The 61,643-nt window shown below is 56.1% G+C and overlaps 4 protein-coding genes and 1 long non-coding RNA gene across 5 annotated transcripts; 2 read left to right on the plus strand and 3 right to left on the minus strand.

Moving 5' to 3' along the window:
* Positions 1-9,216: 9,216 nt before the first annotated feature.
* Positions 9,217-21,012, plus strand: LOC120756508 (uncharacterized). Its single transcript, XM_040072988.2, has 3 exons — positions 9,217-9,528; positions 9,625-10,665; positions 20,525-21,012. The coding sequence occupies exons 2-3, from the start codon at positions 10,188-10,190 to the stop codon at positions 20,698-20,700; spliced, it is 654 nt and encodes a 217-aa protein (XP_039928922.1). The 5' UTR covers positions 9,217-9,528; positions 9,625-10,187; the 3' UTR covers positions 20,701-21,012.
* Positions 14,272-17,203, minus strand: LOC131378603 (uncharacterized). Its single transcript, XR_009208129.1, has 3 exons — positions 17,112-17,203; positions 15,611-15,695; positions 14,272-15,501 (listed from the first exon to the last, which is right to left on the minus strand). It is a non-coding gene; the product is annotated as an uncharacterized LOC131378603 (long non-coding RNA).
* Positions 21,013-28,387: 7,375 nt separating the features above from the next.
* On the minus strand, positions 28,388-34,208 carry LURAP1 (leucine rich adaptor protein 1). The gene is made up of 2 exons (XM_040073490.2): positions 34,017-34,208; positions 28,388-30,967 (listed from the first exon to the last, which is right to left on the minus strand). Exons 1-2 carry the CDS (start codon positions 34,206-34,208, stop codon positions 30,278-30,280), a joined length of 882 nt encoding a protein of 293 aa, XP_039929424.1. The 3' UTR covers positions 28,388-30,277.
* A 285-nt stretch (positions 34,209-34,493) lies between these two features.
* On the plus strand, positions 34,494-48,377 carry POMGNT1 (protein O-linked mannose N-acetylglucosaminyltransferase 1 (beta 1,2-)). Its single transcript, XM_040073346.2, has 22 exons — positions 34,494-34,546; positions 35,376-35,567; positions 37,541-37,649; positions 38,014-38,129; positions 38,385-38,450; positions 38,854-38,967; positions 39,622-39,739; positions 40,039-40,137; positions 40,623-40,750; positions 41,341-41,411; positions 41,686-41,761; positions 43,129-43,212; positions 43,342-43,383; positions 43,553-43,611; positions 44,127-44,199; positions 44,506-44,634; positions 44,925-45,050; positions 45,206-45,270; positions 45,624-45,668; positions 45,847-45,982; positions 46,297-46,406; positions 46,681-48,377. Exons 2-22 carry the CDS (start codon positions 35,460-35,462, stop codon positions 46,781-46,783), a joined length of 1,977 nt encoding a protein of 658 aa, XP_039929280.1. The 5' UTR covers positions 34,494-34,546; positions 35,376-35,459; the 3' UTR covers positions 46,784-48,377.
* A 5,009-nt stretch (positions 48,378-53,386) lies between these two features.
* Positions 53,387-58,124, minus strand: TSPAN1 (tetraspanin 1). Its single transcript, XM_040073090.2, has 8 exons — positions 58,075-58,124; positions 57,881-57,945; positions 56,658-56,864; positions 56,194-56,268; positions 55,383-55,481; positions 54,901-55,038; positions 54,361-54,444; positions 53,387-54,104 (listed from the first exon to the last, which is right to left on the minus strand). The coding sequence occupies exons 2-8, from the start codon at positions 57,935-57,937 to the stop codon at positions 54,051-54,053; spliced, it is 714 nt and encodes a 237-aa protein (XP_039929024.1). The 5' UTR covers positions 57,938-57,945; positions 58,075-58,124; the 3' UTR covers positions 53,387-54,050.
* Positions 58,125-61,643: the final 3,519 nt, after the last annotated feature.

A 61,643-nucleotide genomic window follows, 5' to 3' on the forward strand; every position in this document is an offset into this window, starting at 1 on the left:
TTTACGGGAATGAGGGAGGCTGGACCTGTCCATCCCTGTAGCAGCCTATCCCTGGGTCTCATGAGGGACGCTCCAAAACCACTCCAAGTGAAGATCTCCCTCCAGACAGGGACCCACAAAGCACAGTCCCTGCTGCACTCCCCAGCTTTGGGATAACTCCGTGTGCCCACAGCCAGGTGGACAGAGGCTGCTGGCTATGGGTGCAGATAGGGGATACCAAGACCTACATCCCCCTCCAACCACACCCACACCCCCCAGGAGCTCTACACCAGAAATTCAGTGCCATTAAGGAGAAACTGAGGCACAGGGGATGTGTTACACACACCTATGAAGACCGTGCTTGATTAAAAGGCACAGGGAATGCTCTCCCCATGGCTTCCTTGCAAAGTGCATACAGATTACCAGGGAAGGACTTGGTTTCTCGTGACTGGCTTAACAAACCCAACATGGGATTCACACGTCAAGCTAATACTTCCCAGCTGGCACCAATTATTTGCCAAGGTAGTTTTGATCTCTCAATTACACCTCATGAAGTTTTCATCATGGAAAAGCAGAATGTCTTTTCTTTCTCTTCTCCTCTCCTAATAATTGGGGTTTTTTTATAGCAACATGTCAACAGACATCAGGAGTAGAACCGGCTCACATTCCCTTTGCTGGGACAACTCTAGCTCTGCGAGGAATTGAGATAAAAGGAAGCTTACTTTCATCCCAGCATAAGCAGGCAAGAAGTGGAGCATGAACAGAGAGAAGACAAGCAGAGAAGCGAGCACTGTGATTTTATTCTGAGTCTCTGCACCTAAAGCTGTCCTTAATCACCGCTCATGACTCATAGCCATTTCTTTCACTGGGAGCTCCAGACAGGGTAATTTGGTTTCAGAGGCTCAGAGGCACATGGGTTGCAAGGGACCTCTGGATGTCTCCCATTCAACCACTCATAATTTGCTCTCAGAATTTTCTTGGGTTCCCTCATGACCTGTCCTGTTCCCAAAGTGATGAGTTTCGAACGTGTCCTGAGGTGGGAAAGCTTCCTGCAGCAGAGAGGGTGTTGGAGGAAGAAGAGTAGTTTCAACAATTGCCTGCTCTCTTGGCTGCTCTGTAAAATTTCTAAGTCCCCTTCACCAAGTCAGCTGTGCCAGGAGATGGACTCTGGGACCTGTGTGGGTCAAGGTTCCTGGAAGACAGCAGGAGGAGGGGATCCATAGGATCTCAGGAGACTGAGAAAAACAAAAAGGACAGGGGACACAGTTTGCAGGAAGCAGTGAAGTTCAGGATAAGGTCAGGAGCTGGAGAGGGGTTGTGCGTGTGAAGGTTGGATACCCACAGACTCGGACCATCAAACCCAGCCATCATCTGACATTAATCATTTTTCCTGCTTGGTTCTCAGATGCAGCTGGAAGCTGGACTGAGGTTTGACTGGAGCCAGGATCAGAATCTGCCTGCTCTGCCTGATTCAGAGACAAACTCCTTTATCCTTATTTACAGAGACCACGGCTCCTTTTCAGTACCATCACCAGGACTTTCCAGTGATTTCCAAGTGAAGGAGAAAGTTTCCTGTAAGTTACATTTCCGGCAAGCATCTCTGCTAATTAAAGAGTATTAAATGAATTTACCATTGCGTCAATTAAAATCCATTCACAGCTAATACCTTCCTCTTTTTCAACGTCATTTATTTATCGAGGGTGGGGAAGGAAGGAACCGTGCTCGGAGTCTCCAGAAGTTCTCTGGATTTGGAACAGACTTGGCTCTGCCTCGTTACATGGAATAGGTCCCTGGAGAATGCAGGCTGATTGCAATCTAATTTATGGCATTCATCAACATATGAATTAATGCTGGGGTCTCAGATATGAGATCTCTCTATTTGCCTCTCCCTCCTCGCACAGGCTCAGCAGCTCAGTTCCACTGCCATGCTTCCTTCCCTCCAGTACTGCTATTTTCTCGCATTTAGGAAACAGCCTTGGTTTGGGTTAGGAAAACTTGTTTATCATGAACAAACTGGGCACCTCACCTAAATTTCTGGGAACTGAAGTCAACTGAAACCAAGGAGAATTTAATCCCTGTTTTGAATGAGTTTGGGCTCTGGTGCTCAGCTGTCGTGCACCTCAGCTTCCCCATTTGTGACACAGGGATGCTGTTCCCAGCCTCCCTCTGAAAGCCACAGGGAGAATAAAAATACACTTGTGCTTTGGAGCCCTGCAGAGAAGTTTGCAGAGGGCTTTTGTGTGTTTTACTATTGCTTCTCTGTATTATTCTTGGCTTTGACCTTGGACTGAGCTGAACCAAAAAATAATCAAACAAAGCACTTACATTTCAGGTGCATGTTGGACACTTGTTAAGGAAAGCCTAAAACTGCAAAGTCTTCTCGTAGCAGCCATTAACCCATGTGGTGACTGGAAGCCCTGGAGGTGCTGGCAGGGTTATAAATCATGCAAGTGGTGGATGAAGGGCCGCTTGTCTGCTCTCTGCCAAGAGGCTGGCACAGACAAAACACGACAGCAAAACAAATCTGAGGACAGAAAGTCGGTGTGCAGGATGCCTCAGGGCAGGGAAGGCAGGTCAGGGAATAGAAGGAGATGTGCAGAGGAGCAGAGTGCTATTCAGCGATTGAAAGAGGGGAGTCCTGCTTTGTTGGCATGAGCAAGCAGTAGTGGCACAGGGTTAACTGAAAGCAGGCATAACTTAGGTGGGAACTATAGGATGTCTGTCTGCTGGGGTCAGGCTTCCTTTCCTTGGGGCACAGCTCCACAGACAGACCTGGTTTTGAGACAGAGACCTCAGCATTTGGGCTCTCTCACTGCTCAGTTGCCAAGGTCACCTTCAGCAGAGTTCTGTTCTGGAGAAAAGGTCTGGTACAATGTCACTGAAGCTCAGCATCACCATGAACTTCTCAGCATCACTCACCTGCTCTTCCCAAATTCTCTGAATGTGCATGGACTTAGTGGATGTGGCTTAGTTTTATGCTCTTCTCTCTGATGAAAGAAATAAAGCGTGTAAAGTAATTTTTAGACTTATCTATAGATCGCTGTGTCAATCAAAAAGCATCAAAGAGTGCTCCAGGGAAGAAGGAAAATATGAAGCTCCCTGTGCTTGATGGAACAGAGAAGATGTAGATTCCCACTGCACTGAAGAACACTCAAGTTGGATTCACCAGGAAAACCCATAACTCAACACTGAAGGACAGGAATCCACTGCAAAGCTCCTCACTGATGGGGAGGAGCAGGTTCAGCCAGAAGATCACACAATGCAACCAATGATTTAAAACCAAGAGCTTTGGTGACCTGTGGACCATTTCATGTAGCATTAGCAGACATTTAATACCTTCATAGCAGTAAAGTGCAGGAGTCAAAGGATTCTTTCTCCGTGTTGTTAACAGCCTGTGCCAAAAAAATCCTGCCCTGCTCATTAGGAATGTCACCTTCACTCTTAATTTCAGACTTTTCCTGGGGATTCAGCTCAAACGTCAAGTGAACATTTCCCTGGCTAAATTACTCTTTGGTAGCAGTAGGCAGGCAGGTTGGTGAAAAAATAAAACAACATGCAGCACTTCCATCACAAAATAAAAAGATGGAAGGGATGCAATCCCACCTCCGGTTGTGCATGGGTTAAAAGTGGTTTCCCTACTTGTTGAAAACATTTTTTTTTTTTCTTTTCCTGGTTCTGCTCCTGAGTTTATCCTATCCCAAAGTAATCAAGCGTTTTTCTGCCACTGCCAATCACAGCTGCCTGCTGCTGACAAGAGAAGCCTTGCTGCTAGAGCTGGAGCACCACGGGATGCTCGAGGCAATGCCCCTGCTGGGATGCAGCAGAGCTCAGTCCAGACTGGAGCTGTTTCATGCTCCTGTCACTCAGCCCAGGGCTCCTACAGTTCACCTGGAGTTGGCTGACCTTGCCAGACCTGAAGGGGGAAGAGAGATGCTCTCACCCATTGTCAGCCTTCCATCCAGGAGGGCTGTGCCCACTTCTTCCCTCTGTTCCAGCACCCACAGCAGCTGGCTGTTCCCATCCAGGATCCACCATCTGCACACATTGCTTTGGAGCACAGGAAAAGGAGTGGTTTTTTTAGGATCCACTCCTATTTGGGACACAGGCAAATGTTCCAGTCCCCCCCTGCCATCAGTCCCTTTAATGTGTGTGCCTGCAGTGGCAGGGATGGCCAGGACTCGGCCTCAGGGGCTGTTTTCCTACCTGTGAGGTTGGGATCAGTCTGCAGACACAGTTACAACCTGGGCAGACAGCAACATCCGGCTCAGGCATGCAGTGAATGCCCTGTGGGACGCTGAATGAGTTCCTGGGAAACAGCAGGTGAGGGTTCTGAAAGGTGCTGGGGAAAGGGCACGGCGGGAGCACAATCTGCAATGCAGAAGAGAGCACTGCATCACCTCTCGTGTGAGGTGGCAGATTAATCAGGAGTCACAGAGTGCATTCGTAACCTGCCTGGCAACCCAGCAGCGCTGCTCAACCCTACCCAGCTCTCTCTCCACACCTGAAAAACCAGCATAACTTTACATGTCACTCGTTAGAAACAGGGGAAAATAGTGGAGCAAGGACTTGGTGGGGGACAGGCAGCAGAACCCCTCCAGGGTGTGTCTGCAGGGAATGAGGACTGGCATCTGGGGAGGTCTCTGCTCCTGCCTGCAATGAGGGGCATATTTCAGGCAAGGAGGTAAGTTTTCCTTGCTCAATTCCTTCACTTCTTCCTTTCCTATACCCTCGTTGACACCTAAAGTTTCCTCCTGAAGCCCAGATGCCAGCAGGTGGGCAGGCACCTCAGTCCTGCCCTTTCAGGCTCTCTGAAAACTCCCAATGGGTTTGCATCCATACAGTTTTTTCTCCATTTTGCTTGAAAGAAACAGCAGGTGAGGGGGTTTCTTTTGGATCTACATATCCAGCTTAGATGGCAGAGAAGATAGAAAATGTAGAGACTGCCAGCTTCTCCCTCCGGATCCCTTTGAGAGGCTTTGGGAGGTGTCGGATGCACACAGCCTGCCTCACCTTCTCACTGGGCTTCAGGATAGCAAAGCTGTGAGTGGAAAGGGATGTGGAAAAACAGTACTTTCCCACCTGTTGAGATGAAGCCTTCCTGTTCTGCTTTGTGTCAGACATACCCACAGATAACCCCTACAAATGCTTTTCAGCTATTTTTACCTATTTTCTGGCCAAGCAGCACTTTCTAGAGATGCAAACAAAACGTGATTCATTCTTCTCACCTCACCTCCACTGCAGCTACTCCTGTTGCCCTGGGTTTGTTTATTTGGGAAATGTTTCCCTTTCTTTCATGAAGCAAGCTCTTCATGCTGGATAATTTTGTGCTTGCCTTCAGCCACTCAAATCCTTTGAATGAGCCAAGCTGTCCATGAGATGGTGCCACACGCAGAGTTAAAACCCTACTTTGCTTACCAGAGACAGCAGATAGGGAACAGCCTTCCTAGGCACTGCATTTAATATGGCATATTTATTATGTCTATTATTATTATAATCTGGACTTCTTCAGCTTTGGGTGCATGAATAATACAGCATCAAAAAAAAAAAGTTTTTAAAAAGGTATTTTTATATATAGATAGATAAAGATAGCTCGCTCTGATTCATCTGCTAAAAATTGCTGCTGTTCCTTGTTTGTTTGTTTTCTTCAAGCAGAAATCACTGGGCAAGATGAGTGCCAGGAATGGGAATACAGGATAAGCCTAAATTTCACAACTTCTTGTCTTGCTGGAAGGTTGCTGTCAAAACTTTGGTACAGGTCTGGCATTTGCTTAGAAATGAAGCCTGCACTGCTCCGGGTGTAGTGCAGCAGCCGAGCACAGCCAGGCAGGGAGGCAGGGAAGAGCACCTGGCCTGTCCAGGGATGAATGAAGGACAGCATGCCTCATCCAGGGGAAGGCTGCAGGGACTGCAACAGGAGCTGTGCAGCCCCCATGAGCCAGCATCTGGATAGGAATGTGACCCCGCAGAGCTAAAATCTGGGTGGTTTGAAGGACTCCTGTGATGACTGTTTCACCTTCTGCCGTGTGAGGGTGTAAATCGTCCTGCCTGTTCTTCTGTCCGGGTGCAGCGGTTTCTCTGGTGGGGATTGGGGTCTGGAGTCAGCAGAAAAGAGACATAAGAAAACCCCTCAGGCTGTAGAAACGACCCTTGGGCAGACAAATGTCCCACTCAAAAGTACAGGTAGAGGTATTGCTGCTGGAGCTGCACCTCCTGACTACATTTTCAGGCAACTTCTGCATAGCTCTGAGCCAGGGAGAGACACAAAGCCTTCCCAAGCCACGGCCCAGTGCACAGCAAGAAACTCCAGCTCTGCTCTCCACCCCTGCAGCTCTGTTTGCACCTGACAGGTGTTGCCACATCCACAGCCCGTGGCCTCCTTGTCCCTCACGTGTCACAACGGGGGACGCTCTGCCAGCAGTGCAGCTGGGAGCAGCATCAGATCTCCAGGTATGGTGTAGAACCTGGGCTTCACCTTCCACAGAGATCCTGGGATCTGGTCCCAGTCACAGACAGGAATCCAGACTGGCTGCTCTGGGCATTGCTAGTGATGTGTCAGAGTGGTTTTTCAGCTCTGCATGGACACAGCCATTATCAAAGTTGTGCCCCAGTAGTCAAGGATCCTGCCTTGGAGGAAATAAAACACCAGCGCTTTGGCAGTAGTTTCACAGAGGGCAAGCCGTCAAATAAAAATGCTGAAGAAATTGCTGTAACAAACACTTGACATCCATCATGAGGGACAAGATCTGTCTTGACCCACTAAAACATTATTTGTTCTTCTTCCCAGGGGCCAAAGCACCGCTCTTCGGCATGAGATATATGTGTCATTGGATATGTGTGTATCCCTAAATTTAATTTGTCCAATTGCATTAGGACAAGCAGCTAATTCCAAAATTCATTTTGTTCCCATAATCAACCCCTCTGCCAAATGGCATTTGGGTGGAATTGTGGAGATTGTGATTTTTATTTAAAGTGATTTATTGAAATCATTAGCAATGTTCCCTAAGTGGAATCCATGGCAATCCTTTTAATCTTCCCCCCATCACAGTAAATGCAAACATTTTTTTTAATAACAGAGAGATTGAAATATAAGGTTATTAAAATCCACACTTGTGTATTTCTCCATGCTCTCTCTCTCTGTAATGGGTTGGAAACCATAATTGTGGAAATAAAGGCTCCTTTTCAGACCGGAGATGCAGAGAGTGTGTAATGAACAGTTAAGCATCTATTTAGTCACTTTGAATTGATAAGGGTGTTAATGAAAATGAAAGGAGACAACTTTATTTCCGCTGCAAGCGAATACAAATGGTTGGGGAAAATTTTTTTGGTATTGCCCTGAGCCCCTTTAATGGAGTCAGTATCTGCAGCAGAACTCAGAGCTTCCCCAAGTGCTTTTCCAGCCTCTTCCCACAAGCACTCAGTGGAGGTCTGGGAAACTGAGGGGGTTTGCCCTGTGTCCCACCAGAGTGAGGTCTGGGCTGTTGTCACCAGCTGTCCCCAAGCACACAGAAAGATGCCCCTGCTGCCCTCATCTCTGATTAATCTCCTCAGGTACACAGACCTTTGCAAACCCTTTGCCTGAAATCACTCAGCTCCATCCCCTCCTGCGAATAAAGGGGTACAACAGAGTGGGAGCCTGCCTGGGACAGTCACAGCCAAAGCCAGGCACAGGGATGGCTCAGCCTGGACCAGACACTCTCCTGTTCCCTCTGGTTGATGCACTGGTGCCATGGCAACTGCTACCACCAAACAGCTGTGGTGAAAGTACAGCTTCGGAGCAGCTTCGGCCTTCAACGACCAGTGGCCATGTCCTGGGAGTGGTTCTCTCCTCCTAAGAGCCCCAGGCAAAGGATGTGCCTCTGAGCAGAGCAAAGCCTGACTGCACTGTGCCACCCCTCCACAGAGCCCAAAACTCACTTCATATTGAAGAGTTCCTATAAAAAAATAAACTTGCCATATTTTCCATCTTGAAAGGGTAAAATCTGGTGTGGGAGGACTGAGAATCTGACAGAGGAGCCATTTCCCCTTAGCTCCTGACTCCTACCCTGGCTCTCAAAGCATCTCTGCAGCTTCGTGCTCTGGAGGCAGAGTAGCAGCTCCAACTCTGGACATCAAGATGCTGGGGCAGGGGGACATGAGGACCTATCCCACTGCAGGATGTGTATCCATACAGCTGCCCAAAAATCCTGTAACCAGTCACAGCTCCGTAACTTCTGAGGAGAAATTTTAGGATGCTGTTCAATGGTCCTGGGCACCAGAAGTGACTGACATGCTCCGTGCACATTCCAGGGAAGGCAGAAAAGCTTTTTCCTCCACATTTTCTTTGCTCCTGGGCTGGTATGATCTGTCCATCACCAACCCAAACCCTGGTGATATTATTGTATAGGAGATGTTGCCATTTTATTCTGTGCTCTTCCAACCCCCAGGCAGCTGGCAGGATTGCTGCTGGCTGGTAACACACACATGCTCACACACACACACACACACACACACACACACACAAACGAACGCAAAGTTAATATTTTGCTATTCTTTCTCAGAAGCTCCATTTGGCTGCTTTCAGGCCTAATGTGGTGATTTACTTGCCTCTGTGACAGCTGTTTCTTACACGGGGAAGCAGCGCAGAAAAAAAAACAAAAAGGGGGGGGGAGGGGGGGGCCTGTGGTTTATTTTATTTTCACCTCCAAATATAAAAAGACCATTTCCCCTTCTCTAAGATTCCCTCCTCATCCTCTTTTAAAAATGTCCCACTGCCTTCAAACCAAGCCAGCAACTCAGTGATCCCAGAGATCCCACCACCGAGGCAGATGAGATGTATTTGTACCAGTTCAAGACCATTATCAAGGTGCCCGAGGACAGGCTGCCTCTTACCAGTTGGCACAGCCAGCTCGGCAGGGAGGGGAGATGGCGAGGGAGCTCAGCCTCAAACCCTCCGCGTTTCCTGCGAACCAGCCGTCCCTCCGATGCCAAAACTTTGCTGGGCGGAGGCCGCCGTGGAGAAAGCGTGGCTGTGGGGGGCACGGCTCCTGCGGGATGCCGGCGTGGGATCGATGATGTCCTCCCCGCTCCCGGCAGCTCCCGCGATGTGATTGCTCCCTGCCGGCGGCACCGCTCCCAGACAAAGGCTGAGCTCGGCGCCCGCGGGCGGCTGGACCCGCGGTACCCACGCCGCCCCCCCGCCTCCCCCTGCGCATCCCGCGGACGGATCAAAGCTCATCTTTTGTCATCGAAAGGATTAACTCCCCGGGGAGCAGCGGCGGAGGCTGAGCCTACGCTCCCGCCGAGCATCGCCCGCTCGCCAGCACGCTCAGGAGTTTTGGAGCCAAGCTCCCGGCAGCTAATCCCCCTCGCTGCTGGGAAGGGCCGGCAGGGCGAAGGGACAGGAGGGAAGGGAACGGGGAGGAGTGTCCGCGCACGCACGGCACACGCGGCACCGGGCAGCGGCACCGGATCGGCGGCTGCGAGCGGGGAGCTCCGCTGGGAGCTCAGCCTTGAATAAAACCAGCTGGAGCATCGGGCGAGAGTATCGGTTCGCTGGGAAAAGTCCTTAAGGTAAAAGCCGAGACCGGCCGGCTTCTGCGCTGGGGACCGGGTGCTGGGCTCTCCGCCGGCGTGCTCGTTGTCTCTGACTTGGTTCTGTTTTTAAAGGAATCGATCGGGAAATGCCGGCGAAAGAAGTTGCCGAAAGCCAAGCTGGAATGGCCGGGAGCTGCGCGCCGGCGGCCCCGTCACACGCCGGGAGCAGCTGAACTTTGTGGGGTCCGAACATTTTTCTCCTCTGCGAACGCTGTGGGCAGCGCTAACGGGAGAGTCAGGACGGAACCGCACACCTTGCGCCTGACCGAGCCCGGGACAGAGCCAACCGGGGATTTCTGTCTCTCCAAGGACCATCGCCTCTGAAAATAAAAAAGCTGGAGAAGGGCGATTTATCTTTCTTTTCCAGATGACTGAAAATATCTACAGGATCCTGTCTCTCCATTTTTCATCAGTGGGTAGCACAAGGGAGAGATGGCAGAGGAGCAAAAATGATATCGGTCAAAATGATTCCAGCACCTACTTTTTCCTAAGGAACTTCATGCCCATAGGGGTTTTCTGCGGGCATTTCTAGGAGTGAAACCGAGGTATCACAGATGCATCCCTACTGGATCGTGTAAGAATTTGCAAATGAGAAATGTACCCCATCCAGACCTTCTCTGCCCGCTTTGCGGTACATGGTTTGGTGTAAGCACGGCAATTCTCACCTCTTTCTCTCCCTTTTAAGTCTCTTGAGCTTGGAGACCTCTTTCCTCGTTGCAATTATGATCATTTGCAACATCAGTGCCATCAAAGATTGGAGCACTTTCCTTTCCCAAATCCTCCCCAGCGTTAACAAGACTCTGAATTTGGTACAGCAAGTGGAAGCCACCACCAGCTCGGTGGTAAGTGTCCTCCAGGACCCCGAACAGGACAACTACCTGTCCAATAGCCAGTCCATGAACTCCAGCAACTTCACAGCTGGCCTGGACCACTTGTTCCAGTACTCATACTCGGACAATGACCAGCTCTACAAGGAGTACAAACCCCCTCCTCGAGACGCCATTCCTCTGCCCAAGGCTGTCCTCTACCTTCTCATGGCAGCCCTGGTGGTGGTGGCAGTGGCGTACGCCATCGTCGGGCATCTCATCAAGGACCTCATCTACGACTTTGTAGGTGAGTGTGGGCTTCACGCCTTGTGTGCTTGTGGCCAAAAAGAGCCTGGTGCCGAGCCTGGACCTGCTGCCTCATGTCTCTCCTTTGGTTTGGGTGGGGTTTAGACCAAGCCCAATTTGCAAGAGTGTTAGTTTATTTAATGTGCTGGGTTCTCTAAGCTGAGATCCGTGTTGACCATCTTCCCAGAGAAAACCCTTGGGTTTCTCCCCTTTCCTAAAGGGGCAGATCTCGTGCCTGTGTGCCTGGGTATAAATGTGTGTGCGTGAGTCTGTGTTGCCAAATGACTGTAAAACCCCTCGGCCAGTTTCAACTGAGCTTGGATTGGAGGTCTCCAACATGAAAAGTTTCATGGCAACAGATACCTGAGCACAGGATAACAACCCACTAGTGCACAGTGAAAGAAAATCTGCCATATGAGCTTAACCCCTTATTAGGCACCAGTGAGTCCACAAACTCCTAGGAAACACAGCTCAGCAGTCTGGTGCCCTCGTTGCCTTACAACAGCCATCACAGCCCCTGCAACAAATCCACGCAATGACAGCCCAAAGAGGGTGCATTTTTTCTGAGATTTGGCTTCCTCCTCTTTGGTTTCATCCTGTTGCTGATGAACGCCATCCCTTGCCATCGGGCTGAGAGCACAAAGACAGGGGCTGCTGTGGTCAGGCACAGTGCAGGCAGAGGTGCTTGGCTGCTTATGACAAGCCCTCAGTGATACTCTTGTTCTTTGCCCCATCATTTGTAAGTCTGGTCGTGCTGGGGAGTGCAAATGTGCCCAAATCCCATCTGAATCCCTGGCACTTTTGGCCCCTACACCCTGACAGCCATAGTGTTCTTTTGGGGGTCAGGGCCTTGCTTCAGCGTGCTGGCGACTGTTTTCCAGCTTGGATAGAGAGCCAGAAGGGATCCCCAGAGGGATTTAAGCTCCTGGCTCCTGCAGATGTGCACACCCCCCAAAAGCTCTGGGAGCAATGCCCTGCACAGGGAAATAAGGCTGAAATCCCTTTGCACAGCCTTGCTCTGAGCCTGACCCCCCGTCAGGGTTGAAGCTCTGCAGGCTCCATCTCTGCAGGGGGAGGGAGATCACACTCATCTGGAACAAAATCCACGTGTTCATTCATGATTCTTCTTTATCTCCCTGCTCCTGGGACGCAGGAGACACACGCCAGCCAGAACTCCAGCCAGTGCCTGTGGGTGGGCAGCACCCCTGCCTTGCTCAGGGGAGGGCAAGCCAAGTCCTTTGGGCAGAGGGTCATGACCGGGCAAGGGCCAGCAGATCCAGGACACAGAGATCTAGAGAGGAGTTATTTGCGACAAAAAAAGGTCAGACCTCCTGGCAGGTAGCAGTACTTGAGGTCTCACATGAGGCTGAGCCTGGAAAATGGCAGGGAGCTGCTGCTGAGGAGTTTTTCTTCGCTCCAGATGGAAGGGAATGGATGTATTGTCCTAAAGTGTTAAATTTAACACTTAATCAGAAGCTTGCCGTGGCTGAAACATCACCTGGCTCTGCCACTCATCTGATTTAATGCTGCCTTCCCCACAAAGGTAGGCAGTGGGGACAGCACCTAAAAATACACCCATTCCTGCGCTAAGATGCTTCAAGGACCAGGTCAGGCCAGGTTAGAAACTCCCCGGAGGCAGGGGCCAGTCCACTCCCAGTGCCTCCACAGAGCAGACACCCCTGCCCCTTTTGCTGTGGTCCCTGATGCAGGAGAGCACAGATGTGGGTGCTCAAAACCACCCCTTGGGTGGGTGCTGCAAAGCTGGGGGGAAATCCACAGAAACGCCATGCTCCAGGCACGGAGGGGGCTGCAGCTGCACCTGGGTCTCAGATGCGCTGCTTCCGGCTCGGCACCAATGTTCCCTGGTGACCTTTAACTTTAGCCTCTGCGTGGGACGAGGTCAGCAGGGTGCCTCTCCTCTCTCAAAGCCCTTTGCAAAGGGACTTCCACAGCCTTTCACAGCACCGTGGCCATCCCAGGAGCTGGACAAGCACAGGGACAGTGCTGGGGTCTGCTCGCTTCCTGCCACTTTGGAAGAAACCTTTTCCCAGTTTAACGCCCCTTGCTGAGGGCAAGGCATCCTCCCTGCCCCGGGTGGAGGTAATATCTCTCCAAATCAGGGTCAGAAATCCAGAATTTGAGCTTCCTCTCCCCTCCAGGCAGAGAGGAGAAGGCATTTCCCAAACTCCAGCAGCACCGCTCAGTGCCGGAGGCTGCCTCCAGCTCATCCTATTTAGCACTCCAGGCCCATCTTCCCACAGTTTATACACTTAAAATGAGCCAGTCCTCGGAGGAGAGCGGATGAGACCATGTTTGTTAACACTGCCAAGGAACAGCCTTTAAAGAGAAGGTTTCATTTGAATGAGTTTGCATAAAATTTCTTTAGGGACAGGACAGAGAGACCAAGGGACAGTAAATAAGAAGCTGCTCTATTAGCTCCCTTAACACAATGCCTGGATTTATATACTCGACAGCAGCTCCAGCCTCTGCTATCAGCGTTTCTGCACTAATCATGCTCAGAAATATACGGGAGAGATGGAAATAAGATGCCAAAGGGCTGGAGCCTGTTTCAGGGAGATTAAAGCGGGAATAGTTAATCGCTGCTTTAAACAGTCACTCGGAGGCATCAGGGATGATGATGACTCCTCAGTAACAGCTTGTCGGACACGGCTTGGGGAGTCAAAGCATCAGCCAGCCCCCTGCACTCACAGGAACAATGAGAAGCAGGTGCTGGGCTCAGTTTCGGATGGTGAAGGGGTTCTCGGGATGCTGCCAAGGTTTTTTCCTGTGAAATCTAAACTGGTATTTGAGACACCGACACCTCTCTTGCAGATGCTTCGTAAAGAATCACTTAGAGCTTGCCCAGGCATCCCCAGGGGACGGGAACAGTGCTGTGGTGCCCAGCAGGCTGGGGAGGAGTGGAAAATGGGAGGCTGCATTGGAGAAGGAGGAAAGATGCATTGTTGGAGAGTAGGAAGGCAGAGCACCTGGATATGGATAAGAGGGCTCTGAAAGAGCCCCTCTTCAGCTCTTCCTGCAGAGACCTGGCCAAGGAGAGCCCCGAACACCCTAATTTCTCTCCAGTCCCTCCTGCTTGCTCTGAGCTGACCAAGTCTCGCGTTTGGCTTTCCCAAAACTCATCAGATGTCTCTGCTTGGGGCTGCACGCGAACCCCCCCCAAGGCGGGTGGGAGGGAGGCTCCTGCGTGAGCACAGCTCAGACCCCACCACCACTTGAGGCAAATTGGGTCGAAGCGTTTGGAAAGCCGCTTAACTCGGAAGCGCTGGAGAGCTGCCAGAGCCGGCGCTGCGGCGAAGAGCTGGCTTGGCAAATGACAAGCCTGTCACCGACGTACGAGGCGCCTAATTACTGCAATCCGCGGGAATCAGCCCGCCCTCCCTCCTCCGGCCCCAGCAGCTCGCTGAATATCACTCTGATTTAAACTTTTTTTTTTAAAAAAAAAGGGAGGAAAAGGAGGGGGAGGGGGGGGGAAAGTAAAAAGTTTGACTGGAAACAAAGCTGTTGCCATGGAGACTGCACGCGTGTGGTGGCCGGGAAAGGGGAAAGCATCTCGATCCTGCGCGGGAACCGCACGGGAAGGGTCTGATGGTGTGCGTGGGAGCAGTGCCTTGCAGGGACACCTTGGCTGCTGTCACCCGGTTCAGCCAAGGTCTCCTCTGGGCTGCTGATCTCCAGTGGAGACCTTGGGGGAAACTTTTCCCTGGGGAATGGGCCCAGGGCAGATGCCCAGCTGGGGCAAGGCAGGGCAGGTTCACTGACACAGGCAGGACTGTGCTGGTGGGTGGCTTTGGGGCTGCTCAAAACCCAATGCCATCCTTGGAGCAGGGTCTTCCTTTTCCTCGCCCTTTTGACCCACCAGCCGTATTTTTATTTTTCAGCCTTATCTCCAACCTCCACATTTCAGGCTTCTTTAGGAAACGGTCTCCTTGAACAAAGAAACCGTGCGTGAATGTAGCCTTGCTGAAAATAGCTGCTGGGTGATCCTGCAGGGACGCGGGATCCACTTTTAATTGCTCCACACAGAACCGCAGGGCTCTAAAGATAATTCAGCCCACGGCAGGGATTTCAGACAGCGTCTTAGGCCCATCAGAGAGGACTTATACATCTTCTTTTCAAGCTCTGTTTTGAGGATAATTCCTTTGCCTCCCAAAGCTGTGGGAAGAAACCACGTCAGGTTCCCTTCTGCGTTCCTGTCTCGGTGCTAACCCACCTCTGACAGCCATCCCCTGCCTGTTTCCCTTCTGGTGCAGGGGCTGCATCAGGAGCTCCGTAGGTGTCCTTTAGGGAAGCCGTGGCTGCTCTAGGATAATTCACCACTGCCACTCACCGGCTGGGGCTGTTAGAAGATGAGCCACAGTGGTCTGGCCCTGCAAAAAGGGCCCACTCCAGGACAGCTGCATTTGCAGCCAAACCTTTGGAGCTCAGAGCTGGAGGAGAGGGATGGCTTCCAGCACACGCTGCCAGGCATAGACCAAGGCCTCAGGGATGCACTGTCCCACAGCAGCCTTCCCACTCCTGCCCTCGTGTGCTGCAGGGATGGGCTGTGTCAGGAGGGCTGTGTTTGTTTGTCTACTGCCCTGCCAGCACTGGTCTGCCTTGAGCTGAGACCGAGCAGGGCTCCTCACTGTCTGGTCACCTTCGCTCTGCCTCTGGAGGATATGGACAGCAAATATCCACCCCAGGAACACGCCTGCCTCCCACCTACCACACCTGAGTCACCACCTCGCAGAGACCCACCCTCTGGAGCGGCAATGCCTGATGGATGGGACTGGGATCAAATCCAGCCTTAGTCCAGGGCTGCTCTGGTGCAGAGAAGCTGTTTTTAAGAGAATATCGTAATTAATTGAATGCCTTTTCCATTTCACCCCTTTTCGCACCAGATGCTTCATGCTGGTGACAGCTCTGCAGAGGAGCAGTGTCCTTACCTGTCCATCAGCAAAGCAGAGTGCTCATGCTGTTTGGGGTGCAGGACAATTTTGACTCAGCCAGCACAGCAAAGCTGAGAAATTTCTGCAAAACAGGGAAGGAAGAACAGACATTGAATTCATTTAGAAATTAGTGAATGTGAGGGGGGGAAAGGGGGTTTCTAACAAATCACTGTTGCCAGGCGCAGACATAAATTTTCCATCAGAACAAACTGGGAGTTTTCTGCTGATTTTGCTAATGAATAAGTAGAGTCTGTCCTGCAAATGAGGCAGATACAACGCCCAGCTGCGACTGCTGTATCATGTGAAAGACATGAGGGATACCCTTGAACTCACGCCCACCAGGAATGCCCTGGCCATAGCTGACCCTGCCTTGCTGCAGAGCACAATGTGATTGCTGGCTCGGGACTTGTTTCGAAGAAAGAGGTGCTTCTGCTCCTGCTGATGGGAAAAGAGCTTTTTTAGCAGCTGCTTTCACACCCGGCTCCATTTAAAGCAAAACTAGAGCACGAGTTTGATTGTTCATCGAACACGTTGCCCCTTCCTTTCCTGTTTCCATCTCTGCGGGGACTGTGAATGTCTCACTCACCAGGCTGTGTTTAAATTTCAGCCTTTTCTCCCACCCCCTTCTGCTTGGGATGTCTCTTTTTCAGCAGCTGAAGTGCCTCATAGACATCCCACCCTGCCACCAAGGAAGGCAGGGGAGCGGGCCAGCCCCTTGGGGTGACACTGGGCACAGGGCAGCCCTGTGCCCCTCTGCACCGGGACAGCAGGAGGCTGCTCCCTGCTGCCTGCACTGGCAGGGGTTTCTGAGCAAGGACCAGCCCTCATGCTGCTGGTATGAGAAGGGCACGCTGTGACATCTGGGTGACCCCAGTGTTCTTCTGTCCCCAAAAACACAGCATATCCCAGGGCTCCTGCTTCCAGGGGTGCTGTGGAGGACTCGGATGGAGCCAGGGAGGTGCAGGGGCATTTTGTGCCACAGGGCTCTGCTGCTTGGGGTTAATAATAATAATAACAGAGTTGCTATTCCACGGCTCCTGATCTGCCCAGCCTGCTCTATCTCCTCTCTGCAGCTGCTTTGGATCAATCGCTCCGTATCGATCTCACCCCTCCTCAGCACTTCCCAGCTCTCTGTTGGCCCTGCAGACCCCAGCAGGCAGGCTGAGCCTTGGCAGCACCTGATGGGCAGCAAGAGGTGCCTCTGGGTTAAATGCTGCTCCCCAGCCTGGCTGAGAAAGTCACTTTGCCCCTCTCTTTTATCCAAGACATTCACATACACACCCGTGCATGCCCTGGATTGTGCAGCAGTGTTATGAGCTCCTTTCAGGGGCTGGGTAGGGGCAGGCAATGCTTTTTCTTATCTCCAAAGTGTGACTGTCCGGGGTGTGGATGTGCCATTGCCCCAGGAGCACACTGTGTGATCCCTGCTCGCCCCAGGTCTGCCCTCATCCGTCCCAGGTCCATTAGGTATCGCTAGGTTCAGCCTAACTTCACTCACCTTCTGACTGGAGATCGTGTGAACCCCTATTTGGACTTAGATCCAACAGAGGATTTTGTTTCCCTCACTTTTGTGGCTCATGCATCCCCCCTGCCAGCTGTAAGGGACAGAGGGAGAAACACCTGACGTGGTGCTGGGGGCTGCAGCTCCCGGTCACCACCCCGCCTTGGCTCCCAGGTTTGGCCACCCCCACTGCCTGATTACACCCCCCTGTGGGGTTCATCACCCGAGGTTTCCAGCCTGTGCTGGCGCGTGGCGCGAGGCTCTGCCTCCCATCCCCTGCAAACTTCCTTCCGCATCGGAGCGAGGCTTAATCCCATTGACGCCAAGGATGTGCAGGTCTCCTCTCTCCTCTCCTTCATCCCTCCCCAGACATGCCATGGCTGACCCCAGGAGACCTTGCTTTATCACCCACACCCTGGGAAGAGCCAGAGGGAGGAACTGGGGAGGATGGAGCGTGGCTGGGATGGAGCTGGTGGTGGCTGGCAGGGGACGTGAGGGCACTGACATTTTTATGGTGTTTCTCCGGGGTCCTGCTGGCAGGGGATCCTCTGCCAGCTCCACGGGGCCTCGCTCCCCTCTTCCACACATGGCAACACGCTGAAGTTACAGGCCATAAATGGCCACAAATAACATGTAATTGTGTAATTACTTCACTCCTTACTTACACAGTCAAATCATAAAGGCATCGCAGTAAATACCCTCTAATGACAGCCTAATTACATCTTCCTGCAGATTACTGGGTAATTAGATCCAGCAGGCTCCAGAAATAATTCCCAGGGAAGCAGTGGTTCGGATTAGGGCGTACAATCCAGCCTGCTCTTACCCAGGAGTCAGACTGCAGCAGCCTGACACCAGCCGCCTCCCCCGGGCACCCCGGCCAGCCACGTCCCCTTTGGATGCACCGTGACGCTTCTCCCATGCGAATGGCTTCTTCTGGTGCCCTTGGTGCTCTCTCAAAACATCCATCCCCTGCTTTTCTGCCTTTACCACAGTGCCTCATCCAGCTCTTGCTTCTTCTTCTGCCCACAAACGTCACCAGGGGTTCATCATCTGGCCACCAAAGCCACTTACCCCTGCTCACAGGCACGCAACGCTCTTTGCTTCCTGTTGCACACAGCGATCCTTATCCAGTGGCTCCCAGGATAGCTGAGGACCCATCACCCCTTTTTCTACAGGTTATTCCCCTTCTTCCCTGCTGCTCCCACTGGAGTTTTATGGCTGACGTCAAGGAAGGCAAGCTGAGAACTTTAATAGTATTTGTAGGAGGCAATCTTGTTACTGCCTTCGGATTCTCCTCACGGCAAGCAGCTGTGTGGGGGCTGGAGGAACCTGCAAGGTCTTAGGGGCAAGAGGCTCTGTCTGGAATGGACCAGACAGGGCCAGACCAGGAAGAAGATGGTGGAGTGTTTGACCTTTAGTCTAAATGCAGTAAAGCCAAGCAAAATCAAAGCTATAAAGGAAAAAAGCCCCAAATGAGCCTTCTGGGCTTGGCTGGTTTTCCCTGGGGAAGGGTTGTGATGGGGAGCCCAGTCTCTAGTGGGTGAGGGCTGTGGGTTATGCAAGTGAAAGCTAAATGTCCTGGTTGAGACTTGGGGCAGACACAGGGCTCCCCAAACCCTTTGGACCACTTCTTTGCTGAGTTTCCCAATCCCTCCTGCCAGCACTGCAGTGGCTGAGGGAGCTGTGGTGGTTCTTCTCCTCCCTTTCCCGTTGGACAACCAGCAAACCCAGCTAGCACAGCGATGAAGGTGAAGAAAATGGGGAAACCAAGGGAAAACAGTCACTCTCTGGACATGTTGCCTGTGCCCAGGGTGGTGGGAGCTCTACCTTCCTTGGGGAGAGCCCCCTCCTCCAGCCAGCCTGTGCTGGCAGTGGGGCACAACCCCTCCACTGCCTGTCCAGTTCCCTGGCAGGGTGGTCACCAACCCTGGCTCCAGAGCATGAGTATCATCCTGGAAGTCATGTTCTGCTCTCTTGGGGATGGTGTGGCCAAATGGCTTCAGGCTGGAGAAAAAAGTTCAAATATTGCATTGCAAAAACAGCTAAATTTTTGGCTTTTCTTAAAAGAAAAAGAAAAAAAAAAAAAAAAAGCTTTGGGGGGATCTCAAAAAAAAGCCCAAAATTTGACCATCAGTGCACATACTGAGCACAGAGAGCCCCACAGGTCATTCCTGTCTCTCTGCTCACACCTGAAGAAATGTCTGGACCCCAGTGGTGAGCCAAGAAATGCCACTCACTTCACACCTGGCATCCCACCCTGGCATTTGCTGTCATTCAGTCCCAGTTTTGCTGCAAAACTTTTTTCCGCAGCCCGTGAGAAAGACATCATCTCACTAGGATGGCATTTCTGTGTCCCTGCTCCATCAGGAAGCCTGTGTCCTCTACTGAAAACCCCTAATTGGAATGTCCTGTGGGGACACAAAATAACCCACGCTGCAAAGGAGAGAAATTGTATTCTGTGAGATCCAGTGCCAAATAAGCAGAGTTCCTCAGGAACAATAAAACCAGGCTGGTCCTTTTGTCTGCCTCCTGACAGCCACCTCTGCTTTATTTTGGTGGCAGAGCTGCTAAAGCAGAGGGGTGCTGGTGCTCCACTGCCCACAGCCACAAGGTCCTGGAGCTACTCTCCCCTCCCCTGGGTTTCCCCCTTTGGCATCCTCATTGCTGGTGCCTTCCCATGTCAGCAGGGCACGGCCTCTCACTGCCCAAACAGCCACATTTTTTAAAAGATAGCTCTTTGGGGAGCAGCACCACCTGCTTTCACTCAGCTGCACTCCCTCTGCTGCAGGGGATGTTTCAGTCACGCTGCCATCCAGCAGTGACATTGTATTTTGGAGGGGGATCAGTCACCCCCAGTGCCAGTGGCTGGATCAGCTCGGAGCCAGGTCCCTGTGCTGTGGTGACCAGCGAGAAGCACAGCCCCAAAGCTGCCATGGAGGGTTTGGGGCCCTGGCACGGCTGTAATGTACTCTCAAGGCAGAAAAGCCATGTCCCAGCCATGGCCCCAGCCCCATTTGGATGTCACACAGTTATTTAATCATTTACTCTGTCTGACGGCAAAACCCCGCTTTAGGAAATACGTTGCTAGAGACCCCAGATGCACACTTCACTTTGGAGGCATTTCACTCTCATTTTTGGGATTAACAGGATGATTTCATCTGCCTTAGCTGGGAGGGCTTCCAGAAACCAGCAGCCTGAAAACCAGCCCAGAGCTGGGAAGAGCAGAGATCCCAGCACCAGGGGAGTGGAGGGAGCTGAAGGGGCAGGGCTGGCAAGGGACACTCCTGGAGGGGTGAGCACCCAGAGCTAGAGGTAGGGTGTAGCAGGAGGCAGCAATTTTCGAGCCACCTTGAACTTTGGGAACAGCCAGAGGTAACCAGGGGTTTGTTTTGTGCTTTTCCCTCCTCCAGACTGGATCTTTGGCCCCAACCCGGATGACAACAGCAACAAGAGCGACATCAACTGCATCAGCAACAGCGTGAACGAGATGAGCGAGATGCCCGAGGCGCCGCGGCACCGGGACCGCCAGCCCCAGGACGTGGTGATCGCCATCAGCGAGACTTGCCACTTGCCACAGCAGACGTGACCGGAGCCACGCCCGGGCCAGGCGGGATGGAGCGGCGGGATGGAGCGGCGGGATGGAGCGGCGGGATGGAGCGGCGGGATGGAGCGGCGGGATGGAGCAGTGAAACACTGCAGCAGCCACCCCGCAGGACCGGGCAGGGAGAGGAAGGGATGGGCAGAGTGGAGCAAAGCCCTTCTCCCCCTGGTTATAGCAGCCTCTAAGGACCTTGCCGGGGTGGGCGGCATCACCCCTTCTCCCCGGCTTGTCAGCCCTGTCCTGACGTCTGCCCTTGGGTTTGTGACCCCCTTCTTTGTTCCCTGTGAATAGCAAAAAAGAAAAAGCAAGTGCAAAATACACCCACCAAACAAAGCTTGCAAGAGAAATGAGTTGGAGAGAGGCCGGGCTGCCCTTCGGCGTGCGGCTGTCCGGTGGCGTGGGAGTGGGGTGGGGAAAAGGGCAAAGGAGACAAGCAGGCTGCAGAGAAACGCGGGAATCTGCATTTCTGGGAGCTGCACAAAGGCACAGAAAGGTCAGCAGGGGCCAGATGCCCTGGTACATTGGTGATCTGCTTGGGCCATCACTCCTGCAGGAGTTTTGCAGCTCCTGCTCACGGCCCTTTCCAGCAGGTGTGTGCTGTGGCTCTGGGACAGCAGGGTGACAGCCCAGACTTCCCAGGGAGCTTTATTCCTCTACGCCTGTAGCCAAGCCAGGGCCATCACATTCCCTCCACCACTTCTCTGCTTGAGCCCAGCACCCTCTGACAGGGAGCAGCTCTGTTGGGGCGGGCTACAACCCCTTTTTCTGAGGAATGTTGCTGGAGAGAAGGACAGGGACCCATCTGCATGAAATCCAAACTCTTCATGAGGGAAAAGAGCCCTTAAATGCCTGCATCCTTCAGACTCATCTCAGCGTGACCACGTCCTACATCACCTCAAACTTCCCGCCACCCCAAGGGCTGCTGGCTCTGTACTGGGGCCAGCCCCACGTGAATTCATGGGGCAGGGAGACCTCCCTCTTCTCCCTGGACACCTTCCTCTTCCCAGCTAGAGCACCACCAACCAAAACTGCCCTTCTCTCTGCCCAAGAACATTCTTTATGATTTGTAACTCCAGGCAGATCCCTGCTCCTTGCTGTTTTAGGGGCTCAGAGGAAGCCAGCAACAGCAAATGTGCAGGGCAAGCTCCCAGACCAGGTGGGAAAAGGAGCATCCTGATGACTTCATTCCAATTTTAAGATCAGCTCTTACCCCACTAAGGGTTTTAATCCAGGATCCATAATTTCTTTGTATAGCAGAGTGGAAGGCACTGGGACTGAGCTCACTCCTTGTGCCTCCCCGTTATGAAGATCCCTTTACTCTCCACATCTCCCATGGACTTAAAAAAAGGTTATATTGATGTGCCACAGGGCCAGTCCTGAGAAAAGACTGTGGTCCAGACTTCTGCCTCTGCATCCAGGGAGACAAGTCCTGCCTTTCCCCAGCCTGCAGTACCAGCACACCACAAATAGCAGGGGCCAGAACAGCATTTTCCCCTTCTGAAAGTGGTCAAGGAAAATGGATGTGGTTTCAAAACTCCTGCTCCAATGGCTTTAACGAGAGCCATTACCAGCAGCCCCACGCTGGGGCTTTGTCGGCTTTTCAGCAAGCAGAGGCGGAGGGCAGTACCTGACACCTCCCGCCCGTAATTAACCATTGCCGATCGCACAGCGTTCTGCCACCATCATTTTACTCCGGGTTTTTGTAATCCTGGGTTTGTGGCGTGGCTGCCCTGGCACCTGCCAGGCTTTCCCTGTGCTGCTGGGGCTGTGGAGGGGAGCTGGGCAGTGATGCCCCGGCAGCATGAGGGGGATGCTGGGGCATGATCCCACCGGTCACTGTCAGCCCCTGGGAATAAGGCTGCAGCACCAGAGCTGGCTGTGGGCTGGGGGAACTGCGAAGGTCCAGATTCCTGGGGGACAGGGGGTTGTACAGGGAGGGCCCAGCTGCTCCCCTGCTCCTTCAGCATCAGCAGGGTGGGTGGACATCAGGGTCACCCGGGTGCCTCTGGCCACGGCTCGGGAGGGACAGTGAGACACTGTGTCACAGTGGCACTGCTCACAGACTGGTCCCTGCCATGGGGACGTGCCAGCTGGTCCCCCCACGGTGACGCATCTGCACTGCAGCCCCATCGTGCAGCTGCTGGAAATAAGGTGAAGGCTTCCCAGAGCACGGAGGCAGCCACTTCCACTCCAGCGGGGCTCTTGCTCCCTTCCTGAGACATTTGGGACCCCACATGACGTGCTTTGACCCCAGGAGATGCTCCTGCACCAAGCAGAACTCAGGGCTGGCGTGGCTGTCACCCACCCGAGGCCCCTGAGCGGGAGCAGAAGGAAGGAGCCCAGCTCCCTCCTGTGGCCACCCGCACCGGGGTCCGCCAGAATGTGCCGATCTGGGAAGGGGCTGGCGAGGAGGTGCCCTCAGCCCCCTCCCCTCAGCCTCTTTGGAGCCCCTCATTCGCAGGACTGCCAGGGATGTCCTGGTGCTGTGCCCGTCCCCGGGACTGAGCAAGCTCTGGGTGATGCTCCGGCAGTGTCCGAGCTGCGGGGTCACACCTGGGCAGCGCCGGGAGGCAGAGCCGGCACCAGAGCTCTGCAGGACCCCCTGGCTGCTTTCGGAACTGACCCCACTGGAACCTGCCACGGACAGGGGAACACCACAGAGGACAGCAGTTTCCCACAGCACCTGCCTTCACATCCCCCCATCCCTGCGTCATTGCCAGCATCTGGCACCTGCCTTCCCCTTGCTTTGTCCCCAAACATGTCACCAGACCCCACTGATTGTGAACATGTCAGAGTCAGTCCCAAGACCACAGAGCCATTTTGCCTCCAGACACTGGAGGCAGAGCATGGCTTTTGGCTGCAATAACCCCTGTCCCTCCGAGAATTCGGTGTTTTTCTGTCCAGCCATGCACCCTGGCTGCATTTTGGAGCTCATCCCCAGTACCCTCAGAGGACCTTTGAAGCAGGGTAGCAGGACAGGACCAGGCTGATGAGTGAGGCTGTGAGGATGGGGGAGTGCTCCACATTTTTGTTCGGGGTGTGCAAATGGTACAGCACCCTCGTGTGCTCTTCTCGCCCACCAGGACCCCCTCTCCAGGCTCAGCTGTCCCCCTCAGCCCTCTCCTTGCCCCCCACAACCTCTGAGCAAGGGACAAGGTGATCCAACAGCAGGGACCCAGGAAGAGCGTGGAGGGGTGCTTTGCCCAGGGGAGGATTTTTGGGGATGCTGAGGAGGAAGGGGTCTCACAAGTGTGCCAGGCTATTCTGACTGCTCCCATCCCTGCACCTCTTCAGTGCAGGAGGCTGCTCTTTAATTCCCTCCTTCCTCCCCTAAGCGCCTTAGGGAGCAGAGACGAGAGATGCTGGTGCTTTTTATAGCAGCCATAATCCCTGCTGCTCACACTGCCTGCGCAGGGCTGAGCCTCGAGAATGGGGGCTGCTGCCCAAAAACTGCCTCAAAACCCTTTGGCTCCCAGCACTGCCTCTCTCCCAATGCACAAATCCCACTGGGGTGGCTCTGGACTCAAGAGCCCTTTGCAGAAGGGGCGGGACAGCCACAGGTGCTGCACACTGACAAGGAGGGACAGGCAGGCAGACATACAGAGACACATGGATGAGCACCAGAACAGCTGCCTGGCCTCCCTGCTCTCCTCCAAGACTCGTGGAACAGGAACCAACCCCACAGCACAACCACAAAAGTCCTCAGGCACAAGGGAAGACTGGGAGTTTCTTTCCATCTCCCCCAACTTTACACAAGGGAAGCTGAGGCAGGGAGGGAGCAGGGAAGGGGCTCCTGGCCCTTCATCCCAGGAGCAGAGTCCATCACAGGGCAGCTGATGAGCTTTAAAGGTAGATGGAGCCTTTCCTTGGATGTGACCCCCAGGACATACGTGAGCTTCAGCATTTTGTCAGGACCATTTTGGTGCTGGGGTGCCTGGTTTCCCTCGCCCAGCCTGTGCCTGCAGAGCCACAGAGGGCGTTTGAGCCATCCAGGCTTCATCCCTGGGCATGAAGGGGACGGAGGAAAGGGGATGTGGAGTGGGGAGGTGGAAGGTTTGGTGTGGGGCAGGAGCAGGTTCTAGGAGAGGCATATTTCACCTCCTGTCCCTGTCCTGCTGGTCAGTGCTGTCCTTCCACCCAGCCCCAGTCCCTGTCACCACCCCAGGACCGCAGCCACCAAAGGAGGTCACGAGCACTGCAGCTGCTTTGTTCCCATGGCCATTTCTCTCTCCAGCAGCTCCGCTTTTACTTCTCTCCAGCCAAAAGTCCCCCAGACTGTGCACCCTGCCAGGAGGAACCCTTGACAGCTCTTGACCTTTTATTGTTTCTGTTCTACTGCCCATGGTTGGGCAGATGAAATCTCTGCCCACCCACCTCAGATCAGAGGGTCTCACAGGAGAGGGCAGCCTGGCAAATCCTGCCTAAAACCATTCCAGCCCTGCCTGCCCGCTTCGCCCTGCTGGAGGTCTGGCCCCCGTCTCCCACAGTTTCCTTGCAATACATTTGCTGTAATTTTCCCTTCAAATACCCCACAGGGGAAAGAAAAAACACCCCAGGGAGGCGGGTGGTTCTTCTAGGTCAGCCTGAGCTAAGACACAGAAAGAAGATTAATTTCTCAGAAGAGCAATTCCGATTTTTCTGCTGCTCCCCGCTGGGGACCGAGGCAGAGCTGGTGGCAGGAACACACTCATCTCCTGGGCACACACAGGTTTCGGTTGTCACCCCCGGGGGGGCACTGAGCAGGACGTCCCCAGAACCAAGTCCCACGTGGGAGGTGTAGGGGGATTTTTGCCCAGCGATGGGTGATGGAAGTGGGAAGAAGGTGGCATATCAGGGATGCTGATGGGCCAGGGTGGGTGCCCAGCACCCAGGGAGGAGGAAGGGGAGAGCTGTGACACCACCTCCTCCCTGCCCCCACAGCTGGGCTGGAGCAGGCAGGGAATGAAGCCCGGAGCCTGTCCTTGTCACCCACCCATGACCGCACACCCACGAGGCCCTGGGCAGTCACACTTGTTTTTCTCTCCCAAGGAGTGCTGGGAAGCTCTAAAGCCACCGGATTATTCTGCAAAGCAAAGGCCTGGCCTGCTGCCAGCCCCTGGCAGGGAACAAACAGCCTGGGGAGGCATTTCCCAAAGGCTCAGCTCATTCCTGGTTCACGCTCTGACTCTGTACCCCCGTTCAGCAGCCTCACAGTCACTCAGCTGCAGACACCAAGAATCTCAGGAGGGGGTCCCCAAAGGTGGAGAGGAGGCAGGAGGTTACCAGGACACCCCACTTTGTGTCTGAGCTTGCCTGGGCAGAGCATCCTCTTTCCAGTGTGGCTTCTCCAGGGTGTAGTAGAGGTTCAGCAGAAGCCAGGCACAGGGAGGGGAATGTCTCTCGTTCTCCTCTTTGCACAACCCTTGTATGAGGTTCTTTGGAGACCTGTGAACCTGGGGCAGTGGGAAGGAAAAGCTGGACGCCATCTGGAAACTCAGGACACAAGAATGCCACACTGGGCTGATTTACCCCAGTACTGTGCAGAGCAGGCTGGGTGAGGGATGATGACTGGGGGAGAGCTGGAGGATGGGGCCAGCCTGGGTACCATGGCCCAAAGGAGTGGACTGAATTCAATTGTCCTAAACTGGAGGTGCTTTGGCATCACGGAGCTCTTCCCGGGGATCTGGGGATCACCACTGCTGCCAGCACCAACACTTCAGCCTTGTCCGAGACCCTCAGAACATCCCCACTGCCAAAACAGGATTGGCTGAGGGCAGGGGGTGGGAGCTACACTTAGGTTTCCCTGCCCCATTTGTTGGCCTCTCCTGCCCCACACTGCCTGCAATGGGTCAGGCAACACAAAACCAGAGCTCTGCTCCCCAGAAAGGGATAGGCAGGGTGCGTGGGAGCTGCACAGGGAACAGTACAAGGGTCAACAGGGAGCATCAGTCTCCAGGTAAGAGGGTGGGGGTGCTGTGATCCATCCCCGTAGGCTGTGCTTGCACCCACACACCCCCTGCACCCACTCCCAGGGTCACCCCACAGCGATGCTCCCCATTCCAACGAGCCCATGGGTGCTGTGGGGCCACAGGGCCGCCGGACCAAAGGCCACGGAGTTTGGCCACCTCCCTTCCGACCACGGGGACCATGCTCTTTCTCCCCTGGGAAAAGGATATTTTCATGCTTCCTCCCCACAGGAACTAACAGAAATTGCTTAAATGGCTGCATTGCTCTGGGGACAGGCCCTTTCGGAGCTGAGCCGCACGAAGGGAAGGGAAAGCCCAGGGGACATTTTAATAACAAGCAAGGAGAGCTATTGAAGTGTTTTACTGCCTCGTTAAGGCACTCTAATCTCTGTGTATATCTGGGAAAAAAAAAAAAAAATTGGCTTGCCGGTGTTTTTATTGTAACAGAGGTGGGTGTTTTCTGGCACGGCTTGGATCCCGCCTGCTTTATCTGCTTGTTTTCTTACCTGATACCGGCACTGAACAGCCCAAGAGCAGCTCAAGGGCAGCAGCAGGCAGGGTCAGGGCCAGGCAGACCAGGAGGGAGGCTGTGGATCCGTGCTGTGGGCTGTTTCCCACCCACAGGTGCTCTGCACCCACCTTTCAGCCAGACGCAGATCCCCAGGGCGTTTCCCCAGGAGAGGTTTGGAATGTTGGCTCTGCATGTGCCTGGGCAAAGCCCAAAAGTAGGTGATCCCTCATCCAGGCAGCTCAGATATAGAGCAGGGAGACAACCACGAGGTCCCATCCACCCCTCCAGCACCGAGAGCTGGGATTTGGGGGATACACAGATTTTGGGACTATGGGCACCTTGGGCTGATGTAAACCAGGCTGAAGAGTCCATGCCCAGGGAAGCCCCTGCAAAAGTTCTCCTGCAGCAACACCAGGTTATCCAACTGCTGAGGTCTACATTCGTAAGAGGAATAGGCTGGGCATTTTATTTCTAAGGTTTTCTTCATGATTCTATTTTTTACCTCAGCCCAGCAGAAACTGGGGAAATCCTGCTGAGTCCTGCTGGCTCCAGCATCCCATTCCCCGTTGGCAGAAGCTCACGGAGTCAGAGCCGTGAGTCGGAAGGGATGCTGAGGCTGGGATGGCAGGGCTGGATAAGCTGATTGCATTTGCTTTGGAAAAGCTGGTGTTTGCATGAGCACTGGCTCTAGTGGTTTTAAAGGGATCCACCCAGGAGCAAATCCCAACAGCCTGATATCAGAGCTGTGCTGCTCCCACCCCGGCTGGGCTGGAGAAGTCTCTGCTCTACACCCAGATCCACGCTGCACCTCCTGGGTGGAGGAAGCCAGGGGAGCCAAAGCTGCCACCGCAGAACACAGGAAGCAAAGACTCCAGCACAGCTAACAGGGGGGGCAAACAGCTAAAATGATCTTCCTTGGAAATGCAGGGCAGGAAGGGTGAAGGTGCTGTCTGACACATAGTCCAGCCGAGATCAATACAGTCACCTTTGCTCCCAGGAGATGTGCCCTGGTACCCAGCTGCTTCAGGAAAAGTGACTTTTATCACTGTTGTGAGAAGAGACAGATGCCCAGACACTTGGACTGTGCCTGTTTCAGGGCTGGGGCTAAACCTGCCCTTCTGCAGGGCTGCCAGAGGCTCCAGGGTGTTCCACCCCAGAGCCTCTCCCCCTTCCCTAGGAACACCGGTGAGCTCAGCTAAGCACCGACAGCGTGGCCTGGGAGAAACACAAACATTTATTAAGCCAGCTATGTTTTGTTGAGAATGACTTTAACAGCGCTGAAGGACTTACCCTGCCTCCCCCAGGGACCCTCAGCTGATTCATTGCATGCAGGGTTAGCAGGAAAGCAGGGGACAGCCAGCCTTGGGGACATGGTGGCTCAGTGTCAGCACACAGCTACACAGGAAGCCACAAGCTACTCGCAGGCAATGGCAAGCCAAGCACAGCTGCTCCAGGGCAGGCAGATGGATGCTTGTTGCATAGGGCAACCCACTCCCAGGTTGCTGGGATTCACTCAAGTCCTCAGCAGGTACCACCTCTGAGAATTTTGGGCATTGGCCTGCTCTCCACATCCATCCAGGGAAGTTCTGAGGGTCTGCAGGGGAAGGGAGGGTGCTTGGGACTCTCAGAACAGAGGGTGATTTCCACCAAAGGTGCTGCTTCAGAGACACCAAGCCGAACCTTTTGTGCGCTCGGGCACCTTCCTAACCACAGCCAGCTCACATCTCACATCTGGAAAGTCACAACCCATCACCTCCCTCTCTCTTAGCTTCCCACTGCCATCAGGAGACAATGTCCTCACTCCCACCATCCCAGCACAGACAGATCCAAGCTGTGACCCACGCAGGCAAGGGAACAACAGCACGATGGTGAGAGCAAAGCCGTCGCAGCACTCGGCTGGGGACAGATGTACCCATGGGTTCTGAAGTCAGGACACTCCAGGCTGATCCACAAATGTGGAAGAGCTTGGCTCCTTGAATCAGGATGCTCAGGTCCTTTCCTGCATCATCTGGTGAAGGCAGAAGGTGCTGCCCAAGCTTTCACACAGCTCCAGCTGTAAGCCATGCTCTACAAGCGAGCGAGGGGTGTGCGGGGGACAGCAAAAGGCACGGGCAGAAGCCAAGGCTAAAAACCAGAGATGTCTCCAGGGCAGAGTCACTGCAAATCCACCCCGACAGAGCAGCCTCACATTTCTGGTTGCTGGTAGGAGGCAGAGACCTGGCACCATTCATCACACAGGCAGAGAAATCCAGCCTTCATCACCATCACACCGTGTTGGGAGAGCGGGAGCCCCTCCGAGTCGGAGCCCTGCAGGCTCTGCCAGGCTGCCCCGCATCCCGGGGACTCTGCAGGACTGCACCCAAGGTGGAAGACAGTCCAGGAGCAAACTGGGAGGGTTGGATTTCCATTTCCCACCCCGTGCTTTGTCGTTCTCATGTCATCACATCGGGAAGTCTGCACCATCATCCTTCCTCCGCAGGGCACCGACAGAGGCTCCCCAGCCCTCCTCAGACTGGCTTCACAGAGGCCAGGGGAGGGTTTTTTAGCATCCACCATGTGCTGGGGCCAAACCCCAGCTCTGCTCTGCCCTGGATGGACACTGGCTTTGAAGACAATGATGGAAATGAGCAGATCCCACAGGGATGCCCTGCTAATGGTCCTGCCCCACGGTGAGCATGCTGGTGTCACCAAGCTGTGGATGTACGGCAGTGTCTCCTGTCCTCTCTGGGTAGTCATCTTGGGGGAAGGGTCCCCAGTTTTTGCACACAGGAAGCTGAGGATTAGAAGGAACACCACTGTCCCAGGTTTCCCCACCACCACCAAGGAAAACAGAGGGGTGTCCAGCCACCAGCAAGCAACACCCTAGAGCAAAGGATTAAATCTACCAGGCCCCAGCTCATCCCTCCTCTCCCAGACATGTGCTGCAGGGCAGGCACCCAGTCCCTTACGCCTGCATCACCAAATGCTGTTGGGGCCACAGAGGAGCAGTGCAACACCACCAAGCCAGCCTGGCCCCTCTCTACAGCCAGCCCAACTCTCCCAAGCACAGACAAGTGAAGCAGAATGGGCAGCTGGGAGAGCTGGCCTGGGAAGGTGAAGCCACGGGCTATAAGAATGTCACATCATCCTGTGACTGGAGCCAGCGCCAGTGGGCATCGTACTCCAGGTGCAGTTTGCTGTTGAGTTTGCAGTTCTCAAGGTCAGCCTCAGCTTTCCAAGCCTTCCCATCTGGATTTCCCTTCCCCAGCCTCTCCCCGGCCCTCGGTGGTGATTTGGCGTCTCTGTCTGGTTCCAGAGAGGGGGACTGCTGGCCCAAATACCCATTGGCCACCTGGGGCTCCTTAGCAAACCAGTGATCCTGAGGCAACCCAGGTGGGGAGAGATCCACGTGGGGCCACTCGTGCTCCTCTCTGTCCTTCTCCTGCTTCGCAAGACCCCTCTCGGGGTCAATCCTGACCCAGTCCTGCTCTGCCCTGGCCAGGGCTCTGCCCGATGTGGATGCAGCGGCCGTTTCGGCAGCGTTGTGCGAGTACTCATCCATGTCATCAGCCAAGGTGTCCAGGTAGCTGCCCACGGAGATGCTGTCCAGCCTGTCGTTGGGGTCCTGCAGGCTGTCCCAGCTGCCCCGCCGCGAGGCCTCCTGGCTCTCCACCAGGCTGTACTGGCTGCTGGCCAGGCTGCTGCAGCGGCTGGTCAGGGTGCTGCGCTCCTCCAGCAGCCACTTCACCGCCTCGATGCCCTCGTTCACCACCACCAGCTGCTGCAGGATCTTCACGTCCACCGCGCGCAGGTAAGCCTGGGGGGGAGACAAGAGAGCACAGGGGTGACCCAGGGGCCCCGTGTCCCAGCCCGGCACGGCAGAGGTGTCACTGTGCTGGCCACAGGTCTCCCAAGCTGCTTGATGAAGAGCATGGTATGGGAGAACACCCCACAGGGAACCATCCCAGGGTCCAAGACCTGGGGACACGGCCATTGGTGACCAGCAACTTATGGTTCTCACCAACCCTCCCAGGGAAATAAATCCAGGGCACTTGTGTTACTGTCTTCCATGGGAACAAGGAGTAAGCAAGGAACTGGAAGAACTGGATGCAGACCTGATCTCAGAGCATCCTCCAAGACCTGGGAAGCTGCTGGCAGGGCAAGAGGATCAGGCATTGCTCAGTGCAAGTGTCTGGCTGGACCACCAGCACTTCCCCAGGCTGGTCCCTTCATGCCTTTACTTCTCACCTTCTAGGCTCTGAACCAAGCCTGGTGACAGGGTCCCACGGCAGGATTTGGAGACCCAAATCACTCCCAAAATGGGAGGGCAAGGAGGACAGGCACTGCTGATAACACCACTCGCCTCACCGACTCCTGCCCCTCCGAGCCTGGGGAAGCTCTTTGCAAACCTCAGTTGCTGCAGAAACATCTGTTTTCCTAATGGAAAGCCCCGTGTGCCAAGACATTCCTGTCTCTATGATACTGGCCGCCAAAAGCCACTGGATTTCCCCTACACAGGACGCAAATATTTTGCCAGGAAAGGAAATAAGGCCACGATGGGGGGAAAGGGAGAAAACCCACTGCAGAGCATGTACGGGCAGCCTGAGGGCTGCAGATGCCCATGGACTCCTTCACAAAACACATCCTGTGCCCAGCATCAGCAGGCTGTGACAGAAATCCACACGCTCCCCAGGGATCATTTTTAAGTACAGCACCCGATGCTCAGCATCCGGTACCCTGGGAGTCACTTGCCCGCCCACGGGTGACCCCACAGTCTCCTGGGACCCCTTGTCTCCGGTCCCACAGCCGGCACAGCCATAGAAGCATCCGAGGAAGGAGCCTGGGAAAACTCCAGCCAGGATTTCAGCATGTGACGCCTCTCACTCCAGACAGCAGAAAAAAAAGAAAAGGGTCAAAGATTTGTAAAGACCCAACACCAGCCCAGCCTCCCACCCCCTCCTCGTGCTCCTCAAGCTGGATTTAAATAAAAAATAGCAGGGATGTGCCCGGATTGGGGCAGGAGCCAGCTTCCAAGTGCAGAAATTTCCTTTCTAGGCAAGTTATTTGAAAAACTGCCTACAATGGACTTTTCTGCACGCACTGCTAAAGCATCTGGCCTTGGCAGGGAGACGACAAAGGAGGAGGAGGAGGAGGGCTGGAAACCCCTGGTGGGGGGTTCCCCATTTTTCTCTGCCTCGTGCAGAACTGCGGCTGTCAGAGATGCCAGGGCAGCCAACCCAAAAGCAGAGGGTGTGATAACACTCCCCACTTTCCATACCGCTTGCTGGAAGGAGTTAGCCATCAATTTGGTGCTAGCTCACGCCAGCCTGACCTCTCCGTTGCACTCCAAGAAACCCCTCTCCAGCAAGTCAAGGTTATTGTGGGAGGAGACTCAGCACAGGCTGTTCTCTTATCACTCCTCCAGCTCCACTCGAGTTCACTGCACGACCTCGCACCAAGGACAGCTGTACAGGGGACAGCCACACTCCTCCTCACGCTCTCCATGGGCAGACACAGCCCTGCTCCTCTCCCCAGCACGCAAGAAACCTCAGGCGCCTTCTCCTTTCAAGACATGCAGCTCTAGGGATAAATCTTCCTCCTCAGATCAGGAGGCGAGAGTGGGAATTTGCTAAATTCTCCTCCCACCGCCCACTCCCAGCCCAGCTTATCCTCTGAGCACTGGGTTTGCTGGTTTCCTACTGCTCGGGGGTGGGGGGAATTTTAGTCCCTGTTCATGGGGATGGGGAGGTGAGGGGAGCCCTGTACTGCATTTTGCCACCTGGGTTCCAATCCCAAGCGGCTGATCTGGGTGTGAGGTGTCCCCACTTCCTCACTGGCCAGCAAGAAGAGCCGGGGCAGGGCAAGGAAATGCCTTTCTGAGCCAAGGTGAATAATGCCCGGCCCAAGCCAGGCCTCGCTGGCCATAGGCTGAGGCTGCTTGCACCTGGGCAGGGCAAACACCGCACTGCCCCAGAGACCTTTCTCCTCCGGTCAGGGTGCAGCCTGCAAGCCGGTGCAGAGGGAGGATGAAAGCAGAGGGAGGATGAAAGCTCTTGCACCGATGGGAATATTGAATCAGCCAAAGCGGAGGGCTCGGGCTGCTGGGCGGTGCTCCAGCCCCCCGGGGCACGCAGGGATGCGGGCGGATTTAGCCTGTTCCCCTATGGAAACAATGCTCATTCCCACCCGCTCGGCATGTTCGTGCGTGGGAGCGTCCCTTCCCCCAGCTGCACTTGAACCCATTGCCCAACCTCGCCACGTTCCCCGGAGGCGCAGGCATCGCCGGTCTTTGCTCCCTCCACCAAAGAGGGAGGCGAGAAAGCTTCCACGGGCACTCCCACGGTCCCCGGGAAGGGAAGGGAAGGGAAGGGAAGGGAAGGGAAGGGAAGGGAAGGGAAGGGAACGGCTGCCACCGCACAGCACAACCCTGTACGAGCCACCCGAGAAGCCCCGGCAGGAACCGGAGCCCGGGAAAGCTCCCAGCGATGCCTGTGCCTCGTCACCCCGGGGGTCACGCCCGGGGGAGAGAAGACCCACCGCCATGTCCTTGGCGAAGGTCCCTGCCCTAAATTCTCATCTCGGACACGGCGATCCCTCACGGAGCCGGCGCTGGGGGCGCGAGGGGGGCAGGACGGCGGTGGCCGAGGGGGACCCCGGGGGGTGGATGCTGCGTGGGCCGGGGAAGGGGTCTGAGCCGGGGGCTGCTCGCCCGTACACGGAGGAGCAAGGGGGGGGCTCCCCAAAACGCAGGCAGAGCGCGGGCACTATTCGGGACTGTCACCGGAGGCGGCAAGCGGCCGCGAGCTGGGACGGTCAGTTACCGGGGGGCGGCCGGCAGCGCTCGCTCCCGGTACCGCGGCACTCACCAGCTCGAGGCGGAGCGTCCGGAGGCGTTCGGCGAGCGGCGGGTGCGCACCGCGGGCCGGTGCGGGTGCCGCGGGCGGCGCGGGGGGGGCTTCGGCCCGCAGCCCCCGCAGCAGCACGGCGGGCGGGCGCCGTCCCACCTTGCCCGCCAGGTCCCGCAGGTCCGCGGGCAGCGCCTCCCCGCCGCCCTCCATGCGGGTGGGGCGGCGGCGGCCGCGCTGTCACCGCGGGCCCGCGCTCGGCCCCGCCCCCGCCGCGGCCCCGCCCCCGCCGCCACCTGCCCGCGCACCAGCGAGGTCCGCCGGGGCGCGCGGAGCGGCGCGGGGCGGGGCCGGGGCGGGGCCGGCGCTGGCCGCGCCCCCGCGGTGTCGCTGCGGCGCCGGAAGCGGCGCGAAGGGTGCTCGGGGCGGCGGCGGCGGCACCGCCGAGCCGGGACCGGCCCGGCCCAGCCCAGCCCAGCCCAGCCCAGCCCGGCCCAGCCCAGCCCAGCCCAGCCCAGCCCAGCCCGGCCCTGCCCCGCCTCAGCCTCCCCGTGAGTAGCGCGGCCGGCACACGTCTTCCGGCCCTCCCCGGAATCCCCGCGGTCCCGAAGCGCCTGGGTCTCCCTCTCCCCGCCGCCGCTCATTGCCCGCCCTCAGACAGCCGGTTCTCCCTCCCCGCCCGGAGCGCCTGGGTGCCCTTCGCCATCTCCGCCCCCCGAGTGCCTCTGGGCCCCTCAGCGCTCCTCTCCCCGCCCTGCCGGGCCTTGCTGGGGCACGTTGTGCTCCCCACAGGTCCCCGGCTCTGCCGGGGCTCCACATCCCGCCCAGGCCCAGCGGTTTGCTCCCTGCAGGGCGCCCGGCCTCCCGCTGGCTCCGCTCCCCTGCCCGGGGGTGCTGGGAGCTCCAGTAGGACGCTGGCCCGGCGCTGCTCTCCGTGTCCGGCTGGCTGCGCCCCGATAGCGGGGCAGGGGCTGTTAGTGCCGGCGGTGTCTCTCCACCGAGGACCCCGCTGGCGCACGCGGCCAGCGATGGCCCATTCCATAACCACTGATGGTCCGCGATCTATTGTCTGCCTGTGACTTTGGGCTGCTTCTCTCCCCCAGAACGTGGGAGTGGGCCCGTGGCACTGCAGCAGTCTCGCTGAGGGGTTGGCCTGGAGTAGAGGCAGTCACTTTGATGAGTTCAGGGGCTTCCCCTCACCCTACAGCAAAGCCTGACCTCCTGCATTGCTCCCAGCAGGAGTTCTGGCAAGCAGGGAGGCTCCAGAGGGCTTTTGCTCGTGGCACATCAGTGCTGTCCATGGCCACTGCTTGTGCCAGCTCTGTTTTTACTGGGGAGAGGGTTTGAAGGCACCTCTGTCACCCTCACCTCTCCCGGCAGGGAGCCCCGATGGACATGAGAAGAGAGCAGCACACATCCTGACCCCCGCCCCACACGGCTGCCCCCGTGCCAGCCCCCGGGACTATGGACGAGTGGAAGCCCAACCCCACTGTGAAGCCTCACAAGCGGAGCTGGTACCTTGCCTGGAAGTACAAGCTGATGAACCAGCGCGCACTGCGGAAGCTGTGTCAGGTGAGTCACCCACGGCCCTGCAGGAGATTAGGAAGGATAATCCACAGGATTTACAAGTTTATGGAGCAGCTGCATGGCTGGAAGTGCATCTGCTGGCAGTCTGGGTGACCTGACATGCTGAGGAAGCATAACTTGTTCCCCAGGAAGCTGCCTCCGAGCGCCCATGTGTGTGGAAGGGTCTGCCATGTGTAGCAGCTCCTTTCAGCTACTAGCAGACCTGTTGAGTGGCTGTGGGAGGGGATACAATTATCCAAGTGGCCTTGGTAAGCTTTCAGCTGGAAACCAGCTGACTGCTCCCATCCTGGCTCTGGACCCATGCTGAGTGCTGCAGGGTTCAGCCTTCAGCTGTTTGATTTGCACACCAAGCCTGGTATAAGGCACAACAGGTGGACAGAGAAAATAGGGCTTGGTAACAGGATCTCATGCCCCAGAGGCAGCTGGTGTCTGGGAAAGCCTCAGGCTTGGTTGCTTGTGCTGTGAAACAGCTAATCCTTGGTGGAGACAGCGTCCTGGGGGGTGTCTGTGGCTGTAAGGACATGAAGGTTTGTCCCCATCACAGCAAAACACAGAAAAGGGGCTTTTCTGAGAGGATCTCATGAAATCTGGCAGTTGGTTGCTGTTGGAGGGAGCAGGGGAGGGTTTTGCATGTTCCTGGGAGGACAAAGGCTCATGAGGTCTTCCTGGGCAAGAAGACTGCCCAGTTCTGTGTCTGATAGGGTGTTTAAGGCTTGGGAATGGGTCTGGTCATTCAGGCGGACATTGCTCACCGTGCTGGGGCAAGGGCCTAGAAACTGCACACATCTCTGTGCTTCGTGGCACTGCTTAAAACACAGATGAAAATTCGGCTTAAAAGAGGTAGACCAGAACTGCAGGTATGGAATAGCCAGGTCTACTGCAGCCAAGCATTCATCAGTTAGCTTTGACTAAGCCAGCTTTGCTAGGCCTGGCTGCTGGTCTTGCTTAGTTCTTATTCTTTATTGCCTTATTCGCCCTGGTCACCAGGGCTGTTCCCTCATGTCCCCAGTGCTGATCAGGGCAGAAGGTCTTGGCAGGACAGTGAAGTGGCCTTGCTGCCTCTCCATGAGCCCATGGCTCTGTTCGTGCTTAATTAAAAGCTTTCTGTGCACAGATCCCGAAAGGTGCTCATAGTCCTGAGTCAACAGCAAATTAACAAGCCAAAATGCCATAGTGACATTTATACATCACGTTGTCTTATTGCTGGCTTTCCATTTTCCTCAGTTACCTCTTGAATCCGCTTGGCAGAGATAGCAGCAACATGGAGCTTTGAGGCAGTAGCTGGACAGATGGGGCAGGAATCCTTTTAGTGCCTCCCACCAAGGGCCAGTGTGTGATCCCAGCCCCATTAATGTGCTCAGAGAATCAAGGGTCTGTTCCACATCCCTTGGACCTTCCCAAGCCCTCTGTGTCAGCATCCACAAGGGTTGCAATTGAAGTTCGCTGCAGACAGTAAGGCTGCAGGCTGGTACAGTGCAGTTTCCTGAAATCAGACCTCAGCTTCTTCCCTTTGTTTGGTTCAGCTGCACAGCATCTCCTCTCCTCTGAATATCCTGAGTGCATCCTCTGGTCCCAGAGGGACAGATGAGAGTAGTGATGCTGCAGCAGAGGCAGAAGTTAAGGTTATCCTCGGGGCTGTAACTCTGAATTACCAAACTCTTTGCCTGCAGGGACCCTCAGCCTTGATGCAGTAATCTAGCAGGGATCTGCTCACAGGTCTGGAAGCAGGGATATGTTGGAAGTGGGTTAATTCTCACATATGAAGGAGTCAGTGCTCTCCAGCTGATGAATGCATTTCATCATGAAACTCGGTCACCTGTATTTCTTTCTCTTTGCTTTCATCAGAAAAAATCAGGGGAAATGTCAGATCCTTGCGATGCCATGCAGGATCTCCTTGGGGGGTTCTGCAGCCCATGGCAATACTGACAATTTCTAACACAAAACATCCTGCATTGCAGACAGGTGCTGTCCTCTTCCTGCTTGTGACTGTAATTGTGAACATCAAGCTGATCTTGGACACCAGGAGAGCTGCTTATGAGGAGGAAGAGGAGTCTGCACAGGACTATGGTGAGAGGCAGCATCCTGTTGTGCTTTGAAAGCAAAGAAACCAGAGGGTTTCTTTAAGTCAGGGCTAACTTGTGACCAGCTACATCACGAAAAACAGGTCTGTGCATGTGGGTTTGACAAAAATTAATAGAAAATGCTGCTCCCTTCCTGGTCTGTCTGCTGAAGGCTTTAGCACATTTGGCCACAGAGATCTCTGTGGGGTCAGCTGAGGCCAGAGCTGTTGTCATTTGGGATTTCCCCTTACCTACCATCCCTGTAAGTTCCAACCCATGACTCCTTGGGCTAGGGTGCCTTCTGGAGGTTTGGCTGGGTTAGCACAGAGCAGGCACAAGCTAGAGGTGCCTTGACTGGTTCTCTGCTTTAGATGACGAGATGCTGAATGTGGAGGTGCCCAGGCACCCTGTCAACAACAAGAAGGTCCTGGATGTCGAGGTGTACTCCAGCCGGTCGAAGGTCTATGTGGCCGTGGATGGGACGACGGTGAGTGACAGGTGCTGGCTGTCCTGTGAGCAGAGGGCGGACAGAGCTGAATGGGGGAAGCTGCAAACTACAGTGCTGAGAGCACTTCAGTGGCTGGCAAGAAGTTCTGCTTCCAGGACTTCTACCCTGGCACCCATCACTGCCGTGAGCAAAGCCAAAGAGATTTGCCTCTTGTCTGGGGGTTCTGCTGTGCAGAATGGGCAGGGAATGAGAAGTGGTTTTGGCATATGATTCTCATCATTTATCCACTTGCAGGTCCTGGAAGATGAGGCTCGGGAGCAGGGAAGAGGGATCCATGTCATCGTCTTAAATCAGGCCACGGTAAAACATCCCCGTGTCTTTCTTACTGGGCAGTTTGTCCTTGCTCTTGAACTGTTGGGTGCCTGAGGTCAGGGGCAGCCAGCAGGGAAGTCCCCAAATGCTTTTTGTGTGCAGTTTGCCGAGCATGGCACGGTCACCCAGAGGGTTCCTGTAGGGTTCCCTTGTGCTGCCTGCTGTCCTCAGGGAGCGGGCAGGGGAGGAGTTGTGAGCTGAGGTGATGCTTCCCATGAACCTCTGTGCAGGAAGGCCTGAGGGCTGAGCTGGCCTGAGGGCTAACTCTGGGAACTAACTCCCTGGCATACCGGAAAAGCCACTCCCTGTGTTGCTCAGGGCAGATTTCCATAATTCTGTGTGTCAATACCATGTAGTATTTAAGATCCATCTGATGTATGAATACCAACAGGGTCACGTCATGGCCAAGAGGGTCTTTGACACCTATTCCCCCCATGAAGATGAAGCCATGGTACTTTTCCTCAACATGGTTGCCCGGGGCCGGATCCTGATATTCACCATTAAGGTATGTGACCCTAATATCAAAAAAAAAAGTCATCTTGAGTTAGGATGTCCTGAAGCTTATCTGGGCAGTAGCCTCCTGAGTGTCATCAGGCATTCCCAGGACTAAATGTCACATCCCCGTGGGGCTGTGAGTCCCTGTCTGGATCACCTCCCTTGTCCTCTTGCTCTCCCTTCTTGCTGCAGGTACTGCTGTGCCCAGCAAAGCAGGGGAGCAAAAAGCAGATGTGTCAAAGCCCACAGCAATAGACAAGGGGTTAGGTGGAGAATATGGACATGAGGAAATAGAAAGATGTGGTCGAACCCTTCTGGCTCCCTGTTCCAGGCTTTGCAGGGGCCCTGTGGACTGTACTATGTCTGGGCTGCTGTGCAAGCAGCACTGTGCTGCTTCAAGGTTTCATGTTTAGCTGTGTGAAGTGTTGCTTAACACATGGCCCCACTTGAAAACAACTTGGTCTCAAAGAAACAGGAGTTCTTGATTCCTCTGACCTCCCTGTGGGTCATCATGAAGCATCATCACTGACAGCATTAGTGGAATAGTGACCCTGAAGGTTTCTGGCTCAACTGGTTCAAGGGTAGGAGTGGGCCCTTGGTATTGATGAGAGACTTTTCCCTGTCAGGAGCCAGACCTCAGCTGCAGGCTTGTGTTTTATTCCAGGACGAAGGCTCCTTTCACCTCAAGGAGACAGCCAAGAATGTCCTGAAAAGCCTGGGCAGCCAAGTTGCACCATTCCTGAGCTGGAGAGACATGTGGACGTTCGTGGGGAAGAAGGGGGGTGAGTCTTGCACAGGCTGGGAGAGGGTTTGTGGCTCCTTTCTTTGGGACAAGCCGGGTGAAGAGAAACCAAGCCCATCCCCAGCAGGCTCTATGAGCAGGGAACAAGTCCCAGAGAGTGGCAGCTCCATTCCTGGTGGTGAGGGAGGGTATGGAGGCAGAGCATGTTCCTTCAGCAGTTTGCCAGAGGCCAGTGGGAAAAGGTGCCAAGCTGTCCCCCAGGCTGACAGCCCCTGGTCATGCCCTGACACAGCGGGATGGGCCCTTCCAGGCAGTCCTGACCCTGTGTTCCTGCTCCAGGAGAAGTGTATGGGGAGAAGCACGCCAAGTCACCCGCCCTCTCGACGTGGGGTGACCCCGTCCTGCTGAAGACAGAAGTTCACCTGACATCTGTGGAAGGTAGGAGGTACACTCTGCTCTGTGGTGTCTCCAGGAGACATCTCCCTGCTGCCTGGTTTTAAGTCAAAGCCATCAGTCTGGATTTAAGGCTTTTTGAGATGATGATGATGATAACTTTTAAAATGGGCTTAGCTCCCTTTCTTCCTGCTTCCGTGGAAGTTCCAGGCAGGTTGTTGAGAAGGGTGAGGATGGAGAAGTGGGAACAAGGTCTGGCCAGTTGTCACCTCTCCAAACCAGACCTGGTCTGGTCAATTCTGACTGTTGATCTTGAATAACCTATTGCTGCTCAGAGCAGCCAGAGGTGGGGTTGGGCTCTGGATGGCTCCTGGGGTTGTATCTGGCATCCAGAGTGTTGCTTGTCCACTGCCAAGGCCTGGCTTGCTGGCTGAGCCCAGGGAGAGCCGTGTGTGTGCTATCCCAGCCTGGATCACACAGGGTGAGTCTGTGGGGGTGACAGGCCTGTTTTTCTCCCTCGGTGCCTCCAGATGCTGAGTGCCACTGGCCCGACACGGAGCTGAACCGGCGCCGCAAGAGGTTCTGCAGCAAAGTGGAAGGTTACGGCAGCGTGTGCAGCTGCAAAGACCCCACACCCATCGAGTTCAACCCTGAGCCCGTGAGTGCAGGGGCAGAGCGCTCAGGAAGGCTCCAGGAGGGAGGGCTGGGCTGGAGCAGGTGTGTTTTGCAGCTGATGCAGAGCACTGTCCTTAAGCACCAGCTGAGCAATGCAAACCCCTCCTAGGCAAGCCCTTAGCCCCAGCAAAGGTGAGGTGAACACCTGGGGCCAGGTCATGCTGGGGCAGGGGAATTCCTTTGCTCTGAGTTGCCAGGAATAGTGACCCTGTTCTAGGGATAACAGTGTAAGCAGCAGAGCCTGAACTTCTAGAGACAGAGCAGCTATTGTGATTTTTGGGCTGTCCTTGGCATAGTGCTGGAGGGTTCAGACACAGGTCTCTAAGTGGATGCGAACTGGGATTTTGGAGCTGGGACAGAGGTGAGGTGAGGAAGGGAAGCTGGCAGGGTCTCCAGTGGTGCAGAGGGCATCGTGGTTGGTTGGTGTGGCCCTAAACCAAGAGGTAGGACTATGCAGCTCTGCTGTCTCAACAGTGGGTCCCTACCCTTGGATCCTGCTCTCAGTGGTGTACAATCAGAGCATCATTTTGGCTTGCATGGCGTCTCCCACTCCCACACATTGTTCTCTTCCAGCTCAAAGACAACAAAGTCTTCGACGTGCCAGTAGCTGTCATTGCGGGGAACCGCCCCAACTACCTGTACAGGTAAGCACTCCCAGAGGGCACAGCTCCTCTGCTCCGTGCCACAGGACCAGGCATGGCCCAGGCCCTTCCCTGTCTCCTGCTGGCAGGATCCAGCCTCCTCCTGGGGTTGCCTGAGCACCAAGGGCAGACCTTGGGGGAGGGGAAGGGAAGGCATAGGTAGGTTTTGTTCCCTAATCAAGCACTTTTCCCCATCCCAAGGGATCCATACCCCTGTGCTGAAGGGTCTGTGCCCACTGGGGCTGTGCTGTGCTCAGGCTCCTCCATCTCTCCTCAGGATGCTGCGTTCCTTGCTGTCGGCTCAGGGCGTCAACCCACAGATGATCACAGTCTTCATCGATGGGTACTACGAGGTGAGAGCTTTGCCAGAGGTCCCTGTGGCCAGTGCTGGCCCAGTCCTTGGAGGATGGCAAGTTGAGAGGCTGGTCACCTTCCTCATGCCGTGTGTCATCCTGCTTCTCACCTGGTCCTACATAAAGTCAGCCAAAGTCACCCAGTCCATGGGTGTGGATAAAGCTGCCTTGACCTTTCCCATCCTCATGTCAGGAGGGGTTGGTGTGCAGGAATGGCACGTGGTGGTCATGCTGGGTTCTCCCTGTCCCCTTTTCTCACTTGGTGAGCATTGCCAGCCCCTTGAGCAGGCTCTTGGTGTAACACCACCTGTCCAGCTGCTTCACATGGAGAGGAACAAACCAGTCCAGCCATGCCTGTCCAGCTCCATTCTCAGTAAGAGGTGAAGAGACACAAAACTGTGTTTTCCCAAGGCTCAAAGCTTGGGGTTCATGAAAGCTGGGACCAGGTGGAGGAGAACTGGCCCTTTAGAGGCAAAGACCTTCCTCTCACTCAACCCTGTATAGCCCTGGAGAGTCCCACTGCAAGCCCTGTCTCTCTGGCAGTGGAATGTACTCTGGGACAGGCTTAGTAGATCTCAGGAGCTTGCTAGGCCTCATCTCTGCAGCATCCAGTGAGGTACTGCCTGGTTGCCCTGGGATGGAGACAGTTGTTCCCTTGCAGGTCTCTTCCCACCACTGCCACAGTGTGGGGCTGGGGGAGCTGGCTTGTTTATGCAGGCTCTTGCTGCACCACATCAGAGCAGTTAAAGATAGCAGCATCCATTGCCATGGCAACTGGAGCAGCATCCCTTAGCTACGAGGGGGCAGCCTGGATGCTCGAGCTGCCATGGTGGATACCAGGGGCGGGGGGAAGGGTCGGTACAATGGGAGCTCCTTCTCTCTTTTTGTGGCTAGCAGGTGGGATGCACAGTAAGGGGATGGAGAAAGCCTTGGTGGGTCCTTCTTGAGACAGGGATATGTCAGCCCAAATCTGGATTACTTCTGACCCCGGTGCTTGGTCAGAAAGGTCTTTTCTTGGCAAGTGTGAGAGAAAATTGAGTTGGTTTTGGTCTTGCCATTAAGCAGCTGCTAGGTGGTCCTGGCTATAACTTTCTGCACTGTCTGTGGGGGCTTGGAATCTGGGACCTCTCACATATTCTTGGATACAACTTTGGGTCTGGAAAAAGGCCCAATAAAGTCACTGTGATACTGAAGGGCTGGAGGGCCACAAGGGTTTGGCAAGTTCTGTGCTGCAGGGTCTATATTGAGCCTCACTAGTCTCCAAGAAGACAGCCACATGCAGGGGATGTTCCTGTTGTCCTGGGGAGCTGGCAGGGGAGGGGAGAATGACCCACACATTTGATGAACTTTGTACTTTTACACTGCAGGAGCCAATGGATGTTGTGGAGCTGTTTGGCCTCTCAGGAATACAGCACACTCCCATCAGCATTAAAAATGCCAGAGTTTCCCAGGTGAGAGAACTTTCCAGATCCTGAGGCAATTATTTCCAGGGACCTGGCATAGCATCTGAGGAGGCAGGCTTAGCCCCAGATCTGTGCCAGGCTGATGCTAATACAGGCAATGATTGTCTTTTCTTGTAGCACTACAAAGCCAGTCTGACTGCAACCTTCAACCTGTTCCCGGTGAGTGAGACTGCTGCAGCACAGCCTTCCCCTGGCATTTGTGATCCCTGTGCCACAAGAGCTGGGATCAGTCCTCCAGGGCAAGGAACTGCACAGACACAGCACGCTGCTTCTGTCTCTGCTCTGTCCTGTTCACCTCCATCCTTCTGATGTTCTCCCTGCCCTACAGGATGCTAAATTTGCTGTGGTTCTGGAGGAAGATCTTGACATTTCTGTTGACTTCTTCAGGTAAAGCAGGGGGTTCCTGTGTGGGATCATTTCTTGGAAGCTCTCTGGATACTCAGGAGAGGCCAGATCCCTGCCTACTGTAGCTCACTTATCTGAGGCTGAGCAGACCCCAGGTAAAATCCATAACTGAGCTCTGCCTTCAGAGTGTGAGGTCACTGTCCTGGCAATCAGTGACTTCAGAGTTGGGGATGTCTTCCTGGCTGGCTTTTTGGGCACACTGATCCATTCACGTGGTTGGAGCTGCCCCATAGCCAGAGGACAGGGACAGCATCTCCTGTTTCTTCTTAAGGAGAAGAGACTGACGGGCAGGAGACAATGCCGTCGTTTTCCCACGGAGATGCAGCCTAGCTTGTTTGGGTGCTCCTCCCCTGGTCTCCCACCAACATCAGCTATCTCAGGCCAAAAATTGGGATAAGTGGTTCCAGCAATTGGGGGTGGCTCATCTCATGGTGGAGGGTTTGCCCTGGTTTGCATGGTAGAAGGGTGTTTGAATGAAGGGCCAACTCTTTCCTCAGCTTTCTGAGCCAGTCAATACACCTTCTGGAGGAGGATGAGAGCCTGTACTGCATCTCTGCTTGGAATGACCAGGTGGGTCAGGGAAGGATGGTGGAGCAGGGCCACCTCTGCCCTGTGTTGTTTCCATGTCAGACTGGGGTCCAGGTTCCATCTTAAAGCAGGGTGTGTGTCCCCACTGTCATCTTAGATGGGTCTGTCTCCCCAGCCCTGGACTCTTCAGAAGTGCCCCTGCAAGCCACCCTCCTTTCCCTGCCATGTGCTTCCCAGTGGCTGTTCCCTTCTTCCCATGATGAGAAACCCAATGGAGCACGATGCCTCCCTTTTTTTGGTGGAGGATGGGTGCATTCAGGGTGCTGAACACTCCCCATAATGTTGCAGGGCTATGAGCACACAGCTGAGGACCCCTCGCTCCTGTACCGTGTGGAAACCATGCCAGGCCTGGGATGGGTGCTCCGGAAGAGCCTGTACAAGGATGAGCTGGAGCCAAAGTGGCCAACCCCTGAGAAGGTGAGTGCCCTTTCTTCTACACCCCCATCTCTGCCCATCAACAATCCCTGATCTCCACCCAGTCCCTGGGTGTACAGCTCCTGGAGGCTCTGTCCCTGTGCTTATACTGGGAAGGATGTCCAAGCAGAACGGGTGTGGGACAGGCAGTGACTTGAGGAGGCACGTAACCATCTGCAGAGCTGGGACCAAAGGGGCTGGACCTGGTGTGGGCGCCCAGAAAGGTCCTGGATGGCCGCAGTGCCACAGCCTGTCCCCAGAGCTGAGTGTGAGCAGCAGTTTCCCCTCCCCAGCTCTGGGACTGGGACATGTGGATGCGGATGCCCGAGCAGCGGAAGGGCCGGGAGTGCATCATCCCGGACGTCTCGCGCTCCTACCACTTCGGCATCGTGGGGCTCAACATGAACGGCTACTTCCACGTGAGTGACCTCCCGCAGCCCCCAGGCCCTGTCCTGGTGCTGAGCTCTGACTCGGACACCTGCCCAAGTAGTAGGGATGCTTGAGGTCATCTCCAGGTATTGCTGACCCGTGATCAAACCTGGTTTTCCTTCCCTGCCCTCTCTCTTTCTCCCAGGAAGCCTATTTCAAGAAGCACAAGTTCAACACAGTTCCAAATGTCCAGCTTAAAAATGTGGAGAGGTGAGTGCTGGTCACAATGAAAACTTGATGAAACAGTTGCTCGCTCTGACCCTTGTCTCCTTGTGCTGGAGTCATCTCCCATCTGGAGCGGCCATAATCTCCTGCATCAGCACACTGGCCTCTGCTGGGGAGTCCTGGCAGTGGATTTTGCAGGGTTGGGTTTGGCTGCCCTGTGCTCCAGGTGGACCTGTTGAAGGGTCGTGGTTTTGCTGCTGCATCTCAAGAATGTGTGGCAGTCCCTGCTCTCCTTTTATTGGTTCCAGCTGCCTTTAGTGTTACACTGGGGCAGTCTTAAATTTGGATCAAACTATCTGTCTCTGCCCTGATCTCTGTGTTCTTTCCTCTTCCAACAGCTTGAGGAAGGATAACTATGAGACTGAAATACATCGGCTCCTGGGGTGAGTGCCTGCTGGAAGGTGGGGAGACCACAAGACACACTGGATGAACCATCCAGAACAGAAGGAAGGGTGGAGGTGGTCCTGGTGACCCCAGCTGCGTCTTGCATGTCTGAAGTACTCTGCAGTGGGAACAGGGAGCAGGTGGAGTCCTGTCTAACTCCTCGTTCCGTTTCCACAGTGAGGCTGAGGTCTTGGACCACAGCAAGAACCCCTGTGAGGACTCCTTCGTGCCCGACACCGAGGGCAGGGTCTACGTCATGTTCATCAGGATGGAGCAGGAAGCCGATTTCACCACCTGGACTCAACTTGCCAAGGTGAGGGCCCTGACATGGCCTGTCCTCAGCCCTGCACTGGTCTCTGCATCACTGGGACACACCTGGCTGTTCTTGGGTTTTCCCATGGCATTGACACAGCTCACTAAATGGGTTCTTGCTGTCCCTGGGTGATGTTGAAGCTCTTGGTGTGGCTGGAGGGATGCAGCCCTGTGCCACCCCAGCCTTGGGGTGCAGCCCTCTCTGCTGTGTCTCAGTGAGGACAGGGGTTGTGGTTCTTCCCATGCCAGGGGACACCTGGCCCTGGTGTCCTTCCCCAGGCTCTGATGCCTTTCCCTCCCTCCTCACCATCCTAGTGCCTCCACATCTGGGACCTGGACGTCCGCGGGAACCACAAGGGGCTGTGGCGGCTCTTCCGCAAGAAAAACCACTTCCTTGTGGTGGGGGTCCCTGCCTCCCCCTACTCGTGAGTATCAGGGACACGAAGGGCTGAGTAATGTCCCATCCTTATGGCACTGTCCCCTGCCTGGCACGCACCATCATCCGCTCCTGTCCCAGCCCAGTCCTCAGCGGACTCCTTCACTCCTGAGTCAGTGTGGTGGAAGGGGAATGGGATACATTCCCAGGGCTGGAGGGTGTCCCAGTGAGAAGGAGATCGTGCCAGGCAGTGCTGTTGGAGATGGGGGTCTTGAGGGGAACCATCAGCTATGCCTGCTCCCATCCAGCTTCCTCACCTGCAGGTCCAAGAAGCCCTCATCGGTGACACCAATCTTCATGGAGCCCCCTGCCAAGGAGGAGGGGGCGGTGGCAGGGCCAGCAGTGGCAGCAGCAGAGCAGACGTGAGGCTGGCAGCTGGAAGCAAAGGGGACCAGGGGAGCACAGAGACGCCCACGGTGCAGAGACAGAGTTGGCAGCAGCTCTCAGAGGCTGGTGACTGGATACAGACTCCTGTTTTGGGCTGCAAAAGCAGATGTTGGGCTCCCTCCAGTCTCCCTTTCCCTTGCACAGGACAGGGTCCTTCCCTGTAGATATGCCATCCCCATCCCGGGAACTTGGTTTTTTTAACACAGACACTACTAACGCTGCCCCTTTTGCCCCCTGGCTGGGCAAGGCTGGAGGAAGGAGATGCTCAGCTGGAGGGGGCCTCAAAAAACACCTCTGCTCTCCTTTTTGGCCCTGAAGTCCTGAGAAGGCAGCATGGTGCAGCCTGCCAGCTGGATGTTATTTATTAACTCTTGCCTGCTGGCTTAGAGCCCCATGGTGAACACAGTGCTGAAGAGGGGATATTCCAGCATCTCTCCTGTTACCTGCACGACGGATGCACCTTGAAGACTGTGTGCTGGGTTGGGCATCTTCCTGCACATGGGCTGCAGGTGCTGGTGCAGCCCAGCGCACAGAAAAGGGAATGCTGGAGAGGAGCTGGACTTGCTGCTGACACGGAGGGGACGCCGCACACCCAGCACGAGTGCGGTCAGTTCTGGAAGCTGGAGGTGATTGTGGGTGGGAGTGGACCAGGCTGTGTGCTCTGGCTCAGACTGTCCTCACCCTCCTTCTCTGTGGGGAGCGCCTGTGTTGTGGAGAGAGGCTGAAAGTGCCTTGCAGAGCGAGATGGGAGCAGCCAGCAGGCATCATCCCCTGGCTGCAGGGGCAGGGTGGGCCAGGCTCACCTGGAGTGAGAGATGCTGCACTGAGCTCCTTGCCTGTGGTACAGTACCCTGTCTCTCCATCATCCCTGCCCTGGTATCCCCTGCTTTTGCTGAAGGCAGAGGGGGTTTCTTCTCCTAAATTCCCACCGTTACTGCAGTAAGTTGCTGGCAGGGAAGCTATGAGCTGGTCTGGGATGGGCGGCCTGGCCCTCCCACTGTGGTACACCCCTCGTGCAGAGGGAGGGGGTTCCGTGCCTTAGGAAGGATCCCAGGGCCCCCTCCCATCCCCAGCCATTTGGTACTAATGTCCCTGCACCCCGGGGGTCAGTCCTGGTCCCCATGCTCAGTACAGCTCCTCCTCATCTGTGCAACAAGAGATCTGTTCTCTGCCCATCCCCTGGCCTCGGGCAGGGATGCAGTGCTCTGGCTTGCCTTTGGGAGAAGGAGTTGCTGCTCAGCCCTTTCCCTGAGGTAACAGGGTCTCTTCCCCTTCATTTTCTCACTGTGAACTGAGCGTTGGGGTCTACGCTACACTAACTTATTTATTTATTGCTCCTGGGAAGGGGTGGATTACAGGGAGCAGCATGGAGAGCTGGCAGCCCCCAGCCTGCGCAGGTTTGTCTCTTGTCCCCGTGGCTCCACCCTCCCTTCCCTGCTTTCCTCCCTTGCCCAGAGCAGGAATGAAAACTTGAACCAGGAAACTCCTCTTGGCCAAGATGATCCCAGTGTGGATGCAGCACAGCTCTAGCATGGCTGCAGGGACTCTGCATGCCTGCTCCAGCATGGGATGGGATGGGATGGGATGGGATGGGATGGGATGGGATGGGATGGGATGGGATGGGATGGGATGGGATGGGATGGGATGGATGCAGGGGGGGAACAAGAGTGGGCAGAGTGGCACCCTTGAGGCTGCAGTACGGGTCTGGGGCTCAGCCCTGCCCTCCCCAGCCACCCCCAGTGCTGCCCTGCCGTGGGACTATGCCCTGGCAGCCAGTGGGCAGCTGGCCCCTGTGCTGGCCCTCGGGGTAAGGCAGGTCTTTCATAAGGATGGAAAAGGGACTTCTTTGTGAGAAAAAGTAGCTTGCTCCCCATGCTCTGCTTTGGAAGAACTTCCAAATGGCTCTCCACTGCCCTTCCTTGGCACCTCTGTTCCCAAGGCTCAGTTTCTCTTCCCCTTGAAACTAAATGCATTCTCTTTCCCTTCTCGGGTCGGGCTCAGGCTTGGCTTCTTCCCAGCTCCTTTTGAGGCTGGGGAAGGTGGTCCTGGGGATAGGAGATGGCTAAACATGAGTTCTCCTCTCCTCCCCTGCCAACCAGGGCTCTGTGGCTCCCTGCTCGCAGTGACAGCAGGGCTCAGCTGGTGGGCTTTAGGCTCCCCCTTCTCCACACACCATGCCAGGCCCGTGGGGTGCTCTTCTCTGTCCCTCCCTGTCCCCCCATCAAGGCTCCAGGGTGGCAGCCGTGGCAGGGCTGGGTGTGTGGCATCACCAGGGTTTGACGCTTTCTGAATTGAATTATTTTTTCAAGAGTAAACGTTGCAAAGCTGTTGAGCCTCGTGTGTTTCATAGTTGGCCCTATGCAGGGTACAGGCTCTGGAGTCCTGCCTGGAAAGGACAGACCCCTGTGCTCTGGTGTCTTGCTCTGCCCAGGGCTGCACAGACCATGGGTGAATGGTGTCCCCAGGCCTGTGCCAGCAGAGGTCCTCTGCGTGGTGCCATGCGGTGCCAGCAGGGCTGGCACAGGTCTGTGAGCTGTTTCCTCCTCAAGTTTTATCACTTTTATCTTCAGTTCAGCAACTGATGGAAACTCTGACGAGCTGCCTGGTGACTCAGCCCCATCTTCCTCCTGGCATCTCCAGCTGCTCTGTCCTGAGAACTACAGCCTTGTCACCCTCTTGACCATTCCAAATTCCTGTCCCTATGGGGCAGAGAGCCCTGGGAAGGCTGGGGGTGCCCCCATTTCTGGGGCAGAGACCACAGGCACCAAGCCTCTGCCAGGGCAGCGTGGGCAAGAGGGGGATGCAGCTGCCGTGCCTGAGTGCCCGGGCAGAGCCCTGCAGAGTGACGTGAGCCCAGGTCTGACACCCTCCGTGTCATGGCCACCTCAGGGAGCCAGTGTGTGCAAACTGCTGCGTTTATAGGAGCCTCCCCTCCTGAAACACAGGGGTGCCAGTAGAAGCAGGTTAACCCCTTCAATTCCTGTGCCAGGCTGATGGAGAGCCTCGGCTCATTGCCCACAGGTGCTGGTGCTGCCAGGGTTCATTACCCAAGGGGCTCGTTCCCCAAGGCCCTTGTTAGATGAGCTGGGTCGCTCATCATCCTGCCCTTTTTGGGGGGTCTTGCTCACTTCCTGGTGCATCCTGCTGATGCTGGAGCATTCCTGACTGTCCCAGGAGCTCACCAGGCAACTGTCCCCTCGCCTGCCCACCCTGGAATTCCGATCCAGTGGCTTGTTACCACTGAGCCACAGCTCAGGCCCAGTGGCAGCAGCTGTAGCATGTGCTGCCCGAGCTGCAGTTCTCACCCAGCCCGTGCAGCCCCCCCAGCCCGGCTTCCCTGGCTTTGTGCAGCCGTACAAAGGAGAACCTGTCTGGGCTGCTCCACCTCCCACGAGCTGGCTGATAATTAAACAAAAGCAAAATAGCGTTGGCATGGAACTTGACCTTTCCAGAGCTTGTGGGGGGTGGTGAATTTTGCATAATTTCCAGCGATGACTATTTTTATGCATTATAGGTTTTTATTGGAGATCTCTGTGCCAGGGAAGCAGGAAGTCCCTGTGCTCCGATGATGGGCTGGTATGTGGGAGACAAGGTCCAGGTTGATCCTTCCTGTGGCACATGGGCTCCTCTGTGCCCCGCAGATGGAAGGAAGCGCCTTCTAGCCAGGGTCCTCTGGGATAACACACCCAGTCCTCATGAATGGAGAGATCTCAGCACTAGAAGGATGCTCTGTGTGCTGGCCCCGTCTCCTTCCCTGCGTGGGTCCAGCCACTTGCATCCCAGCCCAGGGAACTGATCCTAAATTTTCAGCACCCTCTGCTTCATAAAGAATCACAAAGTCCAAAAGCATTTATGAATAAAGAGTCATGAATGCCAAGGTGCCCAAACTGCTCCCAGGAAGGGGCTCTGCTTGGCTTCTCCCCTTGTTCCCAGCTGTGAGGGGGTTCCTTTCCCTGCAGACACAGGGCTGCCTCCTCCTGTGCCCACATCTAAGGTAGGTGGCAAATTAATCTTCAACTGGGTATCCAGGATTGCTGTGACGGTTATTGTGCCATTCCCGCCCAGTGCAGCATTAATGATTAACGTGCCAGGTCCAATGGCAGCTGCTGCCTTTTGAATAGCCCTTGCGTCGCCTCTCTGATACCTTGACAAAATAATTGGGGCAGGGAGCTGCCTAGAAAGCGCTGTTGGGGTTAAGCTGGCACTCAGGATGGTTTGTCTGTGAGGAAGAGGAGAAGGGGAGTCAAGCAGGCAGTCTGTGCCAGGGAAAGTGCATTGTCTCACTTCTTCCCCTGGACCAGCCTGCGCCCTTCAAGGATATCCTCCTTGCCCCAGTCTGGAACATCCTGGCCCAGCTGTTCCAGCAGGCAGGGGAAATTCCCCACGGCAGGCACTCCTTGGGCAGCTGATGCTGGATCAGTTTGCTTTTGCTTCTTATTTACCCCTTTTATCAGCACAAACCCAAAGAGGTGCAGTTCCTCCTTCTTTTCACGTACCTGTTCCCATCAATGCTAATTCGCAGGAAGGAGGGGGCGGCTCCTTTCCTAAATTGCCGATCACTGCCCACTCCCTGCCAGCACAGGCGCCTGGACCACGCACGGTTTCTCCTGCTGTGCCCCGGGGCAAGTGGTGCCGGTGGAGAGTGCTCCCTGCCACTCTCCAGGAATTTTGGTCTGTGCGCAGCTCCCACTGTGGCACTAGCTGCTTGCCCAACGTCCCTGCAGGGAGACTTTGCCCTCCTGCCTTCCCTCACCCATATCCCAGGTGGAAAAGAACCCCCGCTCTGGCACACACCCAGCTGTGCCAAGTGCTCGAGCCATCTCCTGCCATCCTCGCTGGGGCAATGAGGAAGTTTCTGTTTGCCACCAAAGCCCTCAGGGCTCTCTCGGCCTTGTGCTCATCAGTTTTTGATTGCCCCGGAGTGCCCGTCTGGGAGAACTGGGCGAGTCTAAGAGATAAAAGCTGCAGAGGTGCCTGGTGGGGTTGGGTGGTGGGCTGGGATGTGCCACCGGGATGTGGGGAAGCAGCTGGAACGGGATTTCCTCGGAGAGCCCAAAGGCTGTGGCGGTGCATGGGCAGTGGAAGTGGAGAGCAGGGGCACAGTGGGAGCACAGGAAGGCTGTGCCAGTTCCACTGCTTTAGTCCCAGTTTACCCCCCACTGCCCTGTTTGGCTGCCAGAGCAGCCAAAAGCCGCAGAGGGCAATTGGAAGGAATCGCATCCGCGATGAGAAACTGGTCCTTCAAGTTTTCCCAGCAGGTGGAGGGAAGGAACCAAGCCGGTGGTAGCAGCGTTATTTACAAAACTCAGTGCCACAGAAAGAGCCTGTTCTGCCCCACAGAAACCCCATGGCTGGGAGGAGTTGCAGAGGTGGAAGCCAGCAGCTGGCCAGGTGTCGCCCCTGAGCCTGCTCCGCTCCGCAGGGGTGATGGTGAGAGGGTGTGTGCCAGGAGCCAGCTCTGCAAGGCATCCCAAAAATGGGGCAGAAGAGGTCATGGCCAGGCGTGCCCAGCTCTGTGCCAACTGGTTCCTGAACACCGTAACACCTCCAGGAAGAGCTTCCTGGCACCTCCTGCAGCCTTGGGGAGGGAAAAGAGGCATAAAAGCCCTGACATCACCCATGAGGTGATGCCAGTTTATGGTGGAACTGGGTCCTATTCACCTGTCCAGGAAAGACAAGGCTATTTTCTGTCAGCTTCCCTCCACACCTTGCCATGGGGCAGGGCCAATTCCCATGTCCCCAGGGCTCAGTAACCCAGAGTGGGGAGTGGGTGCCCATGCCTGCCTCACTGTTCCCTGCCTGCTCCTCCAGTGTGACAGGTACTGGATGGCCCCAGGGAGATACCAGACCACGGTAGTGCCTCGGTGCAGCCTCGTACCTGGGCAGGAGGTGATAAGGGGGTGCCACAGCGGGCACAGAGTGAGGCAGGGCCTGGGGAGGCTGTTTGCACACTGGCCTCCTGCCACCCCCCTGTCCTTCACTGCCCCTGCCCCACAACCACGGCAAAAACAGGGTGAAGGAACCCTGGCTGTGCTTTCAAAATGGAGAAACTGAGGCAGCAAGAGCGGAGAGGGAGTGGCAGGGGGGAGAGAGAGTATCTGGAAACCTCCCAATCCCACCCCTACCTCCCTGCAGAAGAACATGCATCACACACCGGCAGTGCAGGACAATGCTGGGGTGGAGATGCTCATTGGTGGGGGTGGCAGGATCTGTCCCTCCTCACCCCCCCATTCCGGGTTCCTGCAGCTGGTGGGGACACAGGAACCCCCAGCCAGCACTGCCTTTCACACCAAGCTGCTGCTCAGTCCCCGCCTGGGTGTTGTGAGCAAGCAGTGGCTGTCACAGAGGGCACAGGGTGTAAGGGTGGTGCCCCCACCCTGCAGCCTATCTGTTGTGCAAACACGGGGCTATTCTGTTTCCAGGCATCCAAACAGGTGAGGAGCCACAAGCAAGGAGGGCAGGGCTGTGCTGCCTGCAAGGACATGGAAGGGAAGGGAAGGTGGGAGGGCAGCAAGGCAGCCCCTACCCTTGCACCCCCCTGGCAGAGGGTGTTTATTAAAGGCGGCCCCAAGATCAACTCCAGAAAACAATTTATATCCAAGATGAAAAATTTATTTGCACTTCTTTACAGCATGGAGAGGGGCTCAGGCACAAAATGACAGGGGGTATGAGCCTCTGCAGAGCCAGGGAGCAGCAGGGCTCTCCTCATGCCAGGGAAGGGGCAGAGATCAGCCAGCCCCTCTTTCAGGGGACCACATGGCAACAAGGCCAGGGCTGACAGACACTGGGTGCAGGAGTAGACACAGCCCCGGTGAGGGTGAAGCTACCACCTCAAACTGATGCAGGGGGACAGGGCAGGGACCGTGTGAGAGCAGTGCAGCACCCGCCTGCAGGAGTTTATCAAGACATCATTGTGCCATTGCCAGATCAGCAGCCTGAACAGCCCCGTGCTGCTTTATCTCCTGCTGCCATCAGCCAAACAGACAAAACAGCTTCTCCCAACACCCCCCCTCCCCGATCAAAAAACACCCCAAATCTCTATGTACAGACTCCATATGCCATATCAGTACAAAAATATACACAAACTCTACAGATCCCAGCTCAGTAGATCAAAATACAGCTACAAATCACAGTGCACAGGAGAGCATCAGACCCAGGGAGGATTGGGGTCCCCCCGAGAGCATGGCACGCCACAGGTGCACCCCAGCATGGGGGGGGTGGCAGGTCATCCTCCTGCCTCGGGGGGTCACTTCTCATCCAGCCGACAGTACAGGTACATGGAAACCGCCATGGATGCAATCTGGGGGTGGCAAGGTGCAAATCAGCCCCCTGAAACGTGCGCCCTCCTCCCTCCCCTTCCCAACACGGGTTTGGGTCACAGCCCACCATCCCCAGGGCACGGGGAGTGGGGGCCTGGATGTGCCCAGGGAAGAAGGCTCAGTAGCCTGGAGCTGCAGGTGCTCCTCGGAGCTGCAGCAGCCCCCTGGGCCCCCCAGGCTGGCCCCAGTCCCCCCGGGCATGGGGAGGAGGCAGCGCAGCAGTGCTCAGGCACTCACCTCCACGGCTGCGATGCCGGCTGCCACGCCACCCGCCACTCCTGCGTTGGTCCTGATTTCTTTCAAGATCTCTTTGAAACAGCCCTGCAGGAGGCAACCACATGGGTGAGGATGGCAAGAGGTGGCGATAGCCCGGCTGCCAGGGCACAGCATCCCCCACAAAGGGAGGAACTGCTTCTCCAACCTGGAGCACACAGCCGTGGAGAAGGTCTGAGGCTTCAGGGGCGACTCAGTCACTTCTCAGACCAAGTATTAGGTGGGGAGTGAGGAAAGGAAGGGAAGAAGCAGGGAAATCACCCAAAAAGGCAGAGTGGTGCCTGGGTTCATGCCCAGCACCAGACATGCCACTCTATTCCCTTTAGGACCAGAGCAATTTAACTTGCTTCTACCAGGGACAAGCTGAGGCCACCACAGCAGCCCCCAGAACTCAAAGCCCAAGGGACCACCATGTGCAGAGCTGGGGCTGGAGCTACAGGAGAGGTCTCTCTCCCCGCCAAGTCAGGCTCTGCCAGCGGGCAAGAGCCCCCGGCACGGCCGTACCTCAACTTTTGTTTCTGCGGCCAGCGTGTCGTTGCAGGGGTCCTGCATGTCACAGCACTGCATGGGGTAGCTGTCATGTGTCCTATAAAAGTAGGAGTTGTTGAAGTCTGTGTAGTTATTCAGGCCGCAGCAGTGAACCTGAGAAGGAGAGAGAGGAAGGGATGGGAAGAGCATCCTTCAGGTCCCCCTCCAGGCTCCGACCCCACTGCTCATGGAGGGTGTCACCCAGCTCAACCCTGCTTTGGTGGGCTGCTCAGGAGTCACCATGGGACCAGGATTTTGCCCCCCACACCATCACAAACAGCTCTCACCCCACTAGGCCCCAAGAGGGTAGTTCCCAGGAACCTGGGAGATTGAGGAGGTGGTGACAGCTCAGCACATCCAGGACTGTGATGTGTGCCCACTTCCACCTCACTGTCCCAGCCAGATGTGCACCACCCAGCCCATACTGGGAGAATCCCAACCCACGGGGCTCAGCACACCTTTGTCATGGTGATGTTCCAGATGTCTGTGAATGTTTTATCCTGCCCATACTTCTCCTTCAGGAGCGGGGTCACCAGACCTGTAAGCAATGTCTCTGCCTGGAAGAAAGGGCAGAAAAACACCATCAGAGAAGGTCCTGGGGAGCACCACAGAGCTGACCGTCCCCATACTGGTCTCAGCCCATGGAGAGGAGACCAAAAAGACCCATCATGGCCACAAGTCACGCCACGTCCGTTTGACCCACAGAGGGTTTTCTCTTTCCCCACCAAGGTCACTCATGCCCAGTGAATCATCTGATAAGCGGCTAAGTGAGGGAGCCAGGAATGGCAGCATTAAGTGAGGGAGCCAGGAATGACGTTTGCCCTGCGGTTGACTTCTCCAGTGCCTAATGAGGCAGTCACCTTTCTCCCCAGGTGGTTTCTCAGGTGCCTAATAAGGGGGTGGGTTTGCTCAGCGTGAGGCAGTAGGGACTTCCTCCCCCAGTGTCTCCTACCCTCAGAGGTGGGGAGGCGTCAAGCCTAAGCTGGTTAGGGACCAAGGGGCTTGACAGAAAGAGGTGGGCAAAATTTGTCCTAAAAAAATGAGGGTTATGATACAACAGGAACCCCTGTTCCCACCACCCCCAGGCTACTCCAGGCTGCCCACACATAGCTGGTGGCAGCAGGGACCAACCTCCCCTCCTCCTGCAGCACTGACCGCTGCCCAGCGGCCACACCCATGGGCGGCACTGCCAGCCCGTGTCTCCTGTTTTCCCAAGGGGTAGGACACGTCCCAGATCAGCCCAACCCAAGACTCAGGTATTGCACTCACAAGACCTGTGAAGACCAGAGCCAGCACAGCAGCAGCAACTTCAGCAATGAAGATGATCAGCACCACTGAGAAGAACTAGGACACAGCAGGGGGAAGGAGGTCAAACCAACAGCCAGAATCCTCAGGGGCCCCTGGAACTCCTCTGCTTCCCCAGGGCTCCAGCTCTCCTGCCTCATTGCCTTCAGCTCTGCTCCTGGGCAGGAGCAGTACAACCTTGGGTCCTCCGACCCTCCACCTGCATGGGCTGAGCTCTCTGGACATGCTCCAAGAGAGACCTCCTGCCTCATCTCAGCCTTTCCTGGGGCAGACTTTGAGTCCAGCATTGCCTTTCCAGGGGCCACCCAGACTGCCACCACATGGGAAAAATCCACAAAGAACATCTCCAGAGAGAAGTCTGCCCATCGGGTCTCCCCCACCACAGACCCAGATCAAACGAGGCTTGATAAGGTCAGTCAGGTCCATACCATCATCAGGAGACATTTGCTCTCCTTCTGGGCACCGTAGCACCCAAGGAAGCCGACCACCAGCAGGATGGCACCAATGACGATGAAGAGATAGCCCACGTTCACAACCTGCAGGATGCTGGAGGAGAGCGCCCCAAATATATTCACGAATGACTCTCCATCCACTCTGACCCAGATGCCAACTCCCAGGAGGGTCCCGCCACTGAGCTGGGAGGAGAAAGGCAATGTCAGCTTCCAGATAGGCACGAGATTTGATATTTGGGGAGGGTCCTGGCACGGGTGTTTCTCCCCTCGGCAGTTTTTCGCCACACCGAAGCAGGACTTTGCGGCGCTGCGGGCAGCTCAGACAGCTCAGCACCCTGAACGCACCCCAGCACCAGCACATCCCCTGGGCAGTGTCACAGCTGCCCCCTGCCCAGCCCGAGGGCTTTCAGTGCCAGCAGCGGGGCAGCCAAGCCAGCAGCCTCCCCATGACCCCACACAGCCACTTCAGACGCTGGCCACCATCACGCTGCCACAAGCTCCTGCACACAGGGCGGCTGCCTGCCCGCCCACCCAGAGGAGAGGCTGAGCAGCCCCTGACCCCGGCCAGTCACGTACCCCTGGGCAAGGTCAACTCTGGGCTGCCTGCAGTCCGTGCCAGCCCTCCCCTCTGCCTGCTCAGCCTTCCCCACCACACTCAAATCCTGGCAGGAGCTTTACGCAGGGAGAGTTTCCAGCAGAATGAGCCGGGAGGCTCTGCCCCCCCCTCCTTCCCAAGGCTGTATCCTGCCACAAAGCCCCTTCCAGGTGGCTCCCGCAGAGCCAGGGCAGCTCTTGAGAGCTCCGCTGCTCTTTGCCTTGGCTGGGAGTAGAGCCTACGTGTGCTCTGAATTCCCGACATCCAGGACCCTCAAAGCCACAGTCACACGCGGGAGCTGCTCCCCTACAGAGGTAGAACCCCCAGGCAGGGACGCAGCAAACCCCCCGTTCTGGGGCACTCAGCACCTTCCCAAGCTCCGGCACAGCGAGGGACAGGGGCAGCTGATGCAACAGCCACTGTCCCCAGAGCCCGGCACAGCCCTCTGAGCTTTGCAAGTCCCACCTACACCCACCTGCACACACTCTCCGCCCCATCGCCCACAGAAAGGAGCCAGGAGAGCCCAGCCAGACCCACCCACACCCGGCTCCGGGGGCGCCCCGGGAGCCCCTCCCGCAGACCCCAGCCCTCGAGGCGCACTTACGAAGATGGCCAGGTTGAAGAGGATCATCATGACCTTGATAAAGGTGAAGCACCCCATCTTTGCACCTGGGGAGAGTGGAGAGGTCACCGAGGGAACCCCCACCCAGCACAGCTGCCGCCCTCCCGAGAGCCCAGCGCACCTCCAGGGGAGACCGGAGGGTCCCCACGGGCGGGAAGGGACAGAACCCGACTTACCTGTCCGGAGAGCAGCTCCCAACACCCCGTCCCGTCCTGCCCCAGCCCGCTCTGCCTCCGCCGCCCCGCCGGTGCCGCCCTTTATCGGGCGCGTCCCGGGGCCGCCCCCGCCGCCGGAGCCCCCCGCCCCGTCCGGCCCCCGGGGCCACGGCGCGGCGCCGCGGGGAGCCCGCACCCTCCTGCCCTCTGCTGCTGGAGCCGCCGTGGGACGCGCTGCCGAGCCCGTGTCCTCTCCCGCCGTGGGACATTGGGGGGCGGCGGTATCAGCCCCGCGGGTGTTCCAGCCTGGGCCGGAGGCAGCAGCTCTGGGCTGCGCCCCGCCGCCCTCTCGGCGTGCTGGGCACCGTGCTTGGGGCTCTCCGGCTGTGGGCACTCACGGCCCCGGGTACCGGCCTCCCCTCTGCCAGCCGAGGCCGAGGCGCCCCATCTTCGCAGGCTGGTTCTGTGCGTGACCCGCTGGTCCCCCTTCTCGGCACCACCCGGGCAGGGATCTCTCCAAAACCCGAATTTCCAACGTCCTGGGCCGAAAGAGAAGCTGGCAAAGGAGGGCGCTGGGGAACGGCCGCACGAGCCGGTTTGGCAAAGGAAAAGCCAAAGCTGCACGGGCCGTCCGCAGCTGCCGCACAGGGAGGTGGATTTTTGCTGGTGGGGACACGACAGGTGATGGCAGGAGAGGACAGTGACAGCCACGGCAGATGCCAGCACTGGAGCAGTCAGCAGAGACCTGCCATTGCCTAAGGGCTTCCAAAAGTGATTTTCTTTGGAAAGACGCTTTGAAACAGGGCCGGTTTCCCACAGAGGAGGACTGCAAGAGAGCCACGCCGCACGGGGGGAGATGCTTCCTCCCCAGGCCTTGCCTGTCCAGTGCACCTTTGGGGCAGGAGCCTGTGCTGGTCCCCTCGCCAGTGCCCACAGTGTGTCCCTTCCACTCGTCATCAAACCACAGAGCAATGCAGGAGGCAGGGGAGACCTCACCCCGCAGGAAACCAGGCTCTATGAGCTCAGCACACTTCACACCCCACACCCGGCTCCCCCAAAACCCCACAGCACATTCCCTGCCTGGCTGTAATGATACATTTCAGCAGGATGAAGTCAGCCCCATTGGGCTCCAGCCAAATCCCAGGGGTATTTGGGGGAAGCCTCTAACCCTCGCAGGTACAGGCTATGGACACAACCCATGCTGCAGCTGGGAGCTGTACCTTGTCCCCTCACTGCCTGTAGCCTCAGCCCTTTTCTGCAGCAGCTGCCAGGGACCTGCTCAGAGTCAGTGCCAAGCCTTCATTCCTCTCCCAAAGGGGGACAGCTGCTCCAAAACCCCCTCTCATATTGCTCCTCTCCCAAAAGTTGCCCCATCCCAGCCTGACCATTTGCTGCGCACAATCCCCTTACCAAAAATAATTTTTGGCAAATACGTGAATACTTGCTCTCCTTCCCAATCATCGCCAGCCACAGGGAAAAACGAGGATGAGCTACGGACTGTTCCCCTCACATCCTCCAGCTGCAGCCTGGGGTTCTGGTGCTCCCCAGCATCACCCACCTGAGCCCCATTAGGGAGCCAGGGCTGGATTTTCTGGTTCTCTGGGAAGGCCTGACCTGACCACAGAAGGACGAGTCCAGTGACATTCCCTTGTCCCTCCTGCCCAGCAAGGCCACGCCGTCTCCCCGCTGTCCCCATCCTCTCCACAGGCCAGCTGGACCCTGAGCATCCCCTCCCCTGGAGCGTGGGGATGCCTCTCACCAGGGCACGGGCAGCAAAGCTCCTCCAAGCAGCCTGTCCCTGGGAGACTGAGCAGGGAAGCGGCCTCAGTTTCCCTCCTGGTAAAGCACTGGGTGAGAAGCCCCAGGCATCACCAGCCATGGAGACCAGCCAAGTCTGTGACTGACAGGATTTTGGGATATCCCCAGCCGGGTGAGTCCCTTGCAAAGGGCTTTCACGTGTCTGTTTTGGGCTGGCAGCATCTACCCAGCTGTCTGTCCAGCATCCAGGCACCCGGGCAGTCAGGACGGATGGACACACTGCCATGTGCCAGCCGTGAACCCGACTTTGGATTTGCAGATGGAAGTTACTGAATGCTGCAAATTTGTGCTGAATTCATCACTTCCCACCTCCTGAGGCGGAGAAATAAATATCTACATCAGCCAAAAGTTGTTGGTGTCTTGAAATATTTCAGTTCTCAGCTTCGAAAGGACTCAGGGCATTTTGGCTGGAGAGCTGGGGAAATCCTATTCCCCCACCTTGGGAGGGACCAGGCAGTGGGACCACAGAGATTTCCCTGTGGCTGCGGCTCCCGCTCCCGGGGGAATCCTCCCCATTTCTGTGGCTATGTGCAAAACCACGACTTGGCTCCCAAAAGCAGGAGCTGCCCCACCTGGTGCTGCCATCTCCGCCGTGTGGGGCGCGGGGTGTAAATCCAGGGGTGACGAGGTGTGTCCCGGGAGGGGGAGGATCCGTCCCTGCGCCTCACGCAGCCCGCGTTAACCACGGTGCTGCCCCAGCCGTGTGCTGAGAACGCCGCCAGCGAGGGGCTCGATGACAAGGACGGGACGGAGCGGGCTGAGCTCCCTCCCGTGCGCGTCCCTCCAGAGCCAGCCCCGAGCCTGCTGCCGCTGCCCGCCGGCCACATTCCCGTGTTCCTCACGCGTGTCCAGCCGGCAAATCCCCTCGCGTTAATCACCCAGGGCCACGCCGAGGCGGCAGCTGCCGGGAAGCCGAGCCGGGCGGGTTCGGGGATGCGGAGCGGGGTCACATCGGGACAGCTCCGTGCCCGAGTGCCGGCACTCCGCGGGCTGTTGCAGGCGGCAGAGCCGGGCTGAGCAGCCCCCGCCGCTGCCCCGCCAGCGAGGATGGCCAGGGCTGGCTGGGTGCTGCAGCTTTCACCCCGGGTCGGGCCGTGGGACCCGCCCCAGCTCCGCTCCCGGGCTGCGCTGTGCCCGCTGCCCGGAGAGCTGGCACCGAGGGGCTCTGGTGCCCTGCCAGCACCCCCTCCAGCACCTCCTGGCAGCTGCCACGCAGGGAGGCACAGGGAGAAGCCCCGGCAGCACCTCCAGCCTTTCCCCGTGTTCCTCGGGTGTTCTCCAGCCTCTCCCTCCCGCGCTGGGCAGCCCCAGCCCAGCACACAGCCCGGTGGTGGTGGGGGCAGAGCTCGGCTGCGGGAGCGAGTGGCGACAGGCTGCCCATGGATGCCACACTGGGAGCTTGTTTGAAGAGGCACTTGGCTCTCCCTAAACCAAAATCCACAGAAGCCAGAGCTCAATCCTGGGCACTCTGGAAGAAACCCGAGAGACGGGGAGTTTTCCTGCTCCTAAAGAGAAAGCAAAGCAAGGCCCATTCCGAATTGATGAAACAGCGGTGATACCAAAAAAGCCAACTCTGAAATGTCAAATGAAATCAAAAACTTTTTCTCTAGGTTTTTTTCTGGCTGGGAAGCGCTCAGCCCAGCTCTGCAGCCTCACTTTCTCCAGCCGGGCATGTTAACAGCTCTATTTATGCTCTATTTATTCACAGCCATGTGGCCAACCTCCCTGGACGTGGGCATGGCAGCCCCCAAAAGCAAAGAGGGGAGAAGCGG

The sequence above is a fragment of the Hirundo rustica genome, chromosome 9 (assembly GCF_015227805.2).
Source record: "Hirundo rustica isolate bHirRus1 chromosome 9, bHirRus1.pri.v3, whole genome shotgun sequence".
NCBI classification, from domain to species: Eukaryota; Metazoa; Chordata; class Aves; order Passeriformes; family Hirundinidae; genus Hirundo; species Hirundo rustica.

Excerpts from the sequence above, each read along its gene's own strand:
- TSPAN1 (XM_040073090.2), bottom strand. The coding sequence starts at position 57,937 with ATGGGGTGCTTCACCTTTATCAAGGTCATGATGATCCTCTTCAACCTG. Across the intron at positions 56,865-57,880 it reads TCTTCAACCTGGCCATCTTC|CTCAGTGGCGGGACCCTCCT; the intron begins GTAAGTGCGCCT and ends TTCTCCTCCCAG. Across the intron at positions 55,039-55,382 it reads GGAACATCACCATGACAAAG|GTTCACTGCTGCGGCCTGAA; the intron begins GTGTGCTGAGCC and ends TCTCCTTCTCAG.
- LURAP1 (XM_040073490.2), bottom strand. The coding sequence starts at position 34,208 with ATGGAGGGCGGCGGGGAGGCGCTGCCCGCGGACCTGCGGGACCTGGCG. Across the intron at positions 30,968-34,016 it reads GGACGCTCCGCCTCGAGCTG|GCTTACCTGCGCGCGGTGGA; the intron begins GTGAGTGCCGCG and ends TCTCCCCCCCAG.
- POMGNT1 (XM_040073346.2), top strand. The coding sequence starts at position 35,460 with ATGGACGAGTGGAAGCCCAACCCCACTGTGAAGCCTCACAAGCGGAGC. Across the intron at positions 45,271-45,623 it reads CAGCTTAAAAATGTGGAGAG|CTTGAGGAAGGATAACTATG; the intron begins GTGAGTGCTGGT and ends CTCTTCCAACAG. Across the intron at positions 46,407-46,680 it reads GTCCCTGCCTCCCCCTACTC|GTCCAAGAAGCCCTCATCGG; the intron begins GTGAGTATCAGG and ends CCTCACCTGCAG.
- LOC120756508 (XM_040072988.2), top strand. The coding sequence starts at position 10,188 with ATGGTTTGGTGTAAGCACGGCAATTCTCACCTCTTTCTCTCCCTTTTA. Across the intron at positions 10,666-20,524 it reads CCTCATCTACGACTTTGTAG|ACTGGATCTTTGGCCCCAAC; the intron begins GTGAGTGTGGGC and ends TCCCTCCTCCAG.